Source organism: Biomphalaria glabrata, chromosome 11, assembly GCF_947242115.1.
Source record: "Biomphalaria glabrata chromosome 11, xgBioGlab47.1, whole genome shotgun sequence".
NCBI classification, from domain to species: Eukaryota; Metazoa; Mollusca; class Gastropoda; family Planorbidae; genus Biomphalaria; species Biomphalaria glabrata.
Window position 1 is genome coordinate 16,283,968 of NC_074721.1, and position 53,872 is coordinate 16,337,839.

General features: G+C 35.6%; 2 protein-coding genes across 2 annotated transcripts in view; both read right to left on the bottom strand.

Annotated features, from left to right (window-relative positions):
- LOC106065209 (carbohydrate sulfotransferase 11-like) overlaps positions 1-9,346 on the bottom strand; it is an 84,682-nt gene extending 75,336 nt beyond the window's left edge. Inside the window, exon 1 of the mRNA XM_056003475.1 lies at positions 9,036-9,346. Coding sequence (XP_055859450.1) covers positions 9,036-9,063 — 28 coding nt within the window. The 5' untranslated portion in view covers positions 9,064-9,346. The remainder of the gene's footprint in view (positions 1-9,035) is intronic.
- A 28,910-nt stretch (positions 9,347-38,256) lies between these two features.
- On the bottom strand, positions 38,257-51,580 carry LOC129921738 (mucin-2-like). Its single transcript, XM_056004342.1, has 3 exons — positions 51,511-51,580; positions 38,875-39,437; positions 38,257-38,295 (listed from the first exon to the last, which is right to left on the bottom strand). The coding sequence occupies exons 1-3, from the start codon at positions 51,578-51,580 to the stop codon at positions 38,257-38,259; spliced, it is 672 nt and encodes a 223-aa protein (XP_055860317.1).
- Between the last annotated feature and the right edge of the window lie 2,292 nt (positions 51,581-53,872).

Sequence of the window (53,872 nt, forward strand, 5' to 3'; positions counted from 1 at the left end):
ATCCCAGTCTTCACCAGGATTCGATCCCTAAACCCCCGGTTCGGAAGCCAAGCGGGTTACCATTCAGCCACCAGATTTATATTTAAATTTTAAAACAAACAAGCAAAATACAAGCTAACGCGGTAACCACTCTGCTAGCTAAGAGACTATGAACATGGAAGATTGAATAGTTATCTAGTGTTTCTATTCCATGTTTGTGTTCACTCTGACGACAAGCTAAAATAAAGGGGACTAATTCAGCTTATACCACCACTTCAGTCAAGTACTATTTCTTTCCTTTGTTTAAGATATCAAACAAAATAATTGATTACCACTACTTAATTAAATAATTGGTTAATTTTTTAAATAGATTCTTGTGTTGACAGGCAAAAGAAATCATCGTGCCAAAATTGAAGCTTGATCCGAGATTAGCTGTGGGAGAAATCACGTGCAGACACACAGACACAGATAGAATGAGTTGATATAAACTTTGTAAAAAGATATCGAGTTTTGATACACACAGTAAGAATTGTTGTATTTAATATTAACTCGCATTGATAAGAATTCACAAGGAAAAAATAAAATAATATAAAACAATTTAAGGACCAATCCGAACTCTATGTCACTAATTTCGTACAGCCTAACAGTACATAAACCAGTGTTGGCGCGAAAACATCAATTTAGAAAGTGATAATTCCTAACTTCGTATCTGATTTTAGATATTATTCTGGCCATACAGTGTTATCATAAACTGTCGAACACAAGACAATGTCAGTATGTAGCTCCTCTCTACCCACAAGAAAATTATAGTGTAGAATAAATGATAATTGGACCATTTCACATCCACATTACAAGAAAAAGGACGCCTATTATAAGCTATCTCGACATGACCAACGCATAATTTTTCGACTCAGGACCGGACACAACAAAATGAGACAACATATGTTCCGGTGGGGACTGGACTAGCGAACTATGTTCATGTGCTGCACCACCAGAGAATGCTGACCATGTCTTTCAAAGCTGCATATTATATCAAGAGGCTCGAACAACACTCTAGCCCCAAAACCCTCCTATAGAAGAAAAAACTATACGGAGAACTTCCTGATCTGGAAACCACTGCGTGTTTCATCTCAGATATAGGATTGCTGATCTGAACCTTCTGACATGAAAAACGGGAACGAAGCAGAAGAAGAAGAAGTAGATAGCTTTTAATGTGCTTTTGATTTTTCTTGAGTGTGGAAGGAGGCAAAATATCATGGATTCATCACAGAGTTTATCAAAGAAAGTTCACTTGGCAAGATGGCATCCATGTTAACAATGCATTCTCTAGTTCAAGTCCTAATACCTGTAAAACGAGCTCTAATTGACGTCAGACCTACACGAAACATCACACCCATAGTGTATGTCTGACACAGTAACACTATGTCGCACAGCTTTATTTACATCTGTACACGCTTAGCAAACGTCGAGAGGCTCTAATGCAGCCAAGGAAAAGAAAAAGAATGACATATTGTGTAGAGAAAACAGAAAAGTCAGGAGAAGAAGCGAGCAAAAATAAAAACAAAAACATTAGCTGAAACAAGAAAAAAGAAAAACCTAAAGCAACCAACGAAAGTAAAACATTGTATATGTATACAAATCAGGGGGAAGTAACTGAAAAAAAGAGTATGAGGAACAATGGGAAACAAAAAAGGTGAACAGAAAAAATAAAAAAAAATGTGTCTTTCTTGTCATTGGCACAAATGTTGGCCCCCATTATGTGAATAAATGCTATATAAGGTTATCTCCTTGGCCGGTCTTAGGCCACTGCAACCTATGCAGTCACTGTGGGCCCCGCGCTTTCATAGGCCTCGAGCTAATTCTAGGTGTAATTATTAATTTCAAAATATATACGAAAAATTCATTCCTAGAAATTTCATGAGTTTATAAAAATCTCCAGAAAACAAAATTGTCATTGTGGGTGTCATTCATTGCGGAAAACGCCATTCCTACGCGCCATAAAAGAAAAAAGGCATTATATGCTTTCATGTAATAAAATGTAATAATCAGGCGTATTTTCACTTTAATCGGAAGTTCCAATACTTTATTTATTACTTTTATAGTCACTGGCATATAAATATGCCATAGGTTGCAAGGTTCGTAAATTAAAGTTAATTTAATAGCAATGTTGTACTTAGTAAAGAATGAATACAATTCAAAGTCGATTTTTTTTTCTAATACAATCTCTTAATTATCACTTATTATCCTTATTCCCACCCAGACTAAGCCCCGTGCAATCAGTTTCGCATAGGGCTCCGCAATTGTTAGGACCGGCCCTGATTATCTCCATCAATAAGTTTGAGCTAAAACTTATTGACAGTACTTAAATTTAGGCAATCGTTAATTATTTCAATATAATATGATGGGATTGTGTGAGTAGAATTTAGGATGTACATTCAGAACTATGTCTAATGACAAAGAATTCCACGGTATTGTCAGAAATCCTCTTGTTGGAAATAAAACACTTTAAATACTTAAGTTGAAATCATAAAAATACTAAACACACAAGTAGGACTTAAAACACACAATAGAATTAAATTTCAATAGTAGACTCACAGACGGTGGCATAGTTAACTTTTTTTTTATCAAATCCTTTTCGTTAATTTTTTTCCCTTTTGATATAGCGCACCAAACCTATATAGCGCACCAAGAGTGTGTAATTTCCAAAGAAGTAAAGCAAGTGTCTTCTATAACTTAATTTATAGTAACCATCTTGTGTCTCCAAACCATGAGACCTTGACGCGTACGTTACAAGACACGAATGAACAAATTCCTTCAGAGGTAAAAGTTAACACAGAAACACGAAGCAAATGACTATACTAACTGTGGGTGTGATGTTGCTATGTGCTTGGATGAGTGTATATGGGGGATTGAATAAAGACTAATGAGGTAGTTAAAGCTTTGAATAATGTAAAAAAATTTGAAAATACATTTTTTTTTAAACTCTCATTTTGACGTACCACATACACGTGACTTACAATCTGCTATTCTTTTGACATCTACCTGCCGTGACCTCGATGTGAAAGAGCTGGGTTTCACGTGCTACGTAATACGAGCTTTACAGGTCTAGTTTGTTTTCGTTTTTTTTTTTTTTGTTGTTCATTCAGATGCATACAGCAAATAATAGATTTGAATCTTACTTTTAGTTCTTTAATCTTTTTTTTTGTTTGAGACATGTAAGTGGGTTTATTTCAGGACCAATAACTTTTGACAAAGATCAACACTCACACACACACACACACACACACACACACACACACACTACAACAATAAACTGCCGAGCCATGCAAGAGAAAGTCAGGACGTCTCATGGAGACAATCAGGAATGTTCCCGAGATGTCTAGACCTGGAGAACAAGCAATAATTCTTGCAATCAGCCAAATGGTGGCTAAACCAGTGCAACTATGTCATACGTGAAGGCTTGTAATTTGACTGGGGGCGAGGCTGGCGCCTGAAATTGTAAAATGTCTGCCGACGATCAACGCTAGACATCGTCAAGATCCAACTATTGAATGGCTTAGCCCAGATAAATGAATCATAAGTGTAGCCCCAAATATAGTCAAATCTTACAAGGTATAAAATGTATAATGTATTATAGCTTAGAGCAATTGGTTTTTTAATGCTTTCAGTTCAACACAGATAAGTCTTTATGGAAGAAATGGAAGTAGTGACGGAATGATTGATGTCAAGAAATAATATTAATATTGCTGGAATCCTATTGGCCAGATTTAATTGAGACCCTGTGCTGGATTCTTGTAGATTTCTCTTACCATAGCTCGAAAATAAATAAAATATACTTAGTTCTAAATCAGCGATTCTCAACCTTTTAAGCTCGGCGACCCCTTTATACAACCCCCCACTCTGCCGCGACCCCTTCCCCACCCTCACACACACACACACAACGCTAGAAGAATAGACAAAAACAATCCATATTTTCGATTGTCTTAGGCGACCCCTGGCAAATCGTCAATCGACCCCCCCCAAAGGGGTCGCGACCCACAGATTGAGAATCCCTATTCTAAAAATTAAAGTACATCTATCACTGAGTCATTACGACAATTTTAAACATAGTCTTGAATTCTATAACATTTTCTCTTTAATGGAAGAAGCTGTTTCTGTTACTGGTTGCATCGGTTTATAATCATTTCTCTTGTTTTTAAAACAAGAATTTGACAAGTTTTTAGAATTTCTCTATTCAGCTTGCAAATTTATGGGCAAAACATTGACACGGTTCTAGAGAACGGCTCTAAGAATTTTCTAAGAAATGTGACAGTTGTATCCCTTTGGGGAAAGAATTATCTGGAAAAATTATGTTTTCTCTTAACCCCTAAAACGCGTATGGTAGTTTAGCCTCTAAACATCAGAATTGTAATTCCATTTTGTTTGCACCCCACTGAAAAACAGCTCAGCACTTTAAGGGTTAATGTAAGTGTAAAGTCTTTTTAACTTATGGAAAATTATTTAGAATAGATATCTCAGTGTTGATGTAAATGATGTTTCAATGATTAAGTAAATGATGTCTCAGGCTCAGTGAAAGTAAAAGATGTCTCAGTAATGAAGTTAATGATGACTAAATGATGAAATAATGTCAGAGATGAAATAAATGATGGCAGTTATGGTATAATGGAAATTGAGAGTATTGTTAATTACAATGTTGACGGTAATTAAAGCAATAATAATCACGAAGACTATGATCTTGATCACAAACACTTAAAAAATAAAAAATAAAATTTTTTGTAAAAAAAAAAAAAATCTTCTAGTCCAACTTTGGTTACAGTTACGTTGATTCATGCATTGCATTTCTGCTACTTTGGTTATTCCTATCAAAAAAAAAATCATTGAAGACAGATCGACCTTGACAGCAAGTGTTACCCAGGATAGAACAACATCAGGTGTTACCCAAGATAAAATTAGACCAACGTTATTTCAGATCAAGAAACTGGTGAGCCAGTCAAGGTCTCAGACTACAGAGGACGAACGCATCAGGAAAAAAAAAAACAACTCTCTAAACGAAAAACCTTTTCGAACCCGATATGCCATCCAAAGAATCGTAAGATAGACAAACATTTGTAAACTCTTTTCTTGGAGTTCGATCCAAAATTGAATCTTTCACTCCGATACACATGGTCCATGTTTTAAGTTGTTTATAAGAATCGATACCAACACTTACATCTAAGTTGTTTTAGCAATGGAACGATACGGTATTTTTCAAGAGTGGACCATTTATAGAGCGACATGTTTTGATCAGATATTCGATGGAAAGAAGGATGTAGCCCCATAGCAAAGTGTTTACAGAGCTGGTTATAATTAAAGAGTCAATGCTACGAAAAACTATGCTGTATCTATCTATCTATCTATCTATCTATCTATCTATCTATCTATCTATCTATCTATCTATATACTGAAAAAATATACAATTAAGTACAATGCAAAATACAATAGTACAATACAACACAATTAGTACTCCATTCTCGAGTTTATCTATAGATAGATAGATAGATAGATAGATAGATAGATAGATAATAGATAATAGATAATAGATAGATAGATAGATAGATAGATAGATAGATAGATAGATAGATAGATAGATAGATAGATAGATAGATAGATAGATAGATCGAGGTCGAGTGTTACAGCCAGGTCAGTGGAACTTTCCCTAATGTGAAAATAAAAATACAAAATTGAATGAGCCTCATAATACAAGATAGTCTATGTTCAGTAGAATACGGTTATTGAGGAACCTGACCAGAATATGACTTTCGTATTTAAACAGTGTGTTAGATCCTTAGAGACGCATTGGTATTTCTTACACCAGGACAGCAACGTAAATCTCTGATGCTCTTTCCAATACGCATCTATCAGTAGATCAGGTCATTGTATTGGTCCAAACAGTAAATTCAGTTTGACTACTATTGTATGGAAGACACGTGATATAGCCAGGTGTTTTATTCACTTTCTTTTTTAATTTATATCTTTTTTTTTTCTTTTATATTGTTGAAAAAAAAGAAGTTGTGTTTTTCATAACTTTCTTCTTGAATTGCTTCCCTTTCCTTCGTTTGCTTTCTTAATTGCATTACACAATAACTAATTGCTCCTTGTTTCTGCTCGCTAATTGGTAAAAACATTTTGTTCCGCACGTTTTGTTCTGTCTTATAAGAGAAAATAAAAGGCTGAAGTATTTCCCCAGCTTGGATTGTTACACAACATAGAGGACGTGAGGAGATCTCCCCAGCTTGGATTGTTACACAACATAGAGGACGTGAGGAGATCTCGCCAGCTTGGGTTGTTACACAACATAGAGGACGTGAGGAGATCTCGCCAGCTTGGGTTGTTACACAACATAGAGGACGTGAGGAGATCTCGCCAGCTTGGGTTGTTACACAACATAGAGGACGTGAGGAGATCTCCCCAGCTTGGATTGTTACACGACATAGAGGACGTGAGGAGATCTCGCCTGGTTCAATTCTTTCAATGTTTCTCGCTGTAGAACGGTCTTTTGTGTGTGTGTGTGCGCGTGTGTGTGTGTTTCCTGAGGAAATGTAGTAGCTGATCGCTGCCTCTATTATAAATGTTGTCATCCTCTGCCCTATTCTAGCGTGACGGTTATGACACTCTAAGTCTAGTAAGATGTAGGCTTATGTCTTTAATGGTTTGCGGGAATTTAAAAAAAATAATGAGGTAGATGTAGATTTCAGGCAGGCGAAATAAAAAAAAAAACTAAAAAAAAACAAAACATTTAGGTCAGTGATGCTTAACTTGTTTTTAAAACACGTGACAACGGGTCGTAATTCCGACCATAGAAACATATCGTACAAGGAGATGCTCTCTGTTGAGGACAAGTTTGTAATTGATCAGATCCAATACTAAACTTAACACGTACATGATGGAGGATAATCTGGGAGTTACAGAAATAAAAAAAAAGTATAGAAAAAAAAAATACTTTAAAAAAGGCGTTTATTTAAGGGAAAGAATTCCTGGTAAAATTTTTCAATGCTATAAGAGTTATTTCCCTTTTTATATTCAACAAAATTAATTAATTACCATTATTTTAATACCTATTGATACATTTTTTTAAATTGATTCATGTTTTGTTAGGAAATATTTATTAAGTGGTGGCCAATGCATAGATTTTTAAGTCTAAAACAGTGTTTCTCACACTTTTTATTAACAGAACTATTCACTAATTCTAAATAATTCACGGAACACTTTTTTTTTTTTTTTACAAAACTTACATTAGATCACTGTACCGGTCGGTCTGGCCAAAAGTTTGTACACGTTATTTTTCCCACACCCAATCTCGGATCAAGCTGAAATCTCGCACAATTATTTTTTTTACCTGACAACAAAATAATCTATTAACAAATTTAACCACGTAGTTAATTAAACATTGATAATAAACTATTTAGCTTGGTATCTCAAACAAGGGAAAAACATTTTACTTGACTGAAGTGGTGGTATATGCTGATTAGTCCCCTGAATTCTTAGTGAACACAACATGATCAATAGGTTGAAACTAAAGAAACAATAAATAACTAAACAATCGTCCATGTTTATAGGCTCTCCACCAGCAGAGTGGTTGCCCTTGTTGGTCTGAGAAGCCTGAGAAGACTTGAACCATGAGTTCGAATTCAGGTCGTTGTCCCCTTATTTTATTTTTTTTAATTGCTTTTTTTTTATTATTAGTCTGGATTTATTACACATTTAATTACATGACTGATCCAAACTAATTGATACAAGTACGCTTAATATAAGCTTGTTTTTTAAAATAGTATTTTTTGTTTTTTGCATTTTCTTTGTATAGAGAAATTAACTCACGTGGTTGTCTACAAGTTATTATTCCAGATGTTTGTGAAAGACCTATTCAGGCCTCTCAGAACACAATAGAGAAAGTAGCAATTATGTTAGGACTGTGACACCCTAAATATGGCCCTCGACGTGGTCCTATACAGCCCGACGAAACGTCGGTACAAAGTATAGAAAACCCCATCCCCCCCCCCCCCCCCCCCAAAAAAAAAAAAAACGGTTGAAAATGTTTCTTTACCAAGATTAGAGCCGTCACTTTTTCTCTGATGGATTCGTACGGTGAGCTTTACCATTAGTGTGCTTATGAAATTGGTCTCTGAGTGTAGAATCTACCAGAAAAACTGAATGCATCTTAACTTGAATGTGGAACATGATAAAAAAAGCCAACATATATGATTTGTCAAGAGAGTGTGACTGGCATTCTGATACGGCATTTTTGGTTTGAGTCGTGAATAAATTTTTGATAAATATTTACTAAGAAGAGAAAAGAAAATGAGTCGGAAGTTACTCATATGTTAAGTAAAGAAATGAAGCCATTTTCCAAAGTGTAAAAAAAAAACTAACATCAAATATTCCATGAATAAATGTAAGTAATAGATACACGGGTTTCTATTAAAATATTTTTTTAGATCAATTTCATTTAGTTTTTGCATCTTTTCTTTGATTTGGCCTGCGCCATGAGTGTTGGAAATTAAAATGGATAGCAGGTCATAGTCTGGGCATCACTGGGTTAGGACTATGCGTTAAATTGGGATGACTGAATGTACTCAATTGTCTTTAAACAAAATAGTCACATGTGCCACTATGTTTTTATGTAGATTAGTAATCGACTAATTACCTTTCTTCCCACTTGAACACAGATATGCTCCCACACAAACATAGTAGCCATCATTTTTGTTTTGTAGAAGTAATATTAATGAACACAACTGATATAAAATGTTTGCCTGGGGAGTAGATAGTAACTGGTCGCCGCGTAGATGTAAATTGGTCAACGAGTAGATTGTAACTGGTCAACGAGTAGATGGTAACTGGTCAACGAGTAGATGGTAACTGGTCAACGCTGGGCAGACGGGAAATCTTTTGATCAAAATAAATTTAATAACGCCTGGAATAGTTAGATCCTACAGCTACACGTTTAATTGTCGAACAAATACAAAAATATGTATTTAACAAAAAGCTATTTTATAACACAAATGTACAAAAATCTCACTTACCAACTGTCCTAGGTGTCATCTGTACCATTGAAATATAGATAATGATTCTCCCGTAAAAATCCTTTAATGAATTTTTATTATTTAGTACTAATCAGCCACATGTGGTTATGACAGTTAAATCACAGCTTTTTTTTATTTTTGTTTTTTTGGGGGAGGGGGATTGATGGCTCTTTTGTTTGTTTTATATTTCTGGAATTTCTTAAATCATGTTAGAGATCGCACTACCAAGCCGTTGCTACACTTGCCCCGCACAGACACAAACACATCAGGCACTACAACTGAGATGAATGAATCACAAATAGTATTCTAATCCGCGAGTTGATGCGTATTGAGATTGAAAGAGAAAAAGAGTTGGACAGTTATTCTAACGCATCCCCCCCCCCCCCCCCGCCTCCCTACCCTGACACGTTTGAATTTCTCTCTACCCTCCACCCGGCGTAATTCCCCTACCTGCCCCCACCCCACCCTACCCGCATTTTTTGTACCTCCTACCTTCAAAACGTCGACACACCGGCCGGCCACTCCCCCTTTCGTATTTCCTTTACAAACCGCAGACCCACCCAGATCGTGTCTATTGTAAAACTCAGTAGCTATTGTAAAAAACCTGGCCGAAGAGAGGTGGGAGAGAGAGAGAGAAAGAGAGAGAGAGAGAGGGAGAATGAGGAGGTGAATTTGTTCTGAGAAGGGGGAGAGAGTAACCTGGACAGGTACTGTGTGACCTGTAGCGTCTCACTTCTACCTGTTAGTCGACGTGACATGTCTGAATAGAATTCCTCTCAATCTAAATATAACATTTTATTCTAATTTGGGGTAGTACACTGCTCTCTCATTCTCTCTCCCTTGTTCTCTCTCTCTTCTCGTTTCCCGCTATTTCATTATACTCTCTTTCAATCTCTCTCTTACCCTTTAACTTTCTTGTTTTCTATGAATATATACTTACTAGCACACTGTCTTTATGCTGTAGCTGTCTTTCTTTAATCAGTTTCTCTCTCTCTCTCTCTCTCTCTCTCTCTTTCTCTCTCACTCTTTCTCTCACTCTCCCATAGTTCCATGCCTCCTACAGATGGTTTGGTCCACGACGAATATCTAATAATCTACATTTATGAGAACGATAATACTTACTTTCACGTTTGACAAGGTTTATATCAACTCTGGTCAAAAGTTTGTATACATTATTTCTCCCACTCCCAATGTCACATCAAATTGTGCACACTAATTTCTTTTACCTGACAATACAAGAATCCGTTGTTTTTTTTTAATAACCAAATAGTTAACTAACTATTGGTAATTAATTATTTTGTTTGGAATCTTGAACAAGGGAAAAAAGTTGTATTTGCTTGAAGTGGTGGTTTAAGCAGAATGAGTCCCGTTTAAGACTCACCGCTTTAAATTGAAACAAACAATAGTACACAATCTTCACTAGTCACAAGTATCTCACTAGCAGAGTGGTTAGATCGTCGGACAAGGAGGCTCAATTTAGGTAGTTCCCCTTTTTTTTTTTTTTTTTTTTTTGTAAATACTTTTAAAAACCAAATTACGTCAAAATTCACCAGATATTCCTTTATTACTCCACCTAACTTTTCCTAACTTATTCAGATAAAGGGATAGGATCATATTGCATTGAGAAAGCTTAAAGCATGAAATAGCGCTAAATAAAAACAATTGGTAAAAATATATCTAATCACATAAATGTATTGTTGTTTGTCTAGATTGACTCTAGATCTATCACAAATTTAATGACATGACTGATTCAAATTAATTGATATAATTACACTTCGTATAAGCCTTTTTTTTTTAAGCTTTTTTTTGTTTCCTTACTTTATTTCAAAGCTTCTATCAAGTCAATCCAACCATCATATCAGGCCTGAACACTGACCAGTGAAGTTGCAACAAAGAATTGGTCAGTGATTGACCACAATTACACGTCAATGGTCAGTGTTCAGCCCTACAGTGACGATTGGTTTCGGTCTCTCTGTCTGGTGCAACAGTTTACTACGTAGTTTCTCTCTGTTCCTAGTCTCGGATCAAGTTAAAACTCTGCAAAAAGATTTTTCTAGCAAAACACGAATCAATAAACAAATTAATCAATTAGTTAATTTAATAGTGTTAAGTTAGTAATTTTCTTTGATATTGGAGAAAAGAAGTAAATATTACAGTATTGAGAACTATGACTGTAAATATAGATTTCTTCCCATTATATACGATTTATTTTTTTTTTAAGTATTTTTTTAGTGGCCCCCAAAAGGGGAAAAGACGCGATTTCTTTTTAATTTGCTGGTTTCTAATTTCAAACACCGATTCTTTCTAAAGCAAGTTGGACTGGACTAGCGATCACGCATTACTTCAAATTGAAATAATTGACGTCAGCATTTTGTTTAAACACTCGGTGGAGCCATTTCCCATCCGGCGCCTCCCACCTACATACACGACCAGTACCATGGATTCACATCCACCTACAATCTGATTGAGAAAAAAAAAATTCCAGGACAAGTTCCGCAGAAAACGTTATCACCTGTGAATCTTTTCCCGCGAACTGCGGCCATTCTTACACAACCTTTGACCTCAGAGACTGCTTCATTTATATTATAGGGTCGATAATTTTTTTCTTTACTCACTCTCCTTTATTCTGTCTGTCTCTCTTTCCCTGATTCTCTCCCTGCCTCTTTCTTTTTTTATTTGTCTTTCTCCTTCTCTCTCTGTCTACTCATTTTCTAGTCTCTCTAGAGTGTACTATAGTTCGAGTAGTGAGATGGTTAAAAGCTGTGTACAATTTGTTCAGGTGGTAGCTACTTATATGTACACTATTCGCTTTTCAAAAACTGATACAAAACTGATTTGGACAGATTGATCACTGGTTGACTTTGAAGTAATTTATAGTTGACATTGAAGTGATTTATAACTGTTTTAGGATTGCCTAGTGTTATCTTGCTGTTACAAGTGCTGTTTTTTTTTATTTGTGGCTGGACTTGCTTTTTCTTTTAGCGGCCCCCGAATGGAAATAGACGCTATTAGTTATGTGTGGTCTGTCTGTCCGTACGTACGTCCCGTTTAGATCTCGTAAACCAGAAAAAATATTGAAAATCTAACATCATGATATTTTATACCATTCAAAGTTCTAATGCCAAGGCTACTTTTTTCTTTTCTGAAAGCGAAAAATTTAATTTTAAAATCAACTATATAAGTTGTTTTTTCATAAAATACACCATTTTTACAACTATTCACTTTTAATAGTAATAAACATGGTAGTCTGTAAAATGTTTATAAAATGTTTTACATGTTTCGGATGTTCCTTCAGAGTTGAAGATAATTACTTCCTAGTCCAAACCTCCCGCAGGACGACGGGGGATGGGAGCGGGCAGGGTTTGAACCCGTGACCATCGATAAATCTGAACGACAGTCCAGCGCGCAAACCGCACGACCAGGCAGCCAGTCAATTTAGTAAAGGAGATAACTGCTTACCATATTTTCAACACGTTCATGCAAACGTTTTTTAATATTTTGTCAACATTTTTTCCCTACAATTGCATTGCTACGTTTTATAAGTTCTGTCATACTAACTACTACATTAAAAAACAAAATGTTTACTTTTTTTTTAAGAGAAAAAATCTATTTAGTATGCATTTAAGTGGAACATAATTTAAAACAACAATTAATAAGTATTTTTCATATTACCTCGTGAACTGCAATGCGGTGCTCACATGATAGGGATACTGAACTAAAGGAAGGGGAGAATTTTTTTTTTTTAGAAAATGTTTTTTTCTTGAGGCTTTGAATAAGAGATTGACCCTTTACAGAACAACTAGATCAATTAGATAATCATTATAGGACATTAGTTAGGCCAGGTTCACATCTAACTTCACCTTCACTTTCATGGTTTGATAGACCGTTGGGGCACCACACAAGATCTGTCAATATTCTTTCTCCATCCTTATTTGTCATTTGCGCTTAATTAAATTGCTTTCTGAAATTCTTTCTGAAAATATTGAAACCTTTCTTTTTACCTGCCAGAGTGGACCACTTCAGGGGCCGATTTTGAGTTTATGTTTCTACACAAACTGTTTTTGTAACCTTGTTATCATTAGATCCTTTCAATAATAAAAAAAAAAATCATTAGGTTAAGAAAAGAACTATTTTTTAGTTTAACTAGTTTGAAATACATGCCAATATGTCCACATCTATATACACCCACAGGGCAATATATCCACAGTTCAATATATCTATATTTCGATGTATCCACAATTTATTATTATATCAACATTTTAATATATCCTTATTTCAGTAAATCCGAATCTAAATGTGCTCACTATTAGCAGATTCTCAGTTCGATAAATCCAAAGCTCAATATATTCACATTACGATGTATCCATTGTCTAATGAAACAACATTTTGATATATCATTATATAGTCGAAATATTGACAGTCATGAGCTTAATATTTCATCACCATCGTCATCACCATCGTCATCACCATCGTCATCACCATCGTTCTCTTGACTTTCATCGGAGGAGTTCACCAAACCAAATCACTCCATTTTTCCCAGTCAGCAGCTGCTCTGAACAGGATATCAAGAGAGAGAGAGAGAGAGAGAGAGGGGGGGGGGGTCCATTCTTTTACATTTTCCAGTCTGTTTTTCTTTGGACTACCCTTTCTTCGTGCTGCCTCCACTGGATCTTGAAAGATGAGTCATGTCTTACGATATGACCGATTCAGCTCAGCTTTTGTCTGTTTACAGTATTGAGTAGTTTATTCTTTTAGCTAACCATAGCTTTCACTTAGAAAGATATTTGCGTATTGCTAAAAACCAGTTGTCCTATAACCTAATATATAATTATTAAAAGGTGAAACAATTGATAATGTCACGTGTTTAGTGTAATAGTGTAAACATGAAACTAGAACATGCAAAAAAAAAAAAACAAGACTCAGATAACAGCTTGTAAAATTTGCATGAGACACTACATGGGCACTGTAAACAGCTCAATCGATTTTTCCTGAAAGTTGCCTGTTTATGCATACACTTGGGGAAAAACATACTAGTTCATTAGACACTCGGTGAAAAGTCTGGTTTGAACGTTATAATTTTTCAAATTATAATCATCTTAAAATTAAATTGGATCTCTTTTGCGCACCCTTCGGTGGGAATTCATTTTAAAGAAAAGTCCAAAACTTATAGATCTTGATTTGCACATTTAGCGCGTGTCATCAACATGGATTGTTATCAATTGAGACGAGGGGATTCTAATTTGTTAAATCTAGAACCAATATTTAAATTAACTTGTCTTAGTAAATGTTAATCAGCTAAGGTGGGCTCATGTCCGCAATAAGTGTCATTCTTTCATAGTAAGCATTGTTTGCAAGATTTGATCCCTGTAACATGGCAGAGCCTCGAGTCCTATGTCATTGAGATCCTTAAACTATTTTGTTAAAGCACACATAAGTTTCTCATTTAACACAGACTATAACATTGAACTGCACAGCCTACGACCATGGGACTGAAAGAAAAGTCCCTTCAAGAGAGGACCTGAAGACGGCCAATAAAGAATTGCATTCCTTAAACCTCGAGTCTTTTTTCCAAGGATGAATGATGCTCAAGAGCGGACATAGTGCTTTCTAACAGGACAGAGAGATTTAAAGTGTTTTCCAATAGGAAATTAACAATTTAATTGTTTTCTAACAGGACATTGACAGTTAAATTGTTTTCCAACAGAGCACTGACAGTTAAATTGTTTTCCAACAAGGCACTGGCAGTTAAAGTGTTTTCTAACAGGACATTGACAGTTAAAGGGTTTTCCAAAGGACACTGACAGTTAAAGAGTTTTGCAACAGGACATTGACAGTTAAATTGTTTTCCAAATGGAAATTGACACTTAAAGTGTTTTCCAAAAGGACATTAACAGTTAAAGTGTTTACCAACAGGACATTGACAGTTAAAGTGTTTTCCAAAAGGACATTGACAGTTAAAATGTTTTCCAAAAGGACATTGACAGTTAGAGTGTTTTCCAACAGGACATTGACAGTTAAAGTGTTTTCCAACAGGACATTAACAGTTAAAGTATTTTCCAACAGGGCACTGACAGTTACAGTGTTTTCCAACAAGGCACTGGCAGTTAAAGTGTTTTCTAACAGGACATTGACAGTTTAAGTGTTTTCCAACATGACATTGACAGTTTAAGTGTTTAGCCAACAGAGCACTGAAAGTTAAAGTGTTTTCCAACAAGGCACTGACAGTTAAAGTCTTTTCTAACAGGACATTGACAGTTAAAGTCTTTTCTAACAGGACATTGACAGTTAAAGGGTTTTCGAAAAGGACACTGACAGTTAATGAGTTTTCCAACAGGACGTTGACAGTTAAATTGTTTTCCAAATGGACATTGACACTTAAATTGTTTTCCAAAAGGACTTTGACAGTTAAAGTGTTTTCCAAAAGGACATTGACATTTAAAGTGTTTTCCAACTGGACATTGACAGTTAAACTGTTTTCCAACAGGACAATGATAGTTAAAGGTCTTTCCAACATGACATTGACAGTTAAAGTTTTTTCCAACAGAACATTGACAGCTAAAGTGTTTTCCAACAGGGCACTGACATTTTAAGTGTTTTCCAACACGACATTGACAGTTAAAATCTTTTAGTAAAGGTAAGGAGCACATAGACTACTAATTCAACTCGCTAGGTACCTGCATGGTACTCAACATAGTAATAATAAGACTGTCAGAGAGATGTATATGTGAAACATCTTGGACCGGAGGAGAAAATGTTTGTGTTTTTAGCAGCCCGAAAATCTAAGTCTCGATGGTGTCCAATTATTTAATTGTGCTCTGACTTATTTCGTCAGTTGAAAGGTCATAGATCAAATGTCTACGACTTTTTTTTTTGCCTGCACCTTGTTTTAGTAGACACTCTCCTGCACCTTGTTTTAGTAGACACTCTCCTGCATCATGTTAAATATTTGTTCTCTGTAACCAATGTAATGTCATATGTGACATGAACTCGCATACACAATCAAAGTAAAACGAAAGAAAATTATTCGATTGACACGGTTTCAGCCACTGCCTCCAGATCGGACACAGATTTGTTCCCTTACTTGAGATCAGCACTCTGTATTCTTGTATCCAGGACACTTTCTTGCAGACACTAGTGCAAGTAAGTACTAAACAAGGGCAAACTAAGTCTTTGACTTTGAAATTGAAACGTGATTAGACATTTCATAACCTTGACCCATTGATTTTTTCTGCAAGTGACAGGAAATAGCTCCATTACAAATAAACCCAGTAGTCAATTTTTAGACATTTATGTAAATTAACACAACATTCTGGAACAACTTTACTTTTTTTTTTTAATGTGATATTTTATGCTTGAAAAGGTTTAAGACCTAGTGGACTTAGTCCACCCAAAACTTGAGTTGGGGAAAGTAAAGGCGGTTGCTTGTTGTGCTGGCCACATGACACCCTGCTCGTCAAGCGTTAGCCAATGAAACGGATAACCTTAACATCACCTGCCCTATAGGTTACAAGATCTGAAAGTGGAACTTTTAATTATCATATTCTCTCTGTATAACTGTAATGAATAGTTAACTCAGTAGACATCACGTCAAGAACGGGAACTCAAGACGGGAATTCCTTCAGCATCAGGGTTAACAAGGAAAGATCACTCTCTCATCTTGATGTCTCTGACAGGTACTCGTCTTTAGTAGCAGACAATTTGCCCCGTCTTCCCGGAAGTGGAGATTTTTCTTCTCTGTCAGGAAATTCAGTTTGAAGTGGACTCGGATGGGTTAAGGACGCCAATTGGTTTAAATGGATTAAACATATTTTTGTTAAAAAAGGGACTTGAAAATACTTAAACCTAATTATTTATCCTAGCTAAGCTGATTCAAATTTTTTTTTTTGATAAATCCGTAGAGGTACCGGTATGGATTTGTGTGTGTGTGTGCTGCTTTTGTAAAAAAAAATATGTAGGTCAAGGATAATTCAGTACATCCCTGTAACAGGTGTGAAATTATCAGTAGCCTTAGGATCTGAAAACAATATCACTTCGTTTTGGATTATTTGATTGATTAATAACATTTTTTTTTCAAATGCTCATTATTTGTAACTTCCTTTAAGTCACTCTTAAGAGGCGAAGAAGTTGTGTTATTGTTAGCTTGGGATTAAAAGCTTCTGACATTCTTGTCGAAAATGCTGAAACCTGTCTATCTACCTGCATTGCGGACCCATGGGATGATGCCTCGGGGGTCGCTTGATTTTGTGATAACACAAACTCTCTTTGTAATTTTTTTTTCTGCTTTAAAAAAAAAGAGAAAAAAAAAAGAGAATTCTCTTAATGGCAACGATAAATTGCAAAAAATGTATTCACAGTGATGAAAGTGAAAATATAACAAAAAGTGTTTTCTTATTTGATTGAGCTGTAAAGGGCGTTCGGGCAACGGAAGTACACCACGTACATAAAAAAAACAAAACAACAACAACCTCAGTCTGCAAATAGAAAGGCTAAGGGAATTGTTCCCCTTACTTTAGTCCGTTTGACTCCCAGTGGAGCAGAGGACTGTAGACAACGCCCCTTAGCAGGGTCCATGTGCACTTAAACTCTTCTTGAGAGGAGTCATCATGACCAATGTCTTTTGGCTTTCTGCTGTTACTGTAGCGTTGTATTTTTTTTTCAATGGTGTGATTGCTAGCGTCACGCGGACCCTCCTCCTTTTCCCGGGCTTAGGACCGGGAAGATGCTTCCCGAAAATTGTCTCTTGGCGGAGGTTTTCACCTAACAGTGTGACGATGCGGCGCTTTATTACAAACTTACAAACTTGTCTTGCAACTGAACACCACTGCAGGGCCGGCTTTAGGTAGAAGCTAACTAGGCAGCTGCCAAGGGCCTCAAAGGATTCAAAGAATGTTTTTTTAGAGAAAAAATTGTGAAATTTAGAATAAATCTCCTTTATAGCAAATGTCTATGGCTCTATGTCTACTAGCTTGACTCTAATAAGTCTCTACTATGATTCAATGTTTATTCACAAACGTTAACATCTACTTGTTAGACTTCTTATTTCTTCCTCTTGGTGAAATGTCGAAACTTTATTTCTAGTCTTAGGATCATGACTCGTCCATGAAGTACATTCGTGCTATCGGCATTGTATGAATTGAACTTATTTCATGATTTAGATCTAGACACAGGGCGGTTTATTGCTCATTTCTTATTTCATGATTTAGATCTAGACACAGGGCGGTTTATTGCTCATTTCTTATTTCATGATTTAGATCTAGACACAGGGCGGTTTATTGCTCATTTCTTATTTCATGATTTAGATCTAGACACAGGGCGGTTTTTATTGCTCATTTCTTATTTCATGATTTAGATCTAGACACAGGGCGGTTTATTGCTCATTTCATGATTTAGATCTAGACACAGGGCGGTTTATTGCTCACTTCATGATTTAGATCTAGACACAGGGCGGTTTATTGCTTTTTTCATGATTTAAATCTAGACACAGGACGGTTTATTGCTCATTTCTTATTTCATGATTTAGATCTAGACACAGGGCGGTTTATTGCTCATTTCTTATTTCATGATTTAGATCTAGACACAGGGCGGTTTATTGCTCATTTCTTATTTCATGATTTAGATCTAGACACAGGGCGGTTTATTGCTCATTTCTTATTTCATGATTTAGATCTAGACACAGGGCGGTTTATTGCTCATTTCTTATTTCATGATTTAGATCTAGACACAGGGCGGTTTATTGCTCATTTCTTATTTCATGATTTAGATCTAGACACAGGGCGGTTTATTGCTCATTTCTTATTTCATGATTTAGATCTAGACACAGGGCGGTTTATTGCTCATTTCTTATTTCATGATTTAGATCTAGACACAGGGCGGTTTATTGCTCATTTCTTATTTCATGATTTAGATCTAGACACAGGGTGGTTTATTGCTCATTTCTTATTTCATGATTTAGATCTAGACACAGGGCGGTTTATTGCTCATTTCTTATTTCATGATTTAGATCTAGACACAGGACGGCTTATTGCTCATTTCTTATTTCATGATTTAGATCTAGACACAGGGCGGTTTATTGCTCATTTCTTATTTCATGATTTAGATCTAGACACAGGGCGGTTTATTGCTCATTTCTTATTTCATGATTTAGATCTAGACACAGGACGGTTTATTGCTCATTTCTTATTTCATGATTTAGATCTAGACACAGGGTGGTTTATTGCTCATTTCTTATTTCATGATTTAGATCTAGACACAGGGCGGTTTATTGCTCATTTCTTATTTCATGATTTAGATCTAGACACAGGGCGGTTTATTGCTCATTTCTTATTTCATGATTTAGATCTAGACACAGGGCGGTTTATTGCTCATTTCTCGGTCATATTTTTTTATTATTTTTTTTTTTGCTTTTCTATTTCATTCGGGTTCACTGTATTCGCTTCGCCTAGGGCCTCCAATCACCTAAGGCCGGCCGTGACCACAGACGTTAATAAGATTTGGTAAATATTTTCATTTCAACATATATCTATAAAGAATATTTACCCCCCTTTCAGACCTTGCGATGATGTAAAGGTCATCTGATTTTATGGCCGATATTTAACGAGGGTGTCATGTGGCCATCACTACGACGAATGTCAGGTACCCATTAGAGTTGGATGGATTCAGGGCAATCTTAAAAATCCAGAAATTCGAAATCCCAGTCCTCATCGACATGCTAACCTGAGACCCTTCGGTTTGGATGCCAAGCGCTACAGCACGCAGCACTCACAACATAGAGATCGATGCGCCAAGAGAAATTAAAAAAGGTTTTGGTCTCATCTCCTTGAATGGAGGGAGAAATGGGTGGGACAAGCCAATTCTGAAGCTGCTATCTTTGCTACAGTTCATGGACAAGATTCTGTTGCAGGGCTAGTGGGTAGGACAGCTTGCTTCCTCTTTATCTTGTCTAAGTCGGCCTCAGTGCTTTTGTGTTCAACAATAATAATTAGCCTATCTAAATGAACCTCTAATATTAAAATGCTAGTTATTAAAGAGCCTAATTAGGAGGGTGTAAATGTATAGAAAAATATAGATCTCTACTATCTCTGTATGTATTTTAAAAAAAATAATTTTTACTCAAATTTCACAACAAAAAAAAAAACACAAAAAAACACGTAAAAAAAAAAAAAAAGACCCCGCATCTTGTTGGTGTTTTCCATAATGCGGGCAATGATTGGGTCAGATCTAAACCAAAAGTGAAGCAAAGCTAGTACTCATGGGTTATAAAGTGCTTGACCTACTTCCCATTCCCCAGTCGGCACAGATGGTAACGTTAAAGCGGATGCCGGCTTTAACGGTCTGGAATATTTGGCCCGCTGAAGTGCTATCTCTGACATGTGGCCATCCCTAGGTCTGATGGATGAAAGGAACTGCTGACCGAGTGAGAAGGCGATAGAGAAAGAGAGGGGGGGCACTCACCTTGGTGTAAATAACGACTCAGGTGGCCCCTTTGTTAAGGGTCAAAGAGGCTGACATAGAGAGATTTCTCTGAGTGTTAGCAAATACAAAAAAGCAACTTTTGAATGGTGAAAATAAAGTGAAAACTTTAGAATTTATACATTTTGCGCCATTGTATTCAGTTTATAAATAGATAGATAGATAATCAGATAGATAGATAGATAGATAGATAGATAGATAGATAGATAGATAGATAGATAGATACATACATACATACATACATACATACATACATACATACATACATACATACATACATACATACATACATACATATATACATACATACATACATACATACATACATACATACATACATACATACATGCATACAAACGTACATACATGCATACATACATACATAAATACATAAAAACATACATACATACAAAGATACATAGATATGTACATATATAAATACATAGATAAAAATATAGATAGATACAGAGGGTAGCCACAGAGGAAAACAAAATGCTTCCTTTCATTAACCGAAGGTAGCCACAGAGCAAAGGAATGCTACAGCTCAGAAACCGAGGTTAGCCACAAAGCACAACAATGCTATATCTCAGAAACAGAGGGTAGCTACAGATGAACTCATTGCTACATCTCAGAAACAGAGGGTAGCCACAGATCAGCGCATTGCTACGTTTCAGAAACAGAGGGTAGCTACAGAGCCATGTGTGCTTGAAATGTACAAGTTGAAAAAAGAATGAAAATATTGACCACCTAAAATACAGCAAACATAAAACGTTAAGTTTTAGCGAAAGATAAACATAGAGATCAGCTCCTCAATGTCTGGAATGGGTGAACCAACACAAGACAGAACGAGAGGGCAGTTCCGAAACACACAACTTCCAGTTAGGTTTTAATTACTTAATCATTAATATTGTTGTTTAGAAAATCCATTGCACAAAAATATATGATTTACTAAATTTATATATAGACTATTCGACTGATGATTAAATATTTAAAGTTTGTTAAACTTGTAATATTTTAGAAGATTGAAAGTGTATTTAATATTCTGTCAGAATATGATCAAACCTCTTGTTTCTTCGAATTTCTAAAAGAATCATTGATAATTCCTGAAGCAAAGAAAATATTTAAAAAGAAAGATAAGCTTTTGCAAACAAGTGTAGATATTCTTTTTTTTTTTTTCAAAGCTCATATCAGCTCATTCTCTCTGTCTGTTTGGTAAAAAGTTTGTATATGTTATTTCTCCAGAACCCATTCTCGGATCAAGTTGAAATTTTGCACTGTTATTGGGTGTCGGAGAAATAACGTGTACAAAGTCAGGTCTTTCAACATTTTTTATTGTATTGAAAAAGCTGTTACAATTCAAAAATGAACCTCCTTCTTTCTCCCCTTAGGCCCTTCCAACTGGTCCAGATAAGTGATACGATCATAGAGTAGTGAGAAAGCAAAAAGGCATGAAATTGCGTCAAAAAAAAGGTAAAAATATTACTAATTACAGATTTATTATTGTTTGTCTAGATCTATTACAAAGTTAATTACAAGACTGATCCAGACTAATTGATATAATATAATATAAGCTTTTCTTAAATGATTTTTTAAATATTTTCTTTTTTTTTAATTAAAAAAACAACTCTTGTTATGGCAACCAAAGCAAATAAAAAAAAAACCCACAAAAAGCTGAATGGGCATCCATTAAAACACATAATCCATCCACCCACCCCTCTTTCATGTATGACCTGATCCTAACTGAAACTGAAAGTTATGAGATAATGTCAGAGCTAGTTCAAATAACTGGCGCAGCTTGAAGAAAAAGTCGTAACAATTTATCCTTGGAAAAGTTATCAGTACATAGAGTGTTAAGACAGCAATCTGAGCTTCACATAATTGTATCTGCTTGTTTTGTATTTATTTGATCATACCAAGCTCAACAGTTCTAAAATTGTGTACCAGTGGATCCTAAGTCTAGCTCAAAGTTCTGGAAGATGACTATGAAAGTGTTCTACACATGGTTTTTGTTGAGCACCTCTCAATTTTGAAACTTAACTATTAAGGGCCCTGGATTAGGGGGTTCTCAACGTGTGGTTCTCGACCCCTTTTGGGGTCGATTGAAAAAGTGCCAGGGGTCGCCAAAGAACCCCTAAAATGTTCATATATTTTTCTATTCATCGTTGGAAGTTTTTTTGTCCATTCTAACGTGCTGTAATAAGTATATCTAAACCGTTGTTGGTATTCTAAATATTTCATATCCCGTACTGTTTGAGATTGTGTTACACCTCCTTCTTCCATTTCCAAGAACAGATGTTTGCAAAACAAGGTTTTCCATCTTGTTAGTTACTAAGTTCAAATTCAGAAGCAGACTTGATCCAGACGATGACATTCGTTGTGCTACTGAATTCCTGATCTGGTGGAACAGAAACATTCTCAAACTTCGTACTACCATCGGCGTGTTTGTAATTACTGTCGAAATATTAGTTTTGTACCAAATACTGTTCTCTATACTTCACAAAATTTGTTAAATTGTCAATTAAGTATACAACTTGTATATTTGTGAATACGCAATAGAAAAGCAAATAGATGCTCTATGGCCTCCTTCAGTCGCGAAGCGACTATGGATCATCTCATGGAAATGAGATGAATGCCTGGGCATTAGCTGTGGTCGAAACGATGTCTCCCACAAATCAGTTCCCCCCACTTCACGCAGCTGATGTATCCAAAGGAACGGCAGTGCCGATACAGTTTGGGATCAGCGGCATCGCAGGTTCTGCCAGAGTGTAGCACTGGGTGCTGCAAACTGCCTTAGGGTCGCCAGCTCCGGATTTTTCCTCAGGGTTGACTGACCTATAAAAATAGATGCAAATCTGAATAATAAACCTTTTTTTTTTAAATTATGAGCACACATTTTTTTATCTGTAAAAGAAAGAAAGTTCACGGTTGGGGGTCAACGCCTAGTAAAAATTATATTAGGGAGTCGCGGAAATATTAAGGTTGAGAACTGCTGGCTTAGATCCAGACAATGTTTAAGTCGTGCAAGATTAGCTTCTACATAGCTTCTTAAAAGTGTAACAGAGGAGTGGGTAATTTCGTGAGTGTACTCTTTTCCCGACATCATTGTATATTTATGTATTATGTATTATTCGGAGGGGGTGATATATTTCTCCTCCCCCTTATAAATGCCTATATATACATAGATAATTAGTCTTCATTACATTCAGTTCCTTTATTTAATTTTTTTGGACTTTTTGTTCTCTAGAATAGGTTCTTTCTGGAGTTAGTGGTACGACAGTTGAATTGTACTCCCCCAGCGGGTTTGGGGAGGAGCCCTGGCGCCAATCATTATTTTATGGGATTTAGTGATGGTAGCTTTTTTTTTAATTGATAACAAAAAGGAAAGGGGGCGGTTATCCTCAAAAGTTCCTTGGCTACATTTATGTAGTTTTTTATTTTTGATTTTATGATTACGCTCACGGGATTTGTTGATTGTAGTTAGCTTTATATTGAAAGTTTCTTTAAACCTCAAAAATCTCTGGGGGGAGGTGTGGATTAAACTCAAAACCTTCCTTGGCTACTCTCATGAATATTAGTGACTGTAGTTTGGTTTCGCTTTTTTTTGTGTTGAATATAATGGTTTTAGCCTTCAGACTACCGTAGGAGGTATTAGAAGCTTAAAACCTTCTAGAGGGAGTTTCTAAACTCAAAACCCCTATTGGCTGCGATCATGGAATTCGTTTACTCTAGTATGTTTTTCTTTTATTTTGAAGAGGGAGGGCTATTAATCTCAACCCCTCCCTCGGTAACGCTGTTGCAAGAAATGGTTTTACATCAAATTCTAACCATCAAAAAGAAAAAAAAATAATTTCGAGTCCCGACTGCTCCCCAACCCTGACTACGCCCATGACCTATGGCAAATTCTTTTAAAGCCCTTAATAAACTTCAGATTTTCTCAAACTTGTGACACTGCCATTTTGTTCTAAATAAAAAATCTTTTAGTGTAAATGTGTCTTACTGTACTTCCAATTGTGGCTTGTGTTGGACATATGCACAATGTCCGTTTAGCCAGCCCTCCTCTTAATAATTTTGGTTATTATTCTTTAGTTGTAGAATAAAATTTTAACTACTAGAGGGGAGCATACCAATTTAGAAAATGACAGAGTACCAAAAGAAATATTCCTACGGTTAGTTGACGAAATGTTTACATCTTGAGATAGCAGAGGTTGGGCAAAGGAAACCAAAACTTTCTCCATTTTCTTTTGTGTGCCGCCAAAGCAGAAATAAAAAGGCAAACACGTCAGACAAAGACTGGAACAGTCAGACTTTGGTCAGACATAGTACAGACCCACAACGAGACACGAGGTAATATCGTCAGCCCGAGTCATGCGTGTTCCAACAGTCCTGGGCCTGGAGATAATAATGTTGACATAACAGTTTGATTTGATTTCCACAGAATCTTAATGATATCTGTTCTCAATCTTTTGACAGACTCAAACCTTCAGTTTGTGAAGTCTCCTGGGGCTATGGGATAACAGAGTTTTTGGTAGAGCTATTAGTGAATGTGATGCTAGCACGTTCCGTGATTTCATCTTAACAGAGATTACAGACAGATCAAACATGTTTTAGGAGGTAAATTATCAAGTATCATTATCAAATGAAAGATTTGGAAAATTAGCTTTTGGCATTTCATTTCTTCATCCCTGATAAGTTTATCTTAATAATAATGATAATAATAATTAATAAAAAAAAAAAAAAAAAACTGAGCTGGAAAAACAACTAAAATATGGGAACCTTGGCTTGGAGATTAAGCGTTTATGGAAATTATCTAAAACAACAATATACACCATTGTCATATCAATCGAGGGGATAATAACAACTGACCTCACAGATACCTTCAAGGCCCTTGGCATTCCTAGGAACATTCTCGTTGCCTGTCAGAGGGCGGTACTTCTGCAGACCTGCCACATCACCAGAAAATTCCTCGGTGGAAACTGATAAAGGGACTACGATGAATTTAGTTTCCCTTTAACGAAACTCGACCCTGGCTTCGTCAGAGAATAAATACACGTTCTTTTATAATAATAATAATTTAATGTTAACAAATGTGATGCAGGTTCAAGGCGCTGTGAATAACATTACAAACATAATCACGACAGCTAAAATGACAAACTAACTTAAAATGTTTGAACAGATAGGTCTTAATGTTCATCTTGAATGTAGCGAAGTATGTTGTCTGTCTGAGATCAATGGGAGTGAGTTCCAAACCTTTGGAAAACGATATAAAATACTATGTATGACGTATTATGATATTTGACATGATACAATAGGATAAGAAGAAATATTATATGATATGTTATGACATGAAACAATATAAAATAGGTGTTGTTGTTGCTTTTTGCTATGCTACGCTACGCTATAAGTTGAAATAAAATCAGGTTATGAGAAATTATATTCTATGTGGCATGATTTAAAACGACTCGATACATCAAGTAAAAGACTGTAGACTCATTTATATCATTGTAATCGCACTTCTTGTTTTGTTCTGTAATTAGGGCTGGATCTAGAGTTGATAGGATATTTGAGATATGGGTCCCATTGTAATCAGCATAAAATAATTTCTCCTTTGCTCTGTCTTCAATTTATTGAAAGTATCCATAGGCCCCCCTCCTCCCAAACGAGTAGAGGCCTAAGCCATAGCTTTTGTTACCTATAAGTGAATCGAGCACTTAGTCTATTTATTCAATAGAAATCCAATTCAGCACAATTCGTAAAATACAATATAGATTTTATATAATATAGATAAAATATACATTAAATTGAGACAAAATATAGATACAATATTTAATAGAATGTAGATAACATATACATTAAATTGAGATACAATATAGATACAATATAAACGCTTTGTTTGATGAAACGGTACCGAGCTAGAAACCCGCCCACCGTAATCCCATGCTGCCTTCTAAGAGATTTGCCTGGGATATAATACACTTTGTTCTGAAAATAAAAACATTCGAAACTTATGTAAAAAAGATTCAAGATAAAATGGAGATACAGTTAACAAACAATAGAGACAGGATATATTGAAGCAGATCGACTCATTCTTAGAATTTCTATCATTTGAATGAACATTTAGAATACCAGCTGGGCACATAAGACAAATTGAAGAAAATTAAAGAATTAACCCTCAGAGAGTTTTTTTTTTAAATTGAATCAAACTTTATAGTTAACCAGTGACGTAGCTATGGTGGAGGAGGGGGGAGAATAAAAAAATCTCCGCTGGCCTAATTTGAAAGGGCCCCCAAATGAGTGTTCGAAATAGTTTTTTACATTAATTATTAAATATCACTCAAAATGCAGGGGCCCCTTAAGAGGTCAAGCCCCCGGACCCCCAAATGATGGCAAATTCCTAGCTACGCCACTGTAGTTTACTCTCATCTTCTTTTTCTTAGCGCCCCCCCCCCCCCCCAGCGTCAGTGAACATTTTTTTTACCAATTTCAAGCCAGACACACTAAAGCAGACGTTTAACTCTAAGGTTAAGGTCAGTATTCTTTTCCTCTCTCGCAGGTGTTGGGAATACACACTTCCGGTGCCAGAGTGGATTGTATTAACATGTCTCTGGGTCATCAATAAAAAAAAATGAGAGAGTGTATATGTATATAAAGTGAGAAAACATGGACGGTGCCAGGCTACGAGAGCGACGTGTGAAGTGGGTGGGTGGGTGGAAGTGCTTGAAGTGTTGACCATGGGGGTCAGCGCTAACTAGAGAAACAGTGTTTCATACAACAATAAAGAGGCGAGTATTGACAAGAACAAGACCAGATTAACAACTAGACACAGCTGAGCCTTTTTCCTTTTTTAGCCGCCCCCGAAAGGGGAAAAGACGCTATTAGTTTTGTGTGAAATGTCTGTCCGTCCCATTTAGATCTCGTAAACTAGAAAAGATAGTGAAAATCCGACATCATAATATTTTAGTCCATTCAAAGTTCTGATGCAACGGCTACCTTTTTTTTTCTAAAAGCGAAAAATCTAATTTTTAAATTACTTATGCAAGCAGTTTTTTCATAAAAATACACCACTTTTGCAACTATTCACTATTAATAGTAACAAACGCAGGAGGTTATTTAGTAGGGAAAAAAATAATGTATACCATATTTTAAACACATTTATGCAAATGGTTTTAGAATTTTTATTAAAACATTTTCTTTTCTTTTACATTTGTATTACTACGCTTTGTAAGTTCTGACCTACTGACCACTACATTTACCTAAAAATAATGTTTACTTTTTTTTAAGAAAAAAAAATCTATTTAGTATGCATATAAGTTGGACATAATTTAAAACAACAATTTATAAGTAGTTTTTCGTATAATCACGTAAACTGAAATATACACAAAACAATACGGAACACTCAACTAAATGATTTTTTTTCTTTTTTGAGGATTTGAACAAGAGCTTGACCCATTACAAAACAATTAGATCAATTAGATATTCATTATAAGATATCAGTTGGGCCAGATTCACATCTAACTTCACATTCATTTTCACCTATCCTTTGGTCTGTCGGACCGCTGAGGCACCACACAGGATCTGTCAACCTTCTTTCTCCATTCTTCTCTGTCATTTGTCTTTGATAGAATTTCATTCTGATGTTCTTTCTGAAAATATTGATACCTGTCTTTTTACCTGTCTGGGTGGACCACTTCGGAGGCCGATTTCGAGTTTATGTTTCCATATAAACTGTCTTTGTAACCTTGTTTATAAAGCTGACACAGTCACTCACTCAGTCTGTCTAACTGGAACAGATTTGAAACAAGATATTTCTCCCACTTCTTATTTTTGATGAGGTCGAAACTTTGTAAAATAATTTATTGTAACAAAATATGAATAAAAAAAAAATTAACCAATAATTTAATTAAACAGTGATAATTAATTAACTTTTTTTTAAATTACGGAAAAAAAGAAAACATATCTTACAATATAGCCTGTAAATATAGAGTCGTTCCCCTTAGATAAACTTTGTTATTTATTTTAAAGTTATTTTTTAATATTTTGTTTATTATTTTAGTTCTTTTTTCACTAAATGATTGTTTTTCCAAATATAATCATTTCACTATATCACTATTTCATTTTACTATATTGTTATCTCTGTATTTATAAAATAAAGCAGAAAGTAGGGCGTATGTATGTATGTAAGTATGTCCCGAATAAAAATCAAAACCGTTTGACCAATCATGATAAAACTTGGCAAGAATGTTCCTTACATTTAGATCATGGCGGAGACCTTAGCATATGTTTTATGTCCCTACCACAACCGGAGGGCCCTAAAAATAGACAAAAAGTATCTAATTGTATCTCTATTAAATAACGAAACTTTTTAACAAATCGGGTAAACTCGTTTTCACAGTATTTTATATTTGATATGAATATGTCGTCTGAACGGGTCAACCTATTTTCACACTCTACTTTTATTTTCGTGGCAAAATAAAAAAAAAGTGAAGTGAATATTCTCCATGTCTGACATAGATCTAAATACAATCCAGTAGATCAGTAACATCCAGACCTAGGCACTCAGGCCGCAGCTCATATTCGGCTAGTGTCTATATAAAAGCGAATGAACTCGGAATAAAAGGAAAACTAAGTAAAAAGTAGGAGCCAACATTTGAACCTCTTAAAGGCATTGCTTTATAGGATGGGTCATTTCTTGGGAAACAACACAAGTTCTGGTGTCCAGTTCACTTCATTCACTTGGTTTTCAGAGACTCTAGGGTCATGACTTAGCCAAAAGAGGATCGGCCTAAAATTGTTTAGCAGGCAATACTTGTCTTGGGTTAATAGACAGAGAGGGGGAAGGGGATCGGTAAAATGTTCTCACAATAAATAAAAGGAATTTCTCTAGCGGGCAGTTAAACAATAAACAAATGTGACCCCATTCAGACCTTGAGTTATGGTCATCTGATTTAAAGTTATTCTGATTATATGGCCGATAGTTAACGACGGTGTCAGGTGGCCAGCACAATGACCAGCCTCCTTTACTTTTCCCCATTGTTAGGTACCCATTAGAGCTGGGTGGACCCAGAGGCGCACTAAAGATACCGAAATTAAAAATCCCATTCTTAGAGCCCGGAACACTCAGGTTCAGAAACCAAGTTCTTTACCAAACAGCCAACGCGCATTCGAACAAGGTCCCAAGCCTTTACTTATTTTGTAGATTGCCTAACAAGAGTCGAGCCTACTATAACTTTTGATACATGTCAAGGTTTTTAACTAGAGGTCAGGCCCTCTGTCCGGAGGTCTCAAATCAAATAGATCCTTTTTTTTTTATTACAGCCATCTATAGCCGATAGTCATGCCACGGCTACTTGAGACAAGGGAGAAGATGGATTCTCCGTATTCCTACTCTGTACCGCCACTTACAATAATAAGGACGCAATAGCAGCGCGCGACTAGCATGCCTTTAATCTTTATAAAGCTCTATTAAAAACAGAAGCTTCAAGATATGTTCTTATGTCTACAACTATTGTTGGTCCATGGTAGTCTACTTTGTAACCCAGAGTGCGACTGTGCATCTCTAGACATGTGACTGTAAGGTTTTTATTAGAATGGAACAATCGGTTGTTGGGCATGCTACTTATATAACCCGTAGTGATAGTTTTTTAATTCGCTTTTGTTCTGCCACGGCCTGTCTTGTGTCTTAGTCACGCTATTAAGGCTAGAGAATCTTTATTGGGCATTTTCATATAGCGTGGAGAAGCAATAAATAGACAACTGTTTGCTGTCTCCGGTGTACAAAATACATGTCACTAATCTAAGTTGTACAAGGTATGTATTTATATTCTTTTTGCACATTTTAGTATTTCAGAACTAAATTTATTACGCTCTGCATTTTTGCACATAATAATTTCAATATGAATGAGACTTTAGCTTGAACCCTCGGACTTACAAACTTATATAAAACCTAATAGCAACCAATAGAACAAATAAAGAAGATTTCATACAAGCAAAATATAAATAATCCTTTTAAGCTTATCTAAAGGAAAATAATCCTCTATGTACCAATAATAAGTTATTTCCCTTATGTGATATCAGCTAAAAGTATTAATTATTAATAATTAATTGACTAATTAAGTATTTTTGTTTACTGGTTTATGTTTCGTTAGTTACAATAAGTAAGTGTTTAAAGTATCAACTTGATCGGAGAATGCGTTAAAGAAAAATAGCTTCAACAGTTATTTAAGGGGACCAAACCCAACATATTTAGCCATATCTGTGAATACTGATTAGTTTTCCTCGTTACTATTAAACAAAATAATAAATTACCAGTAACTTATTGTGTAATTGATTCCTTTTTTTTTTTTTTTGTGATTCATGTCTTGTCCTTAATTGTGCGAAGTTCGATAATGAGTGTGCAAGAAATAACGCGTACACAATTTTTACCAGACAGACATACAGACAGAGTGAGTTGATAAAAGCTTTGTTAAGTTTAGCCCATTTCTTTTTCACTAAATTATCAACATGAAAGTCAAATTTAGCGTCCTTGACATTATTTAGTTTCTCATGAGAATCTCCAAGAGCTATTTAGCGAATCAATAGAGCTCAAACACAATCGAAACAAAACAAAAGAAATCAAAGAAAAACAAAAACGAAACGAAACAGTGACAGAAAAAGTTGAAAAAGTGGCCTTGAAATGATAGCCTTGACCTTGTCTCTATTCCTGCTTGTACTACTGACTTACATAGCCTTGACCTTGTCTCTATTCCTGCTTGTACTACTGACTGACTTAGCCAAAAATACAGTTTCGTCGTAAAAAAAAAAAGCACCAGATACTTTTGAAGAGGAAGACACAGACACGAAGCACACAGACACACAGACACGAAGCACACAGACACACAGACACATAATGCATGTAGATATGTGTCTCTTTCTGGGGGGTGGGGGGATGTGGAAAGAGAAGGGGGAAAAAAGGGAGGGGGTTTATTGCGCGGGAAAAAGTTCTTCAACTCACACACACACACACACATAAAACGATAAGAAGCAATCACCAAAAAGAAAACATCAGAGCAACTCGTTAAGGGGAGACTACTTAGGAGCGATTTTATTTTGGTGAGGATTATTGCTCTTGCTAGAAGACCAAGAGAGTAGCTCTGCTTTGTTGATCCTTATTACAAAATTGTGTTTAAATTTAACAAAAAAATAAAATATGTCAACAAATCTTAAAAAAAAACCCAGCAAAGTATATCAAATGAAAAAAAAAAACGCAAAATCCCTGAAATATATCTAAATACTGCAACCTTAAGTTCACTCTTTAAATCTAAAAATAATTAATAGCAGGCACTCTGTGTGCCAATTGGTTAATTTTTTTAAATTGATTCAACCATGAATAAATTTCAACTTCATCCGAAAATGGGTAGTGTTAAATAACGTGTTCAAAACCTAAATTGAAGAACAACTCCACATATACAGCCACATCTGTCGGAAAGTAGCTTTTACACTCTACTGTATTTGGTCGAGTAAGTCTCTTCAGAGTAGAAGTTTATAATTACATACCAAAAAAAAAAGGTTATAAGTGGTGAAGTATAGTCTGGAGGAGGTCAGCTTGACAATGATCAATTTTTAGTTGATTAATAAAGGAAAGAGATGGCGCCAGAGATAGTTTTTTGAATGTAAATATAAAGTCAATAGTTAAACATGATAGGTTTTTTTTTTTTTGGTTTTGAAACCTCATCTAATACCGCAATCTTTCGTATATGGTTAAATGTAGTGGAAAAAATACCACAGTGCCGTAGGGGCTGTGAAACCCGTTTGGCGTTGGGATTTTCAATAAAGTTTATTTTTGCTCCAATAACTCCTGCAACTGAGCAGACGTCTTAAGTTCTACCTACCATTTTGTACCTATACATTTAAAATAGCGCAACGCATGGTCGACTTGCAATCTCTCTAAGAATGCACCTTCTAAGAAAAATCTTGTTTTTGTGGGCATTCTTTTTTTTTCTTTTTTTTTTTAATATAATTTTAAAATTGATGTGAAGTGGTATGCTAGCGTGTTTGTTTGTCCTTCCAATGTATTTAGCTTGATGCTAGTAGAAGTGTTCCACCAGTAGAGTCACCTGCTTCTAGATACATGAAACACAGAAAATGTGGGTGCGTATTGTTTGGAGTGTGAAAATGTATATGTGTGTGTACAAACCCCCTCAGCAATGTGTGGATCACGTAAGTTGTGAGGTAGTAAATCACTAGCTGCGTGGTGAGACGACTTGACCCGAGAAATAAGTCAACCAAATGGTTTTGTGTTTTGTTTTTCTTACTTTGTGTACGTGCAATCTATCTATACATATTTTCTTGATGTGGGGGGGGGGGGGGAGAGGGGCGTGGACTGGAAATGTTGGGTAAGGGGAAAAGGGGGCGGGGAGGATTTAGGAGATGAGTTGGATGAAAGAGATGTGATAGATGCCAACCCACAAATATGCTGGAGATATTTTTTTTTACGCAGTGTGTTAAGTAAATTATCTCTCCCCCAATTTTTTTTGGATGACCTCCCCTCGAGACAAAGCTGATTAATCGTTTGAAAGAAAAACACCTTAACATCGCAGTTTTGGTGCGTGCACAGTGTTCTCTTGATCTACTGTCTACTTTTTTTTTTCTGTTTCTTAAGTCACGTGTCTCCCATTAGGTTTTGTCTTAAATAAACATCGTTACATATTTTCAATTTATATTTTCTGGAGATGACAATGACTATTCATTTTTCTAGGCTCTTATTTATCTTTTGACCAATATCAGTTTACTGACGAAGAAAGACAATTGGAGCAATCAATGTATATATAAACTAGTCGACCGGCGGCGTAACATACTCCGCTATTTTGCAAGGCCGGCCTTAGGCCACTGCAACCTATGCGACCGCAGTGGGTCCCGCACTTTTATAGGACCCGCGCTAATTTTAGGTTACAGATTTCCCGCGGCCTCCTGTCGATTAACCAGGAGCTCCTGAAAATCTCCTGAAATTGCAAAATATACAAAAAAGTCCTGGAAATATCCGGAAATTATTAAAGTCTATTGAAAACTCATACAAATCTCCTGAAATATATAGACGAAAATTGTCATTTTAGGGTGTCGTTCAAAATTGAAAAATGCCAATCCTAGGCGCGATTAAAAAAAACAACAATATTTTGCAATACTCGCAATTGTGGAATCTAGTGAAAGAAGCTTCTCGCGCCACAAACTAGTAAAGAATTACTTTAGTTTAACAATTCTCGTTGATAGATTGAAACATTTGGTAATTCATGCTATTGAACGTGATCTATGTAGGAAATAGAATTTTTATGAAGTAGGCCTACTGTATGACTTCGCTACACGCAAGGCTCGTAAAGTAATTCTGTACGTAGTAAAGAATGAATAAAATGCAAAGACGAATTTATTTTCTAATACAAAAGATTGATATTTCTTGGTTACCACGGTCCTGCCCTGATTTTTTGTGACTACGTGTTGTCTCCCCCCCTCTGGTTTTCTCGTGTACTATCCGCAAAAATAAGAGAGTGGTCTTTCCTTTACTTCTTCTTCTCGTTTAAACTGTTAAGGGAAGAAGAGTCATAACAAATTTTATTGTAACTTCTGAATGATCCCTTCATTATTTTTGCAGTTAAGCCCAGTGATGACCATCTACTGCACTCGGAAAATAACAATTTTCTAGTATTTTCCTCATTATGTATTATTATCAGTAATATCTCAATGCAAAGGTGAAACCGAATGTTTCGTTAGATTTAGTGCACTTTATGATCTAAATAGAAAGCAGGAATTTATCTCTTTTTTCAAACGCTTCTATTAACTGGCTCTATAGGTTTCTTGTATGTTTGGATTTATGCATAGGCGTAGTGAGTAAAATGTGCACCAGGGGAAGGGTACTAAATGGGCGTCCCCTTCCCCCATTTATCATGAACATCTCATGAAAATATAGGCGCCTCTCTGTGTGTTGCGCCCCCCCCCACCTGAGGGTAGCGCCTGGGGCATTGTGCCCCTCTTGTTCCCCCTCCCCCACAACGCCTCTGGATATACGCAATTTTTTGACCAATCATCGCCAAATTTTGCGAACAAGTTTATGCTGAAAGACAATACAAGAAGCAATTTTAAAAATTAACTAATTAGTTAATAAATTAGTCATAATTAATTCATTAATTTTTTTATATAAATTATATAAATTATTTTTATATAAATAAAATATACTAAGCTAAGGGGAGATAAGCCTATATAGTAAACAGCTTTGTTTTTAGATTAACTTACACTGTATCTGTGTTTTTTAATATAGGCGTTGTTATTACTTGTTAATATAAAAAAAATACCTTGTTTGTATTACAATATATCTTATTTATAAAATAAAGGCCGCGGGATACACATTTGAGACCAAAAGAAAATCCTCTGCTGGGGACAGACGCAGAGGCAGATAAGAAAATCGGCGGATAATAGTTATGTTTGCTCTGGAGGGGCAAAATATGTAGGTCTCATCTGGGGCTGCGTATCCACGGGAAATTCTGCATTTCTCATTAATCTTGAGGGTTCGAAGACAAGCCTTATTTTTTTGAAAATACACCAATTTATACTTAATACCACTTCTAGATTAATACTACTAGGCTTTGTTGTAATTAGAATCTATATGAAAGTAAAGATCACAAGCGTAATAGAAACTCGAAGAAGGGCCCATCCAAGGGAAATCTGGCTGTTTAAAAGAATAGACAGGCGTCTCTCTTGAGATTCTACCAAGTAGATCTATTTTGACCGAGGAAAATGGAGGGCTTTATTTGGGGTGAACTGTCTCAACACTCCTACAACGAAAGTCAAGGACAGACGAGATGGGAACACCCTGGTTAATGCATCTGGAATTATTTTTGGCAATGGTTAGCCACTGTGACGTAGGCAAAAAAAAAAAAAAAGGAACAGAAGCATATATTATTATTATAGCTTTTATAAAGCGCTACTTTCATGCCTATAGCATGCTCAGAGCGCTTTTGGTCCAATCTCTTTTGTGGACCAGTGGGGGAGGGGGTATATAGGAGTTGGTTTTCGGTGCTGCCTTTAGGCGCTCAGTAAACACAACTCTGCCCGAGTCGGGTGTCGAACGTCGAGCCCCCCTTCTAGGTAGCCAAGACAAGTTCAAGCGCACTTGGCCTCTCAACCACGCTTCCCACTAATATATGTATATACTTTATATCTATACCCCTGGTGGATGTCGTCATGTTAGGAAGTTCTAGTGTAAAAGTTACAACTATTTGGAAGTTTTTTGACAGCGACATGTTGATGATCTCCCTTTTCTTTGATGAATATATTTAATCTTCATCCAGTTTGAATCCATCACTTTGGTGACATCGTTGTGTTCTATTTTTTTAAACTAGCTAGAAGTCAAAGTTATTCGTTCATTCCTCGTTCCATATGCTAGGACAATTTTGTACAAACTCTCATTCTTCCCTAGTGCTATTAGAGCATGGAATGAGTTGCATGAGCCAGCAGATTGGCAGAATTTAAGTCATTTGTTAACATGCATGGTAATAGCTCCTCCTTCGTGTTCGAAGATGAGCACATTTTTCATTTCCTATGGTCTCGAAGTCCAATCCTCATTTTAAAAAGCCGGCCGCATACGTGACTTGGGTGGGTTTGGTCAGTTGCAGATAGACCTGCTTCTTCTCTCGACTTTTTGTTGGTTCGGCGCTCTTTCACCCTGGCCACTCTTCTTGCTTCAAATCTTGAGACTCCGAGACTCACAGCTTCACGCCATGAGGAGCGATCGAGAGCTAGTGCTTCCCAGCCGTGAATGTCAAAATGGCATTCCTTGAAGGAGCTCTTGAGAGTGTCTTTGTAGCGCTTGTATTGGCCTCCCTGGGAGCGTTTTCGTGCACACAACTCCCCGTACAGAAGTCGTTTGGGAAGGCGATTGTCTGGCATGCGGACTACATGTCCCGCCCATCGAAGTTGGGACCTTTTTACTGTCGCATTGATACTGTGCATGTTGGACAGCTTTAAGATTTCTGTGTCTGGTATGTGGTCGGACCAACGCACCTTATAAATACTCCTTAGACAGAGTAGGTGGAAATAGTTTAACTTTTTGGTGTGGCGGGAATATAGGATCCTTCGCTCTGATGCATATAAAGAGTGACGGGAAAACTACAGCATTGTAGACTTTCAGTTTTGTGGATATGCTGAGTCCTCTCCGTTGCCACACTTGTCCTTGAAGTCTGCCAAAAGCAGCACTGGCACGAGCAACATGACGCCGCGAGTAGCATGACGCGTAGGACGTAATCATCTTCTTTTTTATAAGTAACGTCTGCATTTTATTAGATAAGATTAAATTCAACATAGGCAGTTACCTCAACATTACCATAATCAACACTCTTCACTAAACATGGGCAGTTACCTCAACATTACCATAATCAGCACTCTTCACTAAACATAGGCAGTTACCTCAACATTACCATAATCAACACTCTTCACTAAACATAGGCAGTTACCTCAACATTACCATAATCAACACTCTTCACTAAACATAGGCAGTTACCTCAACATTACCATAATCAACACTCTTCACTAAACATAGGCAGTTACCTCAACATTACTATAATCAACACTCTTCACAAAACATAGGCAGTTACCTCAACATTACCATAATCAACACTCTTCACTAAACATGGGCAGTTACCTCAACATTACCATAATCAACACTCTTCACTAAACATGGCAAAGTTAACACTACCCATGAACAGAACATTTCTGAGACTAGAAATATTTCCATTTAGTTTCACTTCTTTCAAGAAAGACATTATAAATTTTTAATGTGAGGTTAAAACATTTACAGCTACTGAGGCGTTCACTAACAAACCAGCAGGAATTCTGGTGGAGCAAGAGGCCAGCCCTGTGTAACTCCCTGACATGCTATTTTATCTTTATTTACAAGTCAGTAGTCCACTTAGTCTGCAAAAAAAAATTGGCAAAGAAGTTTAGTCGTAAAAATAGATTTTAAAAAATGTATAAAACAGTGTAAGCACGGTTTAATTTCTTTTTTTTTTTCGTGCGCATTTTACATTATATTTAAGAAGCGATTTATTTTTAGTTGTGTTTGCCAAGCATGACATTTTCATTTTGTTTTTAACAACTTATATGAACTCACTGTGTCTGTCTGTCTGTCTGTCTGGTACAATAATTTACACGTCATTTCTTCCACACCCATTCTTGGATCAAGTTGAAACTTAACACAAAATTTTACCTAAAAGAAACACAAATCAATAAAAAAAAATTAACCGATTAGTTAATTAACTAATGGAAATTAATTATTTTGTTTAGTATCGAAAACGGGAAATACATTCTACGTATTGAGAGATGTGGCTGTTAAAGTGGAGCTATTTCCATGGTTACGTATTGTCTACGTCTTTCTTCTAGTTCCGAGTCTCAGATGAAGTAAAACATTTTCCATAATTACTGATAGTCGATGACAACGCTTGAATACATTAAAAAATTAACCAATTAATTAATCAATGTGGTAATTGATTAATTTTTGTTTTATAGGAAAAAGGAGCTTATTCATGCACTATTGAGATATATGGCAGTAATTGTGTGGTTCCTTTCCTTATAGACGTTTTTTTTTAAAAATAATTTTTTGTTATATATATATATATTATACTTTAGAATGACCAGTAAACATAGTTGTACTTTAGAATGACCTGTAAACATAATTGTACTTTAGAATGACCTGTAAACATAGTTGTACTTTAGAATGACCAGTAAACATAGTTGTACTTTAGAATGACCTGTAAACATAGTTGTACTTTAGAATGACCTGTAAACATAGTTGTACTTTAGAATGACCAGTAAACATAGTTGTACTTTAGAATGACCTGTAAACATAGTTGTACTTTAGAATGACCAGTAAACATAGTTGTACTTTAGAATGACCTGTAAACATAGTTGTACTTTAGAATGACCAGTAAACATAGTTGTACTTTAGAATGACCTGTAAACATAGTTGTACTTTAGAATGACCTATAAACATAGTTGTACTTTAGAATGACCTGTAAACATAGTTGATCTTCGCTTTTTGACTTTCGGATTAGGATTAAGTAACAAATTACATTAAAAGAAAAAAAAAGAGAATGCAATTTGGAGAAATGTTGAGGCATTATAAAGTAATCGAAGCAAAATCTTGACAAACCCCTCCTGTTCTTCAACTTCACATCAGTGGTTCTCATACTGTGGTAAGCGGACATTGCTTCTGATAGTAAAAAAAAAAAAAGACAGGGAGAAACTACCAACAGAAGATGGAACAAAATGGAAACCTTTATTTTTCCGACAGAGAAACATTTTTTGTTTATTTTTTAAATTTTATTTGTAGAGTAATTCCTTTGGGGGAAGTAAATACCCAACTGAAGAGAATAAAGATAAAAAAAAAAGCTCTGTCTGGATGGTGTGGAGTAATGGTGAGGCTGTGGAGTAATGGTGAGGCTGTGAAGTAATGGTGAGGCTGTGGAGTAATGGTGAGGCTGTGGAGTAATGGTGAGGCTGTGGAGTAATGGTGAGGCTGTGGAGTAATGGTGAGGCTGTGAAGTAATGGTGAGGCTGTGGAGTAATGGTGAGGCTGTGGAGTAATGGTGAGGCTGTGGATTAATGGTGAGGCTGTGGAGTAATGGTGAGGCTGTGGAGTAATGGTGAGGCTGTGGAGTAATGGTGAGGCTGTGAAGTAATGGTGAGGCTGTGAAGTAATGGTGAGGCTGTGAAGTAATGGTGAGGCTGTGGAGTAATGGTGAGGCTGTGGAGTAATGGTGAGGCTGTCGAGTAATGGTGAGGCTGTGGAGTAATGGTGAGGCTGTGGAGTAATGGTGAGGCTGTGGAGTAATGGTGAGGCTGTGGAGTAATGGTGAGGCTGTGGAGTAATGGTGAGGCTGTGGAGTAATGGTGAGGCTGTGGGACTATAAACGTTCACCACTGGGAGCAGGGAATTACTGATTGATTTATTAAAGTCATCTAAATATATAGAAATACGTACTTTAGTAAATTAGAAACGGAAATTGTGTCGAGACACACAGAGTTATGACGTTTAGGCAGGGCCGGTCCTACAGGTTGCGGGGCCCTATGCGAAACGGATTGCGCGGGGCCTAATTTGGGTTGTGATAAGGATAATAGTGAAAATTAAGATTTTGTATTAGGAAATAAATTAGTCTTTGCATTTATTCGTTAGTACAAAATCACTGTCAACTTAATTTTACGAGCCGTCTATAGTAGAAAGTAGTTTTCCCAACAAAACAAAAAAAAACATAACATTCAAATCTGCCTTTTAGATTTACTATCAACTAGCAAAATATCGCTTTTGTTTTTGTTTTTTTTTCCTAAGAGGTCAAGATATATTTCGATTTATAATTGTATGCCAGTGACTATTTACGTAAACTGTTGAAATTTCCTGTTTTTGTTAAAATTCGCCTTAAATACATTTTTATTAAATGAAAGCTGACAATGCCTTTTTTTTTTAGTGCGAGTAAGATTGGCGTTTTCCATACTGAATGACACCCTGAAATGATAATTTTGTCTGTTATAAGGAGATTTGCATCAGTTTCCAGAAGATTTTAATAATTTCAGGAGATTTTCATGACTTTTTCGTATATTTTATAATTTCAAGAGAATTCAAGGAACCCTTTAATAATATGTTAAAATTGCTTAATTTAATAATTTACACCTAGAATTCGCATCGGGCGGGGCCTAAGAAAGTGCGGGTCCCACTGCGGCCGCTTAGATTGCAGTTGTCTAAGACCGGCCCTGCGTTTAGGGAAGAACGCAAACAAACAACGATATGCTCCCTTAGGCCTTAGGCTAGTGACAATCTACATGATTTAGTATTAGGGCTGAACTCTTAGATATACACTTGATGTACCACAACGAGATAGTTGGACTTTGAAAATCATCCCCTCATCTGTAAATAGATCATGGTTCAACAAAAAACTGTTTCTCAAGTGTATCAATTCGTTTGTTGTGTATTCTGTTGTAGTTGAACCCCTATGTTATATGTAGTTGAACCCCTATGTTATATGTAGTTGAACCCCTATGTTATATGTAGTTGAACCCCTATGTTATATGTAGTTGAACCCCTATGTTATATGTAGTTAAACCCCTATGTTATATGTAGTTGAACCCCTATGTTATATGTAGTTGAACCCCTATGTTATATGTAGTTGAACCCCTATGTTATATGTAGTTGAACCCCTATGTTATATGTAGTTGAACCCCTATGTTATATGTAGTTGAACCCCTATGTTATATGTAGTTGAACCCCTATGTTATATGTAGTTGAACCCCTATGTTATATGTAGTTGAACCCCTATGTTATATGTAGTTGAACCCCTATGTTATATGTAGTTGAACCCCTATGTTATATGTAGTTGAACCCCTATGTTATATGTAGTTGAACCCCTATGTTATATGTAGTTGAACCCCTATGTAATATGTAGTCAAGTCAAGGAAAAAAGTCAACATTATTTACAACGACGACTAGAGCAAGTATCAAGAACATATAACACCCTGTCTACGCCTCTGATTCACCAAAGAATTGAAGAAAGTATCAAGAACATATAACACCCTGTCTACGCCTCTGATTCACCAAAGAATTGAAGAAAGTATCAAGAACATATAACACCCTGTCTACGCCTCTGATTCACCAAAGAATTGAAGAAAGTATCAAGAACATATAACACCCTGTCTACGCCTCTGATTCACCAAAGAATTGAAGAAAGTATCAAGAACATATAACACCCTGTCTACGCCTCTGATTCACCAAAGAATTGAAGAAAGTATCAAGAACATATAACACCCTGTCTACGCCTCTGATTCACCAAAGAATTGAAGAAAGTATCAAGAACATATAACACCCTGTCTACGCCTCTGATTCACCAAAGAATTGAAGACACCTCTTATTCTCCTAAATTACACAGGTTGAAGGCAGGGAAGGTTCAATTTTTGGGAGGAGGGGGCCAGAGGCGTAGTGGGGAGGGCAAGCGGGGCACGATGCCCTTGTGGTCACCCTCAAGGGGGCGCCACACACAACCTATAAATTCTATATGATGTTCATGGAAAATTGGGGGGGGGGGAGGGAGCCAATAATGTAGCTTGCCCGTGCGAACGTTTTGCTTCCTACGCCTCTGAGAGGGGGGAGGCTATTATACCATTTGAAATCCGATCCTGCATAGTTCAACAATGTTTAAAATACTTTTAGTACCTAACATCTGTAAAACATTACATTCCTATAGAGTCAACTTCCACATTTTGTCAACTCGAATATTTGAACGAAGCTTGATCGACGAACGCTTTTGAAACACGCCATTTCGAAACCGCTCAATCAGTCGCCTGTGTCAGTAAACATTGACATTCATACTGTCACATGAGACACGTGTGTGTGTGTGTGTGTGTGCTTGACTGTGTGTTCTGACAGCTTTGGTCTCATTTGGCATTCAGTAGACGGTTCTTATTCATCTGTACATTTGGATCTGTATTGGGCCGTCCGTGAACTTTGTCGAAATGTAAGGCATCGATTGTGTTTGTTCACCGTGAGAAAGTAGGCCAGCGTGACATGAACTAGACATATGCACATTAGAAATACATTACACGGAGTAGTGCTCCACAAAATTGTAAACTCATTATATGGCTTGTGTAGTTAATGGGTTTAATCTCTTGTATTTGTTTTATCATTTATATTATCCTTTTATTAGTAGTCAAAACAATTGTTTATGAACCATAATGTTAAAAGAGAGCTTAATCTGATGTGTCGTTATGTAGAGACAAACTGTAGCAATGAGTTTTCAGAGAAAAAAAAAAGGTTACAAAGACAGACACAAACTCATAATCGGCCCTCTTACTAAATAGCCTTCATATTTGTTGCTATTAATAGTGAATAGTTCTAAAAATGGTGTATTTTTATGAAAAATACTTCGTGCATAATTGATATTACAAAATTAAAATTTTCCATTTCAGAAAAGAAAAAAAGTAATCGTTGCACCAGACCTTTGAATGGTCTAAAATATCATGATGTCGGATTTTCAATATCTTTTCTAGTTAACGAGATCTAAACGGGACGGACGGACGGACGGACAAACCACACAAAACTAATATCGTCTATTCCCCTTTCGGGGGCCGCTACAAACAACAATATAAATTAGACAATTAGATATACTGACCAAATAAGCGAGGATGAGAGAGCAGTCGAAAATATCATTATCTAGTAGAGATAGAGACAATGATAAAAGAGCAGTATGCCCTAAACATAGGGCATTTCTCAATCCAAAGTTTATGAAAAATATAAAACAATTTGAATCTAAAAATATATATATATACTCTAGAAAAATAATTTCATGTTAAATTTGTTGGATCAATTAGTTTGGATCAGTCCTGTAATAGAATTTGTAATAGATTAGACTCACAATAATAAATCTGTGCGATAAGAAATAGTTTTACCAATTGTTTTTGTTTATCGCAATGTCTTGCTTTTATCTTTCTCAACCCTATCACTTGTCTGGATCACTTGGGAAGGGGGAGAAAGATGGGAGTATCTGGGTGAAGGTTACAGTGATCTCTTTTTAAATGCATTTTATAGAGAAAAGAAATGTTGCACAACTTAAATTCGAACTCAAGCCTCCGCTAAACATTAAACTAACCGCTGTGCCAGCAAAGTGCTTATGAAAATGGAAAGTTTCATAGCTATCAATAGTTAGTTTCAAACTCTTAAGCGACGAACACATTCTCTACACAAGGTATCAACGGGACTAATTCAGCTTATACCTTGCCACATCATTGAAGCACTATTTCTTTCACTTGTTCTGTATCAAACAAAATAATTAATTACCAATAATTAGTTAAATAATTGTTGTTGTTTTTTTAACTTATCCTTTTTTAAACCAGGAACAAAGAAATAATTTGTGCAAAGTTTTAACTTTATCAGAGAATTTGTTTTCAAGAAATAACGTTTTCAAACTTCTTACCAAACAGACAGACAGAATGAGTTAATTTAAGCTTTGTAATAAGCTCTCCAGAAGTCATACTGTACGTGGAGTTGCAATCTGGAAATCTCTGCACAGTTCATCTCACAGTTATTACTGTTGATCTGAATCCCGTAGAAGAGGAAATTTCTATGGTCAAAATACGCATCGGCAGAAGCAAAGATAACTTTGTGATATCAGCCTTTAGCCGAGGTTATAGTATTTCAATTTTAATCGTTATGTTTAGCCAAGGATTTATATTAAACATTTGCTCATTATTCTTCTGGATATATAATTGTTGACTGTTACATTTTCTAAGAATAAATAACAACAACAACAGAATGTTTTATAAACTAGTTTCCTTGTCCTCCCTAATTGTTGTAGTCGTAAAAATGTGCTGTATCTTTTCTTAGCCTTACTTCACATGAACTTCCAAACTTTTCGTTGCTTAATAATTACGACTTGCTTTCTTTCGCGCGCGAATGAGTTTAAACATTATAACAAGAGACCTACTTACATCAAAAGACGTGTCATTCTCACAAAGAAAATAACAACAAATTAGGAAAGGTTGCCTGGCGGCGTGTGGTGGGTACCATCTTGATACTGAGTGCAAGGTCCCGCACCGGGTTGTCTTGTTTGCAGCAAGCAGAAGTAGGTTCAAAAGAACACTGGGAACTTACAGATTAACATGACATGACATTGCCATTGGATACAAATATAAATACAATTAACAAATGTATAGTGTTTTTATATATTTAATATGGGTGTACAAAAACATGAATAACTTTGCCAGTGCTTATCAGTAGTCGGATTAGATAGAATCAAGCTGCATTAGTTGAATAGATGACTGGGGGATCAGAGTGAGAGAGAGGGGAGGGGGGATAGCGTTGATTACTTCCCTTACTCCAGCAGAGAATAGAGAGGGAAGAAGATCAGTGGCATTTCCAATGGAGTTGTTTATATCAATCATTGGTTACTAGAACGTTACGCTCGAACTGTTAACTCCCTATAAGCTCATGAACCAACAAGCAAAATGTAAAAAAGAACTTTTTGTAAAAAAAACAACAAATCTTATCTAAAAGCCCCACATTTACAACTATATCTCTCATTGATGTAGAAGTTATTTTCCTTTTTCGATATCAAACAAAATAATAATAGTCTCTATATTTTTGTTTAAAATTTTGATTTAGAAATTGGTAAAGTAGGATTTTTCTGTATATTAGACTGGGGTATTTTGTAATTGGCTGTATATGTCTATATTTCTTTCTTTCCCCAGGGACAATAAAACCGTGTCACTAATTAACAAAAGAAAAACACTTTTTGAAGAAATCAAACCAACTGCGTACACAAATTTGCTACTTTATATCTTTATATATAATACACATATAATTTTGTCTCAAAGCTCTTTGATTTCCTTTGTTAGAAAAGAAAGTAAAAATAAAAATTCACTCCCCTTGCATAAAGTCTAGCCAGAATGCTTCTCCCTAATTATCCGCAGTGCAGACAAGGTAATTAGTTCTTCAAGTGCGCCTGCCAATCAAAGATTGAGTTGAGTTTTGTAGTTTTAAACCTTTTACTTTCGTTTTATTGCTGTGTCCTAATTATGTTTATTTTACAGTTAAAAGAGAGTCTTCCGTGTATAAGGAGAAAAAAAATATTGTTTGATGAATGAAAGAAAAGTGGAAGTGAAACTGTTACAAGGTTATTTGAAGCCCAGGGATATGGAGCGAATTATTGGAAGTTGACACTGTAATGACCACATTTCCTGTGCTAATTGATTTGTATGTTACATGTAGAGTTGTGTTTTATCCTTACAAAAAAGGTCTATATTGTTGAAATAGACGTTAAATAAATGGTACACAAAAAAAGTGAAATAACAAAAACAACAAGAAAAAAAAACATAAATTAAAAACGCACTAAAAAAAAGATCAAATATGAAATTGCAAAGCGTTGAGTGTCTTTAGTTTGAGCTGAAGTGAAATTAACGTTGGGTGTGTTTAGTTTGAGCTGAAGTGAAATTAACCTTGGGTGTGTTTAGTTGAGCTGAAGTGAAATTAACGTTGGGTGTGTTTAGTTTGAGCTGAAGTGAAATTAACGTTCAATTCCATCCCTTTCATTTTTTTAAAACTTGTTTTCTGCATTGTAATATTTGGTTATTAGTTTTATTTTTACGATTTAATATTTTTCCTTTATACTTAAAAAAATTATTTACAATCATTTTCGCCCACTATTATTACAGAGAGTAATGGAGAAAGACTGTCATAGGATCCTTTGTGGTGCCCCAAAGGTCTAACAGTTTTAGGGATAGGTGAATGTAAAGGTGATTACTACTCAAGCAATGTAATAGTCAAAAAGAAGGTTTGTGACCCAAACTTTGGACCTACGTGTGTTGCATTGAACTAGTCTTTGATAATATATTGTTCTAACCCTGCCATGCACACCGCCATCCAACCTAGTGCAGAAGGTGCGCACTGCCAGAAACCAGACTGAGTAGGATGTCGACATTAGGATGTATAAAACAAGTTCCGCCCAAGTCTAGAGCCGAAGTGAAGAGACTGGGCTAAAGACAGTTGTTGTTTGATCTACTTGTGATGTCCCTGTAAATAAACATCGCTGCCTCGTTGAGTTGCCTCCTTTAAGTTTTTACAATATTAATTCATTTTTATTGTCATTTTTATGTTGCTAATTATCACCTTTAAGTTTCCCCTTTCAGACCTTGCGATCTATAGGGCAGATGATGTCGTCTGTTTCTTTAGCTAACGGTTTCCGAGCAGGGTGTCACGTGGCCAGCACAACGACCAACCGCCTTCACTTTCACCCAACTAAAGTCAGGTACCCATTAGAGTTGGGTCGACTCAAGTGCGCCTTAAAATCCTGAAATTCAAAATGCCAGTCTTCACCAAGATTCGAACCCAGGACCTTAGATTCAGAAGCCTAGTGCTAAACCATTCAGTCACCGTGCCCCCAGTTACCACCTTTACTATTTTTCCTCGCTACTTTGTCTGCTCTTTGACTAATAAGAGTTGACATTGCATTCTGGAAGCACTGACCCCTATACACCGAGATGGATTCTTTTCTTTACGTGGAACGTGAAGTTTGGGATACGACGTGCCACCTTCATTCTTTTAGCACATTTATTTCAGCACGAAGTCGTGCAAGTGCTCTTTCTGAGCTTATCCTATTAGAACATGAAACGGGTTGCCTGAATCAGACAGGAAAACCAATGACACCACATTTCACTCTAACTACAGCCCCATTGGAACCAAACTATGATGAACTATTATCTAAACACTGGCAGCTTTATTCACGTATTGACTTACATTTTATATTTAAATTTATTACCAAATTTTCGTACTCATAAAAAAAAATTGCCCATAATGATCTAATGCTTGAAACTGTTTAGTCTTTCATTAGGCTATCATAAGACTATTATTAGACTTTTATTAGTCTATCATTATACTATCATTATACTATCATTATACTATCATTAGACTTTTAATAGACTATCATTAGACTTTCATTAGGTTTTAATTAGGCTATCATTAGGCGGTGTTGTAATAATATTGTTAATAAACATTTTTTAAAAACCTTTTGGTTATTATAAAAATAATGACGTGACATGAATTTCATTAACAAATAATAAAAACCGAGTTTCAAATATTGAAAAATTTTATATCTAAACTGGACATTACAAAAAATGTGAAAATTTTTTAAAAAGTTGAAATTAGGCGTTGTTTTGTAAAGTACTTATAAGAAGTTATTTTTATCAACCCTAACCTATGTAACATATTATTTAATTTTTAAATCTAGATCTAGTAATTGAACATCAAAAAATAAGAGTACTCTCGTCTCATAACTATTATTTGCAATTTTTAGATACATAATCTAGAAAGATGTTGGTAATCAATCTTTTGAAACGTACATTAAAATCAACAGACATGAATTATTTTGATCTAGGATTTTTAAAACATGATCTCAATGGAAACTAACAGGCAATGGCTTTGTTTCATATATGTGCATGAATATATAGTTCTGTGATTCTAAAGATCATCCGAAAAATTATTTTGAATTATTTCTAAACTTTGAATACTAAAGATCATTACTTTTCTAAGACAGAAAAGATTGATTGGGGCAACTTTCCTTAGACCTTGAAAAAAAGTACATAAAATCTCTCTATATAAATATAGGTCTGTGAATCGATCTATGGCGGATAAAAATTTGTTTCCGATTTCAAGTCTAGATATAATATAAAAGTCATAGACATACATATATAGACTGGACGATAAAGTAAAAATTATTATGGAAAACATTTGGAAAAAGATAAGTTTGCATGAGTTATACAGCAGTTATGAGCAGTGTAAAATTAAAAGTATTTATAGTTGTTTTTTTTTCAGCCATAACCTATATAATTGATAGAACCCCTTCTGTATTATTATATCTCTAATCGTGCCTAATTATAAATAGTTTTAAATACTAGATTTAGATCCAGTCTATATAGATCTAGATAGTATAGTAAAAAAAAATACTACTTACTACTAGTACTATACTACTATACTATACTTTAAACTATAATTGTAATCTGTCTAGTCTATAGAGTATATAAATAGTCTAGGACTAGATTCAAGATTGTCACTAGATCTATAATCTATACTTAAACTAGATCTAGTCTATAGTCTGCATGCATAGATGATAGACTGACTAGTTTAATAGTTAGTAGTAAAAAGTATGAAAAGTATTAGACCTAGTTAATACAAATATTAGTCATATTTATTAGATTTAGATCTATCAATATTAAATTAGTGTCAGTGTCAGTGACACTGAATTATTCTGACTTACTGAAACTGAAAGTTAATGTGTCTAATATTCAATTTTTTTTCAACCTTTAGAATTTATCTTTGGCCTATCGTACTACGAACATTAGAGCACGTTCTGCTCATTTTTTTTTTTTTTTTGACTAAAAACTAATTCTAACAATTTGAATCGATAAGACGAAGAAGCCATGTCAACAAACAAAGATCCACATCACAAACCTATATATATTTGCCTATGTCTATGATTATGAAACAAAGGCAAAATATTGGGAATATGGGCAGTTTTGTACTTTTCAAAACTAAAGATCAAAGGTATATATTGGCTGAAATGTTAGTCCAAGAATTTATAGCTCAATTGCCGCCATTTTTTTTTCACATAGATAGAGTACATAAAACATATTTGATCTCCCCCAAATAAAAATAACTTCCTACTTCCAGTCTATATTTATTTATGTCTATGATAAAAGTCTATCATTGAAATATTGAAAAATGCGGAACTGTGAAAATCTTAAAAAATACTTAAATACGTGTTCCTTAAATCTCATTTGTTATTTTTTAAAAATTATTATAAGAAGATATAAATTCGCTTTGTATTAAAATGTTAACAAAGTCTCACAAAGTTCCGATTTTCTGAGTAATCAGGCGATACTTAATATATTTTCTTTTCTAGCCCTTCTAGCACTCTTCTAGCCTCTGAAAACAAAAAATCATCTACAATCAAGTCCAGCTCCTAGTGTACACATGTAGATCAGGCGCTAGGTTCATAGAAATTCAATGAGCTGATGAGTTAAATGCTAAGACGTAGACCTGATAATTAAAAAAAAATTGAGCTTGGGGGAGTTAAAGCCCTTCATTGAAGAGAAGGTTATTCTCATTCTAATCTATTTGTACTACTACGTCAGAAACTTTAGATCTATAATGATACTTTGGACTCAGTTTGGAGCCATTGGGATCATTAGTGCATAGAGGAGGAGATTAGAGACAGGATTACCAATTGGACCCCCCCCCCCCACGAAGAACTGCTAGCCACTGTCAAATAAACGTAAACTCAAGCTCTATCACCACATGACATGGTGTTCAGGTATTGCGTAAACCTTCCTTCAGGAAACAGTACCAGGAAAAAGAAGAAGAGGCAGACAGAGAAAGCGATGGGAAGATAACATAAAAATATGGACAGGCCTGTCATTGAATGAAATTCTATCCAAGACAAAAGACAAATAGGAATTGAGAAATACGGTCAACAGATCCAGCGTGGTGCCCCAATGGTTCAACAGACTAAGGGATAGATGAAGGTGAAGAAATGCCCAATAAATACTTTTCATTATATTACGACCACATGGCTAGATCAAAAGAAAAACTCATGACTAGAGGTCATCTATAGGCCAAGAATAGATATACCGCATCCAGAAAAAAATTGTAATGAAATCACGAGCTGGTATGTCTTAGATACGATTTAAAAGTTCAGATATATGTGTATATTTCATAATTGTATTCATTTTAACTAGTGTTTCGTAATATATTTATATTGAACTTTAGAGATTCGGCTTTAAAGGTAATAAGGTTATATGTTTATAAACAATAAGTTATATCCATGTTTGTTTAACAATATTTTATTATAAGTTCTACCTTCCAAATACAATATGCCTTCATCGTTTTAGTTTTAATAGCTGTTTGGGGCTACAAGGTAGAAGAATTAACAACCAGGAACTAAATTTGTTATTTAACATATTAAAAGTTAAATAAAACGAACATTAATTTACTAGCTTAATTAAGATAGTCAGTTTGAAGTAGTCAATAGCGAAGGGATGTAACCCAATATAAATAATGTAATCATATCTTACACGACCATCGCCCTTGCCTTTAAAAAAAAAAAAAAGAAATTAGCCGCTTTAAAATTAATTGAAAAATACTTCATTTGTTAGCCATGATATTGTAAACATTTGTAAACTCTCATTCACCACCCAAACAGTTACCTACCCGTCTTCGTGAGCCTACACTGAAGTCAAGACAGCTTTGGAATAAAGTTACACGAGTACCTCTACTTAGACAGCAGCGTAGCTTCTATTTCATTCATCATCTATTAAAGTTGCATGCGCTGCTGGAGTGCCTTTCAGCAATTTTGACCCGTGGAAATGTTTAATAGTCAAAACTTGCCCACGGACCCCGGAGTTACGTAGATCCATAATATATACATTATAAATGTAACAACAAAAAATTAAATTAAAAAAATCAGGATTAAGTTGATAAGATGATGTAAGTCTACTTATTACCAATTCAATGTAGACCTGTGTGAATAGCAGCCGCACATTTCAACGAGCGTACATTTCTAATTGGTTTCTTTTATATGTGATGAGGTTCATTACGCAATGAATTCCTATTGTACCAAATAAGAGGACAAGAAAGCAGTCAATGTCTATTGTTCAATAACCCATATTGCAGAATATACAATTGGAATCTGTTTTTGCTACCAGAATTAATGGTATCCTTGTTCAAACATTAGATTGCCTTAGTATGGATTTATCTGTGGAGTGTATATGAGTTTGTGCACGAGCTAAAGGGTTCAGTACCCAATAGGTATTATCCAGGTGAATAATGTCTTGAAATGTTTTGTTTGGTTCGTCATATAATATTGCGTAATAGACATAGTAGGAGGCACGGTGACTGAGCGGTAAAGCGCTAGGCTTCTGAACCGGGGGTTCCGGGTTCGAATCCTGGTGAAGACTGGGATTTTTATTTCGGGATCCTTGGGCGTCCCTGAGTCCACCCAGCTCTAATGGGTACCTGACAATTAGTTGGCGAACTATAAAGGCGGTTGGTCGTTGTGCTGGCCACATGACATCCTATTTAACCGTAGGCCACAGAATCAGATGAACCTTTACATTATCTGCCCTATAGACCACAAGGTCTGAAAGGGAACTTTACTTTTTTAATAGACATATTAAACAGTAGTGAATGGCGAAATGATCACTATTCAAACTATCCGATTGGATATACTGGCTTTTTTTAGACGTTTTTTTAAAGTGTATATACACATCATCTTTCTGCGGCCCCTAAGCCCTGGGGCTCTGCGTTCCACAGTTTAAGAACTATTGGTCTACCATAACTCTATTTGCTACTTTAAAAATAAATATTTTAATTACAACTAACGTGTTAGTATATCTTAGCAAAGCCTATTAACCACCAGGACCGAATTTAAACTTGATAAGGCCACACACTATTTCAGAAATGGGCCTTCCCTGTATTCATCAGATGACACTTTTTCTAGTGCTCTTAAGAATTCAGAAAATATCTCTGGAACCATTTTGACAACTTTTTGTTGTGACCCTAAACAATAGCTTGTATTAGCAATGGGTACATTCAACACCCCTTAACTTCTGAGACGATTAGCCGAAACCTAACCCATGAAAGAGGCATAACTGTGATGATATTGTATCGTTTAAATTTATTTTGTTATCTCCCATAGTTCATGCGAACGTTAAGTATACTTTTGCCGTATTAAATGTTCATTGTAGCTAGTCCATTTAGTTATTCTTTTTTTTTTTTCGGAACTATTGTTTCGAAGATGATTTTGCAAGTGTTATTAAGCCTAGAAAAACTTCTGAGATAGTATTCCAGAGGCAGCAGGTTCCCCCCTCCATACTTGACTGCCTGGTGGTGAGGTTTGCGCGCTGGACTGTCGTTCGGATTTATCGATGGTCGAGGGTTCAAATCCTGCCCGCTCCCATCCCCCGTCGTCCTGCGGGAGGTTTGGACTAGGAAGTAAACTATCTTCAACTCTGAAGGAACATCCGAAACATGTAAAATATTTTACTAAAACATTTTACAACATACTTCAAGGTGTAAGATACTCCAGCGGGTCCAAGGCGGAACCCTAGCGTTAAGCGTTTTTCTGCGTTCTGAGCTTCAGAACACACGTTTTCTCATAGTAATAATAACGCAAATTTAAAACAAAAAAGGCTATAGTAAAGATGGATGGGTTAGGGCTGATATTTTAGTGTTTTCTTGAAATAGAACACACTATTTAGAAGAGGCGCCTTAAAATCCAGAAATTCAAAATTTCAGTCTTCACTGAGATTCTAGCCCAGGACCTCCAGTTTTGGTAGCCAAGCGCTTAACCACTCAGCCACTGTGCGCCCCTCCTTTAACATTAGTAAGAATATAATTTTAATTGGTTCATAATTTAAGAATGAAAATACAACTTTTTATTTGCCTTTGTTAAAAAGACCGCTCCTCATGGGGTCAGGTTTGAAACAAAAAGTCTGACCTATATGCTAACTAGCTTGCTTTGTCCTTTGAATTCAATAAAACTGTTATAAACGAATACTTTAAGCACTGTGCCGTCGTCTGATTTATGTCATTGATCAACAATGCTTGAACTTTTCTTCTAGAAACCATTGAGCTGCCAGCGTTACACAGAACAACAAATAGAGCGAGTTGTTTTCTTTTCTTTGCTGCTGCACTTCTTACGTCTATCATCTTTGGTCTCTGATAGAAGTATTTTTCATCTATGGTCTCTGATAGAAGTATTTTTCATCTTTGTTCTCTGATAGAAGTATTTTTCATCATTGTTCTCTGATAGAAGTATTTTTCATCTTTGTTCTCTGATAGAAGTATTTTTCATCATTGTTCTCTGATAGAAGTATTTTTCATCTTTGTTCTCTGATAGAAGTATTTTTCATCATTGTTCTCTGATAGAAGTATTTTTCATCATTGTTCTCTGATAGAAGTATTTTTAATCTTTGTTCTTTGATAAAGTATTTTTCATCTTTGTTCTCTGATAGAAGTATTTTAATCTTTGTTCTTTGATAAAGTATTTTTCATCTTTGTTCTCTGATAGAAGTATACTATATAACCGGCGTACCATTGACAATACAAATTCAAGTGACGTAACTATCTTCTTTTTTGAAGTAATGTCTGTATTATACTAGATAAGATATAAAAAATTGCTTTTGTAATATTTAGTTAATGAGGAAAAAAGTACATTTTATAGAAAGCTAAAGTGTATTTCGTCACAACCTACATAAATGAAAGTGGATTATAGAATATCTAATTTTAAAATTATTTTGCCTTTGTTTCTTGTTGTTTTGTTAACCACACATCACCCCAAGAAAATCACTATCTTCTTCTTCAGTTCAATAGTAATGTATTATTAGAGTATCATTGATACTCTAATAATACGGTTAATTCCAAATGAGAAAGATAAAAACATTATTTTAGTTTGAATTTATGCAAAATTCTATTTTAATTCTGGACTTTATAATACAACAGAGAAACATAAAATTACAGTCAACGAGTTTGAGGTGCAAATGAAAAAAAAAAAAAATTAGAGCAATACTTTTATCAAAAGCGGAATCATTTATGGAACAACCGGACAGTCCAGTTAATGACCACACTCTCCAGTTAATGTTAGCCAGGAATCACGGAGTGGCTGAAACAATGGGCATCATGAAGCACGAGCAGAGCAAAGAAATGACCACGGCTAACACACTGGACAGTATCCATTTAATCCCCCGCAAGGGTCTTCCAAATAAGAAAAGGAAACACACCTTTACCTTTTTACCTTACCAGAATAAATCACATACACCCATCGCCA

Coding starts and splice junctions, on each gene's coding strand:
- LOC129921738 (XM_056004342.1), bottom strand. CDS start 51,580: ATGGTTCCAGAGATATTTTCTGAATTCTTAAGAGCACTAGAAAAAGTG. Junction 39,438..51,510: donor ATCTGATGAATACAGGGAAG/GCCCATTTCTGA, acceptor CCCTGCTCCCAG/TGGTGAACGTTTATAGTCCC. Junction 38,296..38,874: donor TCTTTATTCTCTTCAGTTGG/GTATTTACTTCC, acceptor CTATGTTTACAG/GTCATTCTAAAGTACAACTA.